At 39.8% G+C, this 72089-nt stretch overlaps 3 protein-coding genes across 5 annotated transcripts in view; 1 reads left to right on the top strand and 2 right to left on the bottom strand.

Moving 5' to 3' along the window:
- Positions 1-21711: 21711 nt before the first annotated feature.
- Positions 21712-36530, bottom strand: UTP15 (UTP15 small subunit processome component). The gene is made up of 13 exons (XM_029942431.1): positions 36349-36530; positions 34412-34583; positions 33116-33208; positions 32834-33018; positions 31045-31223; positions 30340-30465; positions 28611-28746; positions 26679-26763; positions 25695-25844; positions 24876-24977; positions 24341-24474; positions 24104-24162; positions 21712-23409 (listed from the first exon to the last, which is right to left on the bottom strand). The coding sequence occupies exons 2-13, from the start codon at positions 34499-34501 to the stop codon at positions 23192-23194; spliced, it is 1557 nt and encodes a 518-aa protein (XP_029798291.1). The 5' UTR covers positions 34502-34583; positions 36349-36530; the 3' UTR covers positions 21712-23191.
- Positions 36531-36567: 37 nt separating this feature from the next.
- ANKRA2 (ankyrin repeat family A member 2) lies at positions 36568-48835 on the top strand. 2 transcript variants are annotated; one of them, XM_029942432.1, is made up of 9 exons: positions 36568-36884; positions 40914-41306; positions 41948-42106; positions 44350-44415; positions 46207-46304; positions 46764-46889; positions 47172-47238; positions 47762-47842; positions 48617-48835. In XM_029942432.1, the coding sequence occupies exons 2-9, from the start codon at positions 41018-41020 to the stop codon at positions 48670-48672; spliced, it is 942 nt and encodes a 313-aa protein (XP_029798292.1). In that variant the 5' UTR covers positions 36568-36884; positions 40914-41017; the 3' UTR covers positions 48673-48835. The 2 variants fall into 2 exon arrangements, with proteins under 2 accessions (XP_029798292.1, XP_029798294.1); XM_029942434.1 differs by lacking the exon at positions 36568-36884 and adding an exon at positions 37038-37428.
- A 21746-nt stretch (positions 48836-70581) lies between these two features.
- Positions 70582-72089, bottom strand: part of BTF3 (basic transcription factor 3) — a 7006-nt gene continuing 5498 nt past the window's right edge. For both annotated transcript variants that reach the window (XM_029942429.1, XM_029942428.1), the window contains exons 5-6: positions 71538-71594; positions 70582-71017 (exon numbers count right to left, since the gene is read on the bottom strand). In XM_029942429.1, coding sequence (XP_029798289.1) covers positions 70971-71017; positions 71538-71594 — 104 coding nt within the window. In that variant the 3' untranslated portion in view covers positions 70582-70970. The remainder of the gene's footprint in view (positions 71018-71537; positions 71595-72089) is intronic.

The raw sequence follows: 72089 nt of genomic DNA, 5'->3' as shown, positions 1-72089 counted from the left end.
GGACCCCTGGGAATGCTCCATTGACAAAACTTTGTTTCCCTTCAGCTCATTCTGGAGGCTCTAAAATTCTACCAGGGGAGATTTATTCTACCTCCAAGCCACCTTCAGAGACTCAGACTGTCTAGAGACCCTTCCTTGGTAAAACTGACCTTCTTTCAGACCCTCGTATTTTTTTTACCCTCCCAATCTAGCACCACTTTTTAGAAACTACTCAAGTGGGTTTCTTCAAAAAAACACAAAAATGAAAAACACATAATGATATTCCCTTTTACAAGAAACACCAATTCTAATCAGTTTCTAAAAATTAAGACGTGACCATTCATGGCTTAAACAAAGTCACCTTCATCAACTATTATCAAATATAGTACCTTAACAAAAAATACTGATTATTGTCCAGTATAGTAGCTATTAGTCACATATGGCTGTTTAAATTTAAATTAAAAGGAAATAAAATGGACAAATCAGTTCCTCATTGCACTAGCCACATCTTGAGTACTTGATAGCCATCTGTGTTACTCTCAGACAACACATATTACAACATTGCATCATCACAAAGTTTTTTGGATGGTGCAGTTTCTTTTTTTTTTTTTAATGTTTTATTTATTTTTGAGAGAGAGAAAGAGAGAGAGAGAGAGAGACAACATGAGCAGGGGAGAGTCAGAGAGAGAGGGAGACAGAATCTGAAGTAAGGCTCCAGGCTCTGAGCTAGCTGTCAGCACAGAGCCTGACGTGGGGCTCGAACCCATGAACCGTGAGATCATCAACCGAATGAGCCAACCAGGCACCCCATGGACGGTGCTGTTTCAAAAGGTTTTGAGTTAAGAAGGCCCCATTCTTCCAGGACCCTCTGAGACGCAAGGTCAGTTTGGGAGGTACGAAGACTCTAGCACAGGTCACTTTTTTTATTTTCGCCAGCTTAATAGATTTTCAGTTACTTTGTTCTTTTCTAAACCTCCCAACCCAAACTTTGTAGGAAACCAATTGCTAGTTAATACTTCCCTGCCCTTCAGGAAAGCCAGGCCTTTTTGCTTTTAATATATTTTTAAAATTTCTTTTAACATTTATTTATTTTTGAGAGACAGAGAGAGACAGATCATGAACAGGGGAGGGGCAGAGAGAGAGAGGGATACACAGAATTGGAAACAGGCTCCAGGCTCTGAGCTGTCAGCACAGAGCCCAATACAGGCCCGAACCCACGAACTGTGAGATCATGACCTGAGCAAGTGGGACGCTTAACCGACTGAGCCACCCAGGTGCCCCTGTTTTTAATAAATTTTTTAAATGTTTCTTCATTTTTGAGAGACAGAGTGTGAGTGGGGGGCAGAGGGAGGGAGACACAGATTTGGAAGCAGGCTCTAGACTCTGAGCTGTCAGCACAGAGCCTGATAAGGGGCTCGGACCCGCAAACTGTGAAATCATGACCTGAGCAGAAGTTGGTTGCTTAACTGACTGAGTCATCCAGGCAACCCCTGAAAGCCAGGCCTTTTTCACATGTGAAGGGCCAGTAAATCCTCTCCTTTATCCACCCAAGGAACCGCAGAGGTTTTCTGTAGGATCTAGAATAGGCTTCATCTTAGAAAGTGATTGTTTATTTGCATCACCATTTTCTTTAGTTTTTTTTTTCCTTACCAAAATGGCTCCAGCTCTCCCCAATTTGTACCCGACTTCTTAAATTTTAAATCAACTCAAAAGGCATGACTGTACAAAGCAAGCCAGCTACATAATACCCCAAATGCATGTGTCTATAAATCTTCCACCCGTTAGCTTGTTTGTTTCCAAGTTTGCACCAAGAACCTACTGGAATATTCACGTATGAGATTTGGGGTCAAATAACTCAATAGCTAGCTTGTCTCCAGTCCCCTAACACCTGCTGATCACTTGCACAAACATATGAAATCCCAGCCTGGAGCAAGTTTTCACAGTTAAAAGATAAAGCTCTTAAAAAACAGAGTTGATCATTGAGATAATGACACCTTTTTAATTAGGGAGATACAACTCGTCACTGATAATATAGGTGGGAACTAATGTGCACAACTGTCACATGGGCTGTAATTATGTTGAAGACTTCTGGTGACATGCCAGATGGTGAGAATGAAGCACCAGTGCTCTGCACATGACATCATTGGGAAGCCGCAAAATGCACATATAGCTTTAGTAATAGGCAGCTATTACTCATTAAAGAGGATCAAGATCCTGTTTTTCCATTTACAAAGGGTAGGCAGAGGAAGAGAAAAGACAGGAAAATCTATAAATAAAATTGGTAGGAATCTGTTAACCTCCCCCAACAATAACAACAAAACCTATATAAAAATATTTTATCTCAGCTTTTTAAAAATCATTCTGACGCATCTGATTGCTAATAACATATAACCCAAAAACAAAGGTCGGACTCTTGCCACTAAAGGCTCCAAGAATTTTTTATTTAATTGGCTAAGTAAACTATCTTGTAATTTCTGAATCCAACTCAGAAGAGCAAGGCCTCAACAGTAAGTGCAGAATTTTCAATTCTGAGAAGATGTCATTCCCATTCTGCCTTCAGTCAGACAACTTTCAGAGCTCTTGCTTCAGCACTCTGAGGGAGTATGGCGAGCAGGTAACCCTACAGAGGCCCTCACACTCCAACTCAGGGAGAAAAACCTTAAGAATCATCCATAATATACAGAGGAAAATTGAAAGACTTAGAAAAACTGGGGAGTCTAAAAATAGACTCTTTATTTTAAATAGACACTTTATCTTAAGGTATCTTACTCAAAACCCCACCATAAAAGGCAGTTCATTTTCTTCTATCAAGGAAAATATCTTTTAAAAATTTTTTAACATTTATTTATTTTTGAGAGACAGACAGAAACAGATTATGAGCAGGGAAGGGGCAGAGAGAGAGGGACACACAGAATCGGAAGCAGGATCCAGGCTCTGAGCTAGCTGTTAGCACAGAGCCCGACGCGGGGCTCGAACCCACAAGCTGTGAGATCATGACCTGAGCTGAAGTCGGATGCTCAACTGACTGAGCCACCCAGGTGCCCCAGGGAAAATATCTTTAAATTATCACTTTTGGGGTACCTGGGTGGTTGAGTCGGTTTCAGCTCAGGTCATGATCTCACAGTTGGTGGGTTCAAGCCCGTGTTGGGCTCTGTACTGACAGCTCAGAGCCTGGAGCCTGCTTCAGATTCTATGTCTCCCTTTTCCTCTCCCCCTCCCCCTACTCACTCACTCACTCTCTTTCTCTTGCTCTCTCAAAAATAAACATATGGGGCGCCTGGGTGGTTGAGTAGGTTAAGCATCAGACTTTGACCCAGGTCATGATCTCACAGCTTGTGTGTTCGAGACCCACATCCAGTTCTGTGCTGATAGCCTGCTACAGATTCTGTGTTACCTTCTCTCTCTACCCCTCCTCCCTCACACTCTCTCTCTCTCTCTCAAGAATAAACAAACATTAAAATTAAAAATAAAAATAAACATTAAAAATAATTATTACTCTCTGATACTATTTTATACTGCAAAAAATTAGTTGTTTTTCATTAAAAAAATAATTTCAGCCATATGGGGTTGTTGAGCGGCAGCCATGACAGAAGTGGTGGACAAGCTCAGAGAGCTTAAAAGACAGCCTCTGCCACCTTCTGCTACAGCAGGAATCAGCAAACATTTTTTGCTTTTTTTCTTTAATTTTTTAACGTTTATTTATTTTTGAGACAGAGAGAGACAAAGTGCGAACAAGGGAGGGTCAGAGAGAGAAGGAGGCACAGAATCTGAAAAAGGCCCCAGGCTCTGAGCTATCAGCACAGAACCCAATGCAGGGTTCGAACCCACGAAGCTGTAAGATCATAACTTGAGCCGAAGTGGGACGCTTAACTGACTGAGCCACCCAGGCGCCCCAAGCAGCAAACATTTTCTGTAAAGGGCCAGACAGAAAATTTCTTCTTCCTGTTGGGTTGGATGGTCTTTGTCACAACCACTCAACTCTGTAGCTGTAGCACAGAAGCAGTGATTGACAATATGTAAACAAATGACCATTGTCTGTGTTCCAAAAATTGTGTTTACGAAAATAGACGGTGGGCTGAATTTGACCTAGAAGCTATAGTTTGCCTACGCACTGCTCTAGACCACTGAAATATGTAGGGAGCTTTCAAAACCACTAATGCCTGGATACTACCTCAAATATGAACAGCTAGTCATGTGGAAAGCCACACATGACAAAACCCATCCAAGTTAAGCTATAAAATTAAACTTTAGAAATTAAGAATTAAACCATAGGTGGGAAAAAAGAACTTTTTATAAATTCTCATTAGTAATATTCCAGAAATCTATATATATATATATACATATCGAACCTGTGCCTCTTGAACAAGAACAAAATGCTGTGAAAATGGAACAGAGGACAAGAAAGTATACACTAGGGGCGCCTGGGTCACTCAGTCGGTTAAGCATCCAGCTTCGGCTCAGGTCATGATCTCACAGTTTGTTGGTTTGAGCCCCGCGTCGGCCTCTGTGCTGACAGCTGGCTCAGAGCCTGGAGCCTGCTTCAGATTCTGTACCTCCCTCTCTCTGTGACCCTCCCCTGCTGGTGCTGTCTCTCTCTGTCTCTCAAAATTAAATAAAAAACACAAAAAAATTAAAAAAAAAAAAGAAAGAAAGTATACACTGAAATTAAACATATAATTTAAAAACTCATAGTAAATTTTAAAATTTGAAATTCAAAAAGATCTCTGTATTCCCATGTTCATTGCAGTATTATTCACAGTAGCCAAAATATGGAAACGATCTAAGGGTCCATCAGGGGATGAATGGATAAAGAAGATGTGGGATATAGATACATATATGCATGTAGGTACACACACATATATAATGGAATAATACTGAGCCATGAGGAAGAAGGAAATCCTGATTCTTACAACAAATGGATGGACCTTGAGGACATTATACTAAGACAAATAAGTCAGAAGAAAACAAATACTGCATGAGCTGATTTATATGTGGAATCTAGAAAGATCTGAACTCGTATAGACACAAGGACTAGAATGGTGGTTACAGAGCTTGGGAGGTAAAGAAATTGGGAGAAGTTGGCCAAAGGGTACAAGCTGCAATTAGAAAATGAGTAAGTTCTGAGGATCTAATGCACAGTGTAGTCATTACAGTCAATAATACTGTATTACATACTTCACATTGCTGAAAGATTATCTCAAATGTTCTTGCAACAAAAAAAAACTATAAAATACAAAAAAAAAGTATAATTACGTGTCGTGATAGAGGTGTTAAGCTGACTGTAGGATGGTAATAATATCGCAATATATATATGTTGCAAATTGACATGTTGTACACCTTAAACATATACAATGTTTTGTGTTAATTCTATCTCATTTTTTAAAATGAATAAAAGGGGCACCTGGGTGGTTCAGTTGGTTAAGCATCCAACTTGATCTCAGCTAGGTCTTGATCTCAGGGTTGTGAGTTCAAGTCCCACACTGGGCTCCACCCCTGAAGTGAAGCCTACTTGTAAAAAAAAAATGTTTTTTAAAGGAACAATATTTTTTTTCAAGTTTTTATTTAAATTCCAATTGGTCAACATATGGTTAATATTAGTCTCAGGTATAGAATTTAGTGATTCATCATTTACATATAACACCCAGTGGTCATCATTAGTAGTATTCTCCTTAGCCCATCACCCCATTTAACCCATCTCCCACCCCTAAAAGTACAATGTTTTTAAACAGAGAATTCAAGGACACATAAGTCTACTCAGAATCTATCCTCAAGATATATGCAAGGGCATGAACATGTATACACAACTCTGCTCAGGCAACATTTTTTTAAAATTTTTTTATGGTTTTTATTTATTTTTGAGAGACAGAGACAGTGAGAGCAGGGGAGGGTCAGAGAGAGAGGGAGACACAGAATCTGAAGCAGGCTCCAGGCTCTGAGCTAGCTGTCAGCACAGAGCCCGACACAGGGCTCGAACCCACCAACAGGGAGATCATGACCTGAGCCGAAGTCAGAGGCTTAACCAACTGAGCCACCCAGGCGCCCCTCAGGCAACATTTTTGTTAGCAAAAATTGGAAACAACCTAATTGTTCATATGTATGCTCTGGTTTCTCTTCAGATTGCATAAATTTTTTGCCTAATTGTTCATATGAGTATTTGGTTAGATAAGTATGGAACACCTCTACTGTTTGTTTAAGAAAATAATAATGTGGCTCTGTACATACTAACATGGAAAGATGTCCAGGGCTATCCTATTAAGTGAAAACAGCAAATTGCCGAACAGTATGTTTACTAGGAGCCCATTTTTATTTAAAAGCTAGTAAAGTGTTTATGGATCAATATATGTTTGCAAATACATTGTAATCTTTCTAGAAGGCTACCCCAAATTCTGTTAATAGTGATTATCTCTTGGGAGAGGAGTGGGATTGGGGGGTTTGTGAACAGCCCTTTCATTTTACAGTTACATGCATCTTACTGTTGGATTTTTTTTAACAATGTATGTGTGTTTCTTCTGTAATTTTAAAAATCAGAAGGAATAAATAAATTATTTGTAATATTATAGAGAGGGGAAAGAATTTTGACATTTACAGTATCTCTGGGAAGAAAGAACAGAAAATTATCAGGTGTCAGGATGGAAAGAAAATGAAATTCCTGATTAGACAAGGACAGTGCACCCAGATTAGGAACACAGGGAAAAGGCATTGCCCAGCCCTTCAGGAGCTCACATAAGGGGTGAGCCAGGCCCACATGAATTGCTAGTAGTGCCCAGGGCTCTGATACAGCCTCCTGCTGAATTGCGTGGTGTGACAAAGCCTGGGAGCTCCGAGTAGGGAAGCCAGTGAAGGCTAGAGTAGCCCAGGTTACTCACAGAGAAAGTGAATCGTGAAGGATGGAAAAGGCAGAAGGGAGAACCTAAGCCAGACGACCAGTGAGAGGCTTCGGTCCTCGGGTGGCCTCATAATTGTTAGATGGTTGTTGCAGCCCCAGCCATCATATCCATGCTCCACACAGCAAGGAGGAGGAAGGAGCAAGGGAAAGAGGCATCCCTCCCAGTCCAGGCAGCCTTTTTTAAAGATTTGCTTTGGAATCTTCATCCAACAACTTCTGCTAAAATCTGCATGAGTACCCTTGTCAATTACAGTAGCTTGGAAACATGTAGGTTTTCTAAACTAGGCACATAGGTGTTCCTCTTCATACAAGGCTTTCAGGAATAAAGAAGAAGGACTTAACCATCTCCATTAAATAATTAGGTTCCACTTAGGTTTCAGAAACTAAGGTTTCTGAAAAACAGGAGACAAAAATATGTGAAAATAGGAGAAAAAATTAGCAAATTGCCTGCCAGTAACAAAGACATAGGTAGAGAAATGAATAAACCTAAAAAGAGCTTTAAATGCATAGAAAGGAATACAAATGAAAAAGAAAAACATGAATATCAGATTACTTCTAAAAGGTGGTCATTGATTGGTTACACAACCAAGTGAATATACTTAATACTGCTGGACTGGATACTTAAAATGCTTGAGAGTAAATTTTATTATGTATTTTTACCACAATTTTTTAAAGCTTATTTGAAAGAGAGAGAGAGTGGGGGAGAAGCAGAAAGAGAGGGAGAGAGAATCCCAGGCAGGCTCTGCACTGTCAGCACAGAACCCAATGCAGGGTTTGAACTCACAAACTGTGAGATCATGACTTGAGCTGAAATCGAGTCAGATGCTTAAACAACTAAGCCACCCAGGTGCCCCTACCACAAATTTTTATTTTTATTTTTTTTACCACAACTTTTTAACCTCTAACTAGTCAATTGATAATTTTTGTAATTATATACCTGATGTTAAAAAAATATCAGGCTCTGTTCCATCCAAAAACTTTCTACCTTCTACGGTTTTCTAGAAGATTTAGTAACAGTCAACCATGTGCTCCCAATACTCCCAATACAGGGTATAATTCTGTTCTGCATAGGCACTAGAAGTCGCCCTTTTCCCTTCTCATCCGTTTGCCCTTGGTGCTTTGAAGATACCCCTGTAATAGTTACCGTGTTGTGCTATTTAGTCTATTATCATTTTGCTGGCCAAGATGCAATGTGGTTGAGCAGAAAGAACAACATGGACTTTGTCATCACACCTGACTTGACACTTGCTGACTGTCTTTGTTCAATAAGTCACTTTATCTCATTAAGACATGCTTTCATCACCCTTAAAGTGAAGATCATTACATGAATCTTATAGGAATTCTTAAGATTGTGGTGAGTACTCAGCCAGAACTTGGTAAATGATCGCCTTCAGTGTTACTTGTGTCTTTTCTGCTGGACTCTAAGGTCTTTAAGGGTTCTTCATGTGTTACTTATCTTTTTTGTGACCGCCCCTATCTAATATGATTCTGAATGCCATGACAAGAGCCATTTCAGCAAATAGAAGGTCACCTCGTGGGCCTTCAGGAGACCTCTGAAAGAGAGCAGCTTGCAGGCCAGACCATGACGGTGAATGTCACTAACAACCCCAGAGCCAGGAATGAAGCCATAGGAACTAAATCTCCCCAACAATGGTAAGCGGCATTTGTAGAATTCTCCTCGTGGGACATTTGACATTCTGAGATTCTAGACACTTAACATGTATTCCATCTTTTCCTTTTTTATGTTTCATCATTTAATCACTAGGTTGTACTTCCTTAAGGGCACCGTGGCCAGTGTGCTTGTTTTAGAGGATTTCCTGCAAACAGATGTGGCGATACATTGAAGCCTGGCCAGCCCCATCCGTGTCCCCTCCTCCAGGGAGTTCCCCTCCACAGATCCCTTCCCCCGGTGGTTTTGATGTCAGAAGCACAAAGGCTCTGCACAGGCTCCTCAGACCATCTCTTATTTTAACCTAAGCCCAGTTCCTAAAGCACAGGGCATTCTGCCCTGACCCCTTTGGTTACAAAGTTCTGCCTTTTCATCTTTTGCCTCTCCCTGTCTTGACATTTGCCCATCAAATTGCAGGGTGGGAAGGAAGACAATTTGATTCATTCTGTGTGTTCAAGGAAACTCCCCCGCACCACATTGTGCGAGACATGCACACACACTAAATATATTCCCTGGCCGCGTTGTTATCCTCAGGGGAGGCAGAGCCAGCACTGAGTGGACGCACCACCTGGAAGCCTTTTCCTGTTACTCATGGCTGGCCCTCACCCTGAACATACTGATTCAGCAGATCCAGGATGCATCCCAGACGTGTATACTTTGAAAATGCTACCTAGGTATTTCTTTTAGGTTCCTCCTCAACTGTGCGTTTGGGAAACACTGAAATCACCTGCACTCCCTTCTTCAGAGCTGCTCTTGGCAATGGTTTCTAGAAAGCCACTTTCTCATTGGCGACCAGTGCCGCAAGGATCTGCGCTATGGGTCACAGCCTCAGACTCATGGTAATGGCAGCTAACACCATGCTTAACATATACCAGGCACTGTTTTAGGCCTTTTCTTATATTATCTCATTTAATCCTCACAACCCTAAGATGCTATCAGCTACCAATAGTATCTTCTCTTTACCAAGAAAGAAACTGATAAGTGGTAAAGCCCAGGTTCCAACACAGCACAGACTCAAAACAACTACACTGTGTGGCCTCATGCAGGGAGTTCCAGAAGCCCTCAGGAGTCACATATTTCTTGATGGTCAAAACCACCCCAGTCTCCACTCCAACCATGCCTGCCCTAGTCCATCTGGCTCCACCACCAACCTCAGCCCTCTCATCCAGATCTGCTCAGCCACATGAATTCTGAAAGCCAGTCTGCAGGTCTATGTTTTTCTACTGATCTCCTACACCTTCGTGAAGTCTCTCCCTCCAGGCCAGGTTGAGCTAAATGCTGTTATCTCTCCTTCCCCCCTACCCTGTACAGTTCCTGGTCACCAAACTCACTATATGGCATTTTGATGGTCTGTATCTGTCTCCATCTCCTTCCGCTGAGAGTTTCACTAAGGTCAGGAGTATGTTTTAATCATCTTTAATTCTCTGATGCCTACTATAAGATTTGGCAGAAGAAACACATAACTGTTAAATTAACAACCTCAGCGCCAATGATACCTCCACCCCTCAGCCTTCTAGGAGGGACTTATTAATTCAGCTCTGGAGTCTGACACAAGAAAGAACATCATCTACTGGGCTCCTATTTAGACTGATTATCTTGTCTATTTTGTCTTCCAAACCCTGCCCCAATATGATTATGTTTTATTTTGGTTTGTTTTACAGCTGTGCAGCCAGGGCCCCAACAGTCTTAGTTAATCTGCAAAAGACATGTTCCCATTCATATTCCAACTTTTCTAACAGGAAAGTACCCTTTATCCTTAAATTCTCTCTTTTCCACCCTACCTAAACATACTAGTGGGGGACCAACAATATGCAAAGTAGACTCTTGGAAGCTCTAGATGGAGGCTCAGAAAAAAAAAAAGACATGACATTTTGAAACACTTCATAGTTGTCTACAACATGAAGACTGTAGATATAAACTCTCTTGCCTTTTATCTTTTAAATTTTGGGGATTTCAGAATTAGTTGTACCTCATGAAGTGCAAGGAAATCCAGAAAAAGGAGGTAAGAAAAAACCGCCAGTGAAATCATGCAGAGATTAGGAGATAAATAAGCCAAATGAAATAGAATGGCACTTGGCTTTCAGTTTCTCCATAAGACTTGATTTGGTTCTACAGATAAACATATTCTCCTAGAATTTCTATTAATCCCCAAGAACACTAAAAAGTTTTTTACTGTTTATTTTATTGTTGAGAGACAGAGCATGCGCAGGGGAGGGGCAGAGAGAGAGAGAGAGAGAGAGAGAGAGAGAGAACCAAAGCAGCCTCCAGGCTCCCAGCTGTCAGCACAGAGCCCAATCTGGGGCTCAAACTCACAAACTGAGATCATGACCTGAGCCAAAGTTGGACGCTTAACCAACCTAGCCACCCAGGTGCACTGCCCACCACCAAAAACAAAACAAAACACTTACAATATACTCCAAGATTACTAAAATATTATCAGCAGTCTTAAGGGCCACCAGTCTCACGTGGCTCCCCTGCTCCATTTATGCTTGTGGAGCTTAGTATCTACTTCTTTCGCCATTTTGGCACTGTTAAAATGCGCCACTAAAATGACTTTGATGGCAAATAAAAGTCCTTAAACATTCCTTATTATAAAACATTACATTCTTCTTTCACACAATATAAACTATGCTAAGAAACAGGCTAAGAGTGTTCAAGAGGAGAATGGAAATGGTAGTCCAGAAGACCTTTAACATAGCGCCGCTGGCCCTCACCTTTGATTCTGACAGCGTGACAAATTGTACAAACCATCATAAGTAAACATCACACCGCAAGATTAAAGCCCCAAGTGCGAAGTATCATTAATCATACCAAACACTTACTTGCTTTTCTGTTGGCATCAAAACGTAATTGTTTCTCTATAAGTTAAACATACCTCATGGTACAATGCTGATCCAAATCTCTGTAGTTGGCAACATAAAAGGGAAACTTACCATCTTTTGTTCTTTGTAGGGACATGTTTTTCTCCAACCAAAATGATCAACCTGAATTAAAGTTTATTCTGCCCTCCTCTATAAATGTTGCCAAACCCAGCAGTTCAAGTTTGAGTAAGGAAGAAAGAATGATCTGTGTTTGTTCACTAGATTAATTAAAGCATCAGACTTCAGAGGGAAAAGAGTGTGGTCACAAAGACATCTGAAAATCTGAAAAAAAAAAAAAAACCCTCAGATCTTCACCTCAAAATAATACACATTCACTCATATTCATCAAATTTTGAATTTACTTTTCAGAGTTCTTGGCCACTCCAAAGTCTATGAATCGTTCACAGGTTAAAAACTCACACGTTGGGGCAAAAACTTCATGAAGTATGGAAATTAAATCACTTATTTTTTTATAGCAATAGCATACATAAGTTGAGCAGCTGTTAACTCATTATTAATGAAATACCTTTTCTTTATTAAATTATCATTATACTACCTACGATTAAAAATGATAGGGGCACCTGGGTGGCTCAGTTAGGCATCCAGCCCTCAATCTGGGCTCAGGTCATGATTTCACAGTTCATGGAGCAGAGCCCAGCATGGAGTCCTACGTTGCGCTCTGCACTGATGGTGCGGAGCCTGCTTGGAATTCTCTCTCCCCCCTCTCTCTGCCCCTCCCCTGCTCATGCTCTCTCAAAATAAGTAAACTTTTTTTTTTAATGTAACATCTTGAAGTAGGAGTTAGTAATAAATCACTATTTAGAAAGAAGTTTTGCAGGGGTGCCTGAGGGACTCAGCTGGTTAAGCATCCATCTCTTGATTCTAGCTCAGGTCATGATCTTGCAGTTTGTGCTTTCCAGTCCTGCACAGGGCTCTGTGCTGGTAGTGCAGAGCCTGCTTGCAATTCTCTTTCTCTCCCTCTCTCTGGCCCCGCTCTCCCTCTGCCCTTCCCCCCCTCGGGTGTGTGCGTGCGTGTGTGTGTGTTCGCTCTCCTCTTTCTCTTTCTCATATGTCTCAAAAATAAACTGAAAAAAAAATAGAAGTTTAGCAGATCCTTCTTTAACTGATCCCTTACCAAGAGCTTGTCCATAAATATTTGCAAACTATCTATTTGGTAAGCAGTTACTATCTAAAATATATAAGGAAGAAACTCAAAAGCAAAAACGAAATAAGCATATTTTAAAATAGGCAGGGGCAGCTGGGTGCTCAGTTGGCCAAGCGTCTGACTTTGACCCAGGTCATAATCTCTGTGTGTGTGAGTTCAAGCCCTGCATCGGGCAGTCTGCTGTCGCAGGGAGCCCACTTCAGATCCTCTGTCTTCTCTCCCTTTCTACCTCTCCCCTCCTCTCTCTTCCCCCAAAATAAATAAATATTTTTAAAAAAATTTAAGACTTAAAAATAGGCTGGCAACCTAAATAGAGATTTTTCCAAAGAAGACATACAGAGGGCCAATAGGTACCTGAAAAGAAAAAAGGGTGTGAATCTCCTGGATCCATCACTAATCAGGGAATTCAAATCAAAACCACAACTAGCAGTTGAAATTAGTGAGTAAATGTGTAGGCTTAAACAGGATATTTGAATAATCTCAAATATTTCTCAAATACAAAAAGAAAAACTAACAATATGGAGAAAGCTGGCTTACAGTGCCTTAATTAAGGGATCAAAGTAATGTTACCAGTAAAAGGGCATATGGGCACCATGTGGACTTGATGTGACACTCTGAGAGAAACACAATATCACTTCTCTGGTATTCTAGCCCAAAACATGCAGCCTAATCTAATCATGAGAAAATACCAGACAACCCCAAATGGAGAGATACTCTACAAAATAACTGACCAGTATGCACCAAAAGTTTCAAGGTCATGAAAGACAAACACTAAGGAACCATCACAGACTGGAGGATATTAGACACAACAACTATATGAAATGGTAGAATTCTGGGTTGGATCCAAGGACAGAAGGACATCAGGAACAAAACTGGAGAAACCGGTATATTTTAGTTAATAGCACGGCACCAATGTTAATTTCCTTGTTTTGGTACTTGTATGCGGTTAGCAACAGAAGTTGTTAACACTTGGAGAAGCTCAGGGAAGCTGCACTATTCTTGGAACTTTTCTGTAAGTCTAAAATGATTTCAAAATAAAATCAAGTAACTCTAAGGCTTTAAAGCCTTCTGTCCTTGAAGCTTCCATTTTTGTTTAGTTCCCCAGGGACCAAGGACTTAGTTTCTTGTTTAGTCCCAAGAGAGCAAGCCACCTCCCTCCCTGGCAGCCCTGCTCACACTTATCTCAGGTCTGACATTTGCCTCCTCAGAACTCAGCCTTCAAACAGCAAACACTTAGCACTTCCTGTATGCCAGACCCTGTATGTAAGGCAGATACGGCCCCTGTCCTCTCACAACTTGTCTTACCCATTCAAGCTTATGTCAGCTAACATTTAAGTGAGTTACCACTCAAATTTTAAATTTTGATCTGCTGTTTTTCCAGGATGGATCCAGGAGATTCACACCCTTATTTCTATCTCCTATACTGTTTAGAAAGAAATCCAGAGATAAACTGGTCTGTGTTACTATTTGGACTGTTGACGTAACAGTTTATATTGGTTGAGCTGAACAATAAATTAGTGTTCCTCTGACTACCAAATGATCCCCATATCCTATTTTCTAAGAATACCATCACTGATCACATGGACTGCTTATAGCAATGAGAGAGACAATGTTATATTTACAGGGACAACCAGTTCTCCGGGATTGTTCACAAAAGCTTGATGTGTTCATCTTTTAATGACTGAGAAATCACCACATCCATTATTACATAGAGGAAAACAAAACCTGCAGTGAACATTAGAGTATCTTTGGTAGAAACTCACTGACGTAGGCAACAGATTTATTTATAACAAAACCAGAAAACACCTGCAAATCAAACTGCATCAGAGGCTTGGTGATTGAATCCATATCAGAGTTTCTCTGTTAATGATTTCAGTTTCTCCATTTTCAAAATAAGAGTAATATGCACTTCCTGTGTGCTCCTGGGAAGCATCGTACCATGAAATTTTAAGGCAACAAGCCCTGGGAACTTTCATTAAATATATCCTTCATCCATAGCTCAGCTCTAAGAAGCAGTTTCCCACTCAATGGTGTTTTGATACTATGAAGCCTTTGAATCCTTACCTCCTTTTTGATACTGACACAGGACACTGGGAGAGAGAGGGAACAATGTTACTTACATATTTTACAAACTAATCACTGTTACCTTTTCTTTAGGTGGTGACCTACACCCATAAAGTGGGAGGTCTCTAAGTCATCAGTAGGGAACAACCTACCTGGGTAGAGACTTACTTGGGAGTATATTATTTCTACAATGTATGCCTGGAACATTTTCCTTATTGATTAAAGATTTAACATTGATGTTCACAGTGAATTTCATTTATAATTTTCTTTTGCTGGGGAAGAGAGGATACCAATCAGGGTGGGGTAGGTTATGCTGTGTTAACAATTATCCTCAAATCTCAGTAGCTTAGAGTATCAGAGATTTGACTCTTACCCATATTATATGTCTCCTGTGTCTTTTCTCCATGTCATATTCCCTCTGGGATGAGCGTACTTGGCATATTGCTGGTTGTCATGGAAGAGAGAGACTTGGTGGGCCATGAACTGGATTTTAAAACTTCTCCTTACAAATGGCATGATGTCAATCCTGTCCTTATTCCATAGGCCAAGGCAAAATACATGACCATGTAGTGACTTCCAGGGTGGGGCTGTATCATCCAGCCAGGAGGGGGAGCATCTCAAGTCCTAGAGACTTGTCCCCGTCCCTGTGTGAAGAACTAGAATCTGTCTCCAAGGAGGAACATCAAACGCTTTAAACAACAGTACCACATACCAAAAAGAGATTTGTCAATATTTGTGTCCTGCAAGCTTCAGAAAGTTATGTTGGAAGTTTTCTTCTCTAAGTTCTAGATCAGTTTGAGTATGTCAGAATTTTCTGTTCCTTGAAAATTTTCAACAACTCACTAATAAAACATCTCAGTCCAAAGTTTCTCAGATTATGTTCTGAATTACTTCCCTGGCCAGTGTTCTGTTTCATCTTTCTGTCTCTTTGGGACCTTTTTTGTTCATTTATATTTTCAAGGAAAGTATACACGTATATGGAGAAAGGGGAGTCCTCTCACACTGTTGGTTTGGAATGCAAACTGGTGCGACCATTCTGGTAAACAGTATGAAAATTCCTCAAAAAGTTAAAAAATAGAACTACGCCCAGGTGCCCGGGTGGCTCATTAGGTTGTGTCGGACTTTGGATGAGGTCATGATCTCAAGGTTGGTGAGCTGGAGCCCTGCATCAGGCTCTCTGCTGTCAGCTCACCTCAGATATTCTCTGCCCTTCCCATACTCCTTCTCTCTCTTTCAAATTAAATTTAAAACCATAAAAAAAAAAAAAAAAATAGGGCACCTGGGTGAGTCAGCAGGTTAAATGTCCAGCTTCAGCTCAGGTCATGATCATGTGCTTTTTGAGTTCGAGCCCCACATTGCGCTCTATGCTGAGAGCTCAGAGCCTGGAGCCTGATTTGGATTCTGTGTCTGTCTCCTTCTCTCTCTGCTCCTCCCTTGCTTACACTCTTTCTCTCTCAAAACTAAACATTAAAAAAATATTTTTTTAATATTTTATTGTAAGTGGACAACAGTAAAAATATCTGTCCACAGCTTTCCATTTGTTTCCTATGAGGAAATTGTTTCTGACTCAAGTATTTTTTGTCTTAATTGGAAGCACTTTGTCAAGAGTATATCTCTTAGACACCTGAAAGTAACAGAATAGTATATGTCAGTTATGTCTTAAGTTTTAAAGCCTTGAAAAAATATATCTTGTATAGGAGTCCATTGTTTATAGAAAATTGCCAACCCTCATTAAATTAACACAGTTTATATTTCTAGCCTTTTAGTCAATAAAGTCATCACATAGTCCCAGCTAATACAGTTAATATGAATAAAGGAAAGCCTGCATTAATAAGTATTTTTAAAGACATAAAAAACTCTATTTAAAATTTCTGCTATTAGGGCGCCTGGGTGGCTCAGTTGGTTAAGTGGCTGACTTCAGTTCAGGTCATGTTCTCACGTTCGTGGGTTCGAGCCCCATGTTGGGTTCTGTGCTGACAGCTCAGAGCCTGGAACTTGCTTCGGATTCTGTCTCCCTCTCTCTGTCCCTCTTCTGCTCATACTCTGTGTGTGTCTCTCTCTCAAACATAAACATTAAAAATTTAAAATAAATAAAACAAAATAAAATTTCTACTATAACACTAGTGATCCAAGGAGAGGCACCTTGGTGGCTGGCTCAGTTGGTTAAGCATCCAACTCTTACTTTCAGCTCAGCTCATAATCTGACCTGCACAGCTGATGGCACAAAGCTTGCTCTGGATTCTCTCTCTCCTCTATCTATCTGGCCTTTCTCTCTCCCTCCCCTACCAAAAAATAAACATTAAAAAAATTTTTAATGATCCAATTGGAACTAACATTTTACTTTTGTAAATAAAATGGTTAATGTCTCATTTGCATATATTGCAAATCATACCATTTACTTTGAAAATGCTTGTGAGCAGTCTGTCTCAAGTCCTCAAGTAACTATACCCTCATTTTATATTTTATGTGATTAATTTATTTAGAAAAAACATCCTTTATAACAGTATGAAATGAAATTTTGAATCAACCCTTATCTAGTCCAAATGATGTTAATAATTGGGAACTAAGAAAAAGCTCCCAACTAGTGCAGGGCAAATAGACTTCTCATAGTCACAAATGTGTGAAAAACACAGTTAAGCAGGTAAGGTACTTTATATCATCTTACTTATTCTTGCAACAATCCTGCAAGGGAAGTGATGTTAGTTCCATTTGACAGATATGGAAGCTGAGGCCCAGAGTAGCTGGGACTTGCCCCGGATCATACAGTGCATGTTCTTTCCATTATTCCACATTGCTGAAAAGGTTAATCTTTAATTCAAAGAAGGGTTTTGAAAGTCATTTTGTCAACATGGCACTAGCCAAATATCTTGGTTGTTTTCTGAGAGAACTCACCTTTCTACCACGGAACACCAGCATGATTTGGAGAAAGGACTGTGAAAACAGATTTCTCATGGTATTCGAAATAATACTGCCACCTCGTGGACTAATGGAGACCTACGTTAAGTTGTACTAATGCAGTTTGAAGTTCACCTGATTAAAATTCTCGATAGGCAGTAAAGACAGCTTCCAGAAAAATTCTGAGTTGGAAATACCAGAAAAATAACGTAAACTTTGTATCTTGTACACATTGGTTAAATTTCTTATGACACATCTATGAACACAGTGATGTAGGAGGCAGGCATAAAATGGAATGCGGCAGAACTATATACCCTAAGATGCAGCAATCTGTAACACACAGGGGAAAGCTGAAATTCACAACAGCAAGTGTAGTGTGTCCCTATTTGTTTAGAAGTGAGGGCATACCTGTATATTTAAGGATGTGTAGGACATCTCCATATTCCTGCTCCATCCTCTTCTAGGTGCCTTCAGAACTACATAGCTAGAAAGTTAAAACCACATTTCCCAGATTTCTTTGTAGATAGTGCTCTGGATGCAAAACTGAGGGGAAGGCCAGCTTCTTGTGTGTTACTGTTAGCAAGCTTGCTCTACAGTTTGCCCAAGTGCTACTCATGTTTCCAGACCCCTTATTTAGCAGCCCTAACAGGTGTGTGGGTGATTCTCAGTGCTGTTTCTGGATCATTCTCCCTCACTACTCCCCAGGAAAGCCTCACCTTTGACTTTCACTCCATCTGAAGTTGGTCACCACAGATCACTGGCCACTCCCCACCATTTCTTGAACATTCTAGCTCCTGGCTTTCTGTCACTTTCTCCAACATTCCTCCTGCCATAATTCATGGCTCTTGGACCAGCACCTTCCATACGTCTATCTCACTACCTCCAGCACACAAATTGTAACTCTTCGACTCCACACAAACCAACAGCCTAGTGATGCAGTTATGTTTTCACTGCTTCCTTACCTTAGGTTTCCCTCGTTTCCTTACCCAGCTTGCGTTGACGGTCCATCCTAACTACACGACATAAATCTCAAAAAAGCTACATTGTCCCTTTCTCTATTATTTTGCATTCACCAATGAAAACTCCAATGCTGGTTAAGTCTATTTCTCAGGGCACCCCACATCTACATCCAATTAGCCAACTATGAATAGAGAAACAAACATGACGGTTGGCCTCACTTCAAATCCGTGACACTAACTTCACATAGGCCCTTAATGCTGCTGGTAATCCTACTTAATTCTCTAGTCCATCCATTCTCCCCAAAATAATAATAGCCAACAGAAATATACCAGGTACTTTTACTTAATTCTCACAACCACTCACTGTGATGTTGTCTGATGAACAGATGAAGTAAATACAAAATGGTAAAATGCACCCAAAGTCACAGAGCTAGAGTGGCTGAGCCAAGATTCAAATCTAGGCAGGTGGCTCCCTTTGAGCTCTGGACCTTTCTAGGAGTATTTCATGTCTTCCGTTCTCCAACTTCCAACACCTCTAACTTCCTCCTCCAAACTGTTTTAACTGGTTATCTTATTTCCAGAAAAGGTACCCAGAAAAGAACTTCCATAAACCCTGAGCACCACATCTACACACAATTGCATCTGTGCCCAAGTAGTTTGTCTTTCCTCTTGAACCATGCCTGAACTGTCCGTTCTCTTATGTAAGCCAGGCCTTCCATTTGGGCCCTCGACCCCAAGTCCCTCCCAAAAGCACTGTCCCAGCAATTGGCCTGCCTCTCTCCTCGATCATGTTTTTCTGTCTGCAGGATTATCTGGATCTGCATACCTTCTGTATTTTTTTCCAGTTTAAATCTCAAATGAATTATGAATCTCAAAAGTTTTGCTAAGTGAAAGCCAGCTCCCCCACCCCCCGCAACCTGAATTCTATGACTCCACTTGTGTAAAACTGTACTGAATGCAAACCTATCTATGAACCTATGGTGGCAGTCTGAGTGGTTGTCTGTGTGTGCGGGACCTAACGAGGGTTTGCAGAAGGGCAGGAGGGAATTTTCGAGGGCGACACAAACTCATAATTTTGCTTGTAGTGATGGTCTGATGGGTGTACACGTCAAAACATGTAAGACTGAACTTTTAAAATGTGCAAAATATAGCATACCAATTATACCACATTAATTTTTTTAGAAACTGCCTTGACCCTATATCCTTCCAGCCATTCCGTTTTCCTGCTCCCCTTAATGGTAAAGTTCCCTCAAAGAGCTGCCTAAACACACCACCTCATTCCTGATGAAGGCCTTACAACCCCTTTCCCTTGCTTCATGTCAGTTGAACCAGCACCTTGCTATTCTGAACTCACCAGGCATGCTTCTGCCTCAGGATCCTTCCACCCTGTCCCCTAAATGTCAATAAGGACCTCTCCATTTCCTTAAGGCCTCTGCCCAACTGCCACCGCAGCGATGCCTCCCCTCACCTCTCCCTACTCACCCTCCCCCACCCACGTATCGTTTCCCATCTCCCTCCTCTGCCTGATTTCTCTCCGGATCATTTATCACCATCTGACCCACAATACATGTTACTTCTTTACCACACAACTACCTCTCCCAAGTGGAATATTAGTTCCAAGAGAACAGGGATTTCGTCTATTTTGCTCATTGCTGCTTCCCCAATTCCCTGACTCTAACGTAATGTTTCAGTTGTCAGGATCAGTGAATTAGTCTTTGGAGCTCTCTGGATGTGAATAAAGGAAACCACTCACACTCATCTAAACAAAAAGAATTTATTACAAGGATTCCAAAGACTCTCACAGACCCTGGAGAGAAAGCCTAAGGGACAGCCAGAAGAGAAAACGGAACTGGGAACTATGATAGCTCCTCTCTCCTCCAGCCTGACCTGCTGAGGCAGGATGGCCTTGCCTTGCCTACTTTCTCTGAACTTAGGTTTCATTCCCCTTTCTCTCTGCAGACCAGCTTTCACTGCTGATAATCCAAACAGCATTCTTTGAATCCCGCATTTCCTGAGAGCAAGAGTTTGATTATAAATCCTAATTACCACGCCCTGCTTACACAGGCTTGGGCCAGGCACAGCACCCCCAGTCTGGTTTCTCTGGTCAGGGGAGATTGGCATGTAGCCCATTTACCAATACATATCTTTTAGTGCCTGAGGGGAGCATTTTGTTCCTAGGAAAGACAATTTATAGTTACTTGTTAAAGTCAAGCATTTGAAAACTCTTCTTAAAGTTTTACGTTTAACTTATAAATATTCCATCCAGAAAAGCAGTACATTTTAATAATCACTTTCAAGGGGGCCTTTAATTCATGTTTGAGAGAGCAGACTTGTGGAACAGACTAAATTTTAAATTTCTTTAAACCAACCCATTTACAATCCAAATTCCTTTCAACAACTGAACAGCATTTATACACTTAGAAGATTTTTCTTGAAAACTGCACTTCAAATGCTTGACCCAACAAGCAAAACTTTTGCAAGTACCTACCTCTTATAAACATAATTAAATGTACAGTGATTTCCTAAATTCTCTGGAATATGTCAATATTTTTTCAGGCTTAGGAACATGTTAAAGTACTTTTAAACTGAAATTGAGAAGTCTAAAAACATTTAGGCATCTTATATTAGAATCCAAAGGTCAATGTTACAAACCATAATATGCCTAATACACCAACTTTGTTTAAATGCTTTAAATAACAAAATACTAGCTTGTCCCAATAAATGTAAAAATTCATCTTCGCTGTCTACCTCATCTGAGAACGGCTCTCACAGGGAAGCCAGCAGTTTTGTGCCCAGAGGGTAGGCCAGTTCACGGTGCCAGGATGAGGAGGGACTCAAGCTTGGGGAATTCAAGAGCGGGTTAACTGCTGTAGCTAATTCAGCATTAAATGAGAACACCGACAGTGGATAGTTGTGATGAGAATTAAATAAAATAATTTATGGGAGGGGCACCTGGGTGGCTCAGTCCGTTAAGCATCCAACTCTTGATTTCAGCTCAGTGTCTGTGAGATCCAGCCCCGCATCATGCTCTGTGCTTGGGATTCTCTCTCTCCCTCTCTCTGACCCTCCCCTGCTCGTGTTCTCTCTCTCTCTCCTCAAAATAACAAACATTTAAAAATAATAATGTATGGGGAAACCCTTGTCACATGTTACACACTTGATGGTAGCTAGTTTTAGACAGAATTTCATCTTCTCCTTTTGACTAGTACACAAATTACCAGCATACTTACAAGTATTTTTAAAAGCTTTTACATACATTCACTTAAATAAACTAACGCTTTGAACATGAAGACAGTTTCTGACCTCATCCAATCTCATAGTTATTCGAGGAAGCAAACTCCTGGTTTCTCATAAGCCAGTGTGCTGTATAATTGCATAAATCAGTTCATAAAAGGGAAACTGATCCGACTTTTGAGTACATGCCCTTACCAGACCACAGAAACTTTTTCTGCTTTAAAAAAAAAATCTGAATTCACAGAACTAAATTTTAAGAGGAGATTCCCATTACAGAATCTTCCTTTAACTAAACGTTCTTCTAACCTAAGACATGTTCCCTTACAGATAATTAACACGTGAGGTGGAACAGGAATCAGAGGGCGGGAGAGGCAGCGAGTGTAAAATGTGTGTGCCAGCATTCACTAGCCAGGGAGTATCCATCAGGAATTGATACATCTCAGAAATACAAGAAGAAAATAAGAATATCTTTATAAAAAAAAAAATGTGACTTACATTGAACTTTAAAAAAAAACAACTATTTTCAAAAGTAAGCTAATCTAGCTTGGGTTCTAAAGCACAAGATAACTATGGAAACTGAAGGGGGGAAAATATAAATACAGATCAGAGAAAATGGTTTTCAGAAGGGTAAGGAGCTACAAGATAAGCTCCAAACATATAACAGGTTGAAAGGCGATTATTACAAGAAAAATGACAAATTTTATCACTCATGTGACCAGAGGCAAGCTGAAAACTGCATAGAAAAGCTACATATCGAGAAGGAAGAAAACGTGGTCCAATAAGATCTGTAGATATTATTTTGATAAGGATGGTCATGATTCAAGGAATAAAAAGACTATGTGGAATGGAGAATACAACTGTTAGGTATCAAAGCTGCCTCCTCACACCCTCTGAATACATACCGAACTAGTTCAGAGTTAAACCGTTCGGAGCTGGCCACTGATGTGTCCCCCCTGGAGCACAGGCAGTCTGTTGACAGCGGAAGCAGAACGTGGGACCTATGATAAATGAGGATGATGTCAAGGAGAGGGAGCCAGGCCTGAAAATCCCAAGGGCACCGATGAGAGTGAAGAAAGGATTTATTTGTTGTTGCCATTTGTTGTATTGTTGTTGTTGCTGCTTTCCCAGGACAGAAGTACAAAATAAAGCACTGTTCCTTTAGCAGGATTCCAGGTGAAGCCCACTCCGGATTCTGCCCAGATGTTCATACACAAATTTGCTGCATTAAAATTAGTATCAATTTGTCCAAGGTGGACAATATACTATGACTGAGATAATGGAGATCTTCCAGCAGAAGATGCCATGGAATACTTCCAAGTATTACATGGAAAACCATGTCTTAGAACAGGTACTTATTTTCCAATTGCAGTTCCAGTCTCTTCCATAAAACTCCTTCTGTGAATAGTTTTGGGGGTTCTTTTTAATGTATCAAGAACTGACTTCAGGTGAGGAGCTCGCACAGGTCTCTTGAAGCAGACACTATGACTCCACCTTCTTGTTCTCTAGAAATCCGTCAGATGCATGCTGCAACACAGAAGTGCTTTCTTTCCTGGTCATAGTAGCAAAGAGCATATCCATCATCCCCAAGGTTTCTAGTAGTTCTCTTTGGTAATCAATCTCTTTTTCTACAAGTCCTTGAAGTAATAAAAACTTTTTATCAACTACAGGTGACTGACCAATCACAGGAAGATATATATCTGGAAAGAGATAAAATACATTATTGATACATATCATTCAAAACAATAAATGAATAGCCAACATTTAGAAAAAGTATAAAAATATTAACTACAAAAGCAATGAAAAGTCTGGACTTATTTTACAATTTATGACTTGTAGAAAATAAAAAATCCAACTGAATAAATGTATTCAAAAAAATAATTATAGAAAGTATAGTATAGAGGTTCTTACTTTCATTTTCCCATTACAAAATAGTCATAATCATTGTAGATGTCTAAGACAAAGTTCTTTAATCATAATTACTCTCTACAATTCAGAGTCAAACTACTGTAAACATTTTACTTCCTTTAAAATGCATTGATTTATAATTGTTGTTTGTTTTCTTCATGACAATCTCTACTGGAGAACTGATAAAAAACAAGATGGCCGCCTGGGTGGCTCAGTTAGTTGAGCATTGGCTCAAGTCATGATCTCACAATTCGTGGGTTTGGGCCCCACTTTGGGCTCCGTGCTGACAGCTCAGCTTCAGATTCTGTGTCTCCCTCTCTCTCTGCCCTTCCCCTCTCATACTGTCTCTCTCTCTCTCTCAAAAAATGAACAAACATTAAAGAAAATTTAAAAAATAACAAGATATTGTAATCTATCTGATTTCGTTATCTGACATCTCTATTGTGGCAAGCACGCTGGATTTCTCAAGTTTTAACAACTACTTACCAATAATTATTTCAGCAGCATTGATCAAAACAGGGGCAAATCTTGGCTGAGAAAGATTCCTACAAAGCAAAAATTGTTTACTGAAACTTGCAAACTTTACCAAAAAATCCTTAAAATAGATTTACTGAATTGTTCCATCAGTTCTCTACAAAGGTAAATCTAAAAGTACATGTCTCTCATTTGAGATAAAGAAAGATTTAAGATGCCAAATATAGGTTTCATAGACATAAAACATACCGTATCAAAAAATTAAGAACACGACTGATTTCCTTTTCATCCCGACCTGCAAGGGCATTTGCAAGGACTCCTCTTCGATTTAGCTCCTTTATGATGGAAACTGTAATCTCAGGTGTCTTTATTGTACAAGTGGGCTAGAAAATTTCAGAGTCAACATACATAGATTAGACAGCAAAGGAAAAATATCATAATCCTGGAACTCACTAATAATTACCAAGTTTTAACAGGTTTTTATCTTTACAGTTTTGAGTCATGGTAATGTACAAGACAATAAAATGATTCTTTTAAAAATATGCCCCTTAAGGGTTCATCAACTGTAACAAATGTACCATTCTGGTGGGGGATGTTGATAACAGGAGAGGCTATGTGTCTGTGGGGACAGAAAATATATGGGAAATCTCTGTACCTTTCCTTCAATTTTTCTGTGAACCTAAAACTGTTCTAAAAAACTAAAGTTGTACTAAAAATAAAAATAAAATTTAAAGCGCACACATACACAGCATATCGTGTATATGTATACATGCTCCTCACTCACCTCAAGGACTCTGTCCAGTGCCTTAGAGACCCGGAAATTTTTCAGATCCCTGTCATACAATTCTAGGTGTTTCTTTGAGGGCCTGTTGATCAAAATGTCATCCTGTATTACAAAGTAAATTTATAAAGAAAAATCAGTTTCTGTATAGGGTTACATTGAAAAGAAACTTTTTCATAGTGGTATTTTTTTTACACCAGGGGTGCCCTGGAACTGTATAATCAATCCTGGGCATATGCCAAGAGTGCAGACTAACTGAAAACGGAACGCTCTGCCACATCAACGTGTTCTTAACTCTCCTATGATTCAACTTATAATACACACACCATAGCTCACTCTGGGCAAACATTACTCATTTCAATCCTCTTTACTGGGCAGGCTGTGTGACTCAGTAGAAAGAGAAAACAAGAATGTGAGAATAGATCCGGTCCCAACAACTCTGGTTACCAGTAATGAAAGGCTGGACTGACTGTAACTTCTTTGTATCTCCATCTTCTCAGATGCCGAATGGGGCCATAAATGGCTCTACTACTGTTCAGGGTTGTTTAAGAGATCAAATCAGATAGTGTATGAAAGACACTGTTTGTGACTATAGTAAAATATTGTAACATTATTGTGATTCGAGATACTGAAGTTGTCCTTATTCCCCACTACTTATTAATAATGTCCCCAATCTAGCCATTGGGAGAAAGAGCTAATGTAGAGAAAAGCAAAATAAAGTTAAATGCCAGGTGAACCACATATTCCAGTATGTGCAGGGCTGGAGCTGGCCACTCTAACAAACTACACTTTCTAAAAAACATGAAAGAAATATACAAATACCCGTTGCCTCATGTAATTTTTTCCTTTAATAAAAGTTCGATATGCAGGCCTTCTTCTCCTAGGAAGAGAATCCTTCTTTGCTTCAGATTTCCGATGTTTAACACTTAGTATTCCATTGGTCATTCCTACAACTATTGTCTCATCGTCATGCTAAAAGCAATTAGAAATATAAGTTAGTGTATTCCTAACCCATTGTTTATCTTACTTTTCCTTCAAAACACCATTTATAAGTGTTTTCTGCTTATCCTCGTACAAGAGTTCCATTCAGAGAGATACTCTAACAATGATCTATGCAAAAAGTTAGAACAAATCATGTTTTCTTCCAGAATACAATTTTACTAATAGAACATGTTATATCCCCCGTAAATTATCACTGGCATTTTGTATAATAATACAGAGCTAATGACATCTTAGGGAACTTCTAAAATAATTCTTTTTCCTACATCCTCTTACTAGAGAATGGACTGTATGATGGATGACGTCCCACAATCTTGCCAATAAAATATTTTGTAATAAGCTTTTCCTCTTCTAATTCAAATTTCTATAATGTATTCAGATACCCTCCTCTTCCATGGCTCATGAAACTTGACAGTGGACATTCCAGAAAAAGCAGTCAACAAAGACAAACAAGTTCACTTTATTATCCCTTCACTCCTCCTTTTTCTCCTCAGAGAGCCAATGTGACTTTAAATCCTAAGTTAAATATGTTGAAAAGAGATTCATCGATTTCCCAGATCCTGTCTTTAGTGTTAACAATGCCTGCAGCTATGATTTAAAGCTATATGGTGAGCAAGACCTAAATCTAAGTTCATACTAAATTACTGGGACAAGTCCTATAATATAATAGCAACTGCCTTAACTATTTCATGTGACAAGAAGAAAATGAGATTTACTCAAATACAAAGATACATTGTAAAATTCCATTTCAGTATCACTCAAGAGACAAAGTTAGCAAAAGCTTTAAAATGGGCTAAAAGTACTTACTGCAAGTGCAAGACTCAAAATTGAAGCTGCATAATCAAAACTGTGGACAACTTTATAGGAAGTCGTGCTATATATTTTTACCTTCCTAATAAAAAGGAAAAGTTTGTCATAAATCACCTTGGAAATGAGTATAAAATGCAAATTTTCTATCTTTTAGAAATTCAATATACAAATATTAAATTTTACACATCAATGAAGGAAAATGATAAATAATATTAACTGCAAACTAATTCATCACTGAATCTCTTTTAAAAATGAACGGTTTACTAGCACTAGCAATGTCTATATAAAGACCTGATTAGCCACCAGAAGCACAGACCGGGAACCAACGTCGCCTGGAGATGAAGCCTGAGAGTAAAGAAAAAGTGACAAAGCCCAGTGGCTTTACGCTATGGGCCAGATGGCTTTGCTGTGGAGGCTGTTCTGTGCACTGCACAAGCTCAGCAGCATCCTGGACCATACCCACTGCAGGCCAGCAGCTCTCGACTGCCAAGTGGGGCCAGCAACAAAAGTGTCTCCAGCTGCGGCCACACATCCTCTGGGAGACACTATCATTGTGGGCAGAGAACTACTGTGAACAGAGACAGCTCACACTTTGTTTTTGAGGGACACATCTAAAACTTGAGTCCCAGGGGTGCCTGGGTGGCTCAGTTGGTTAAGTGTCCAACTTCGGCTCAGGTCACGATCTTACAATCTATGAGTTTAAGCCCCGCATCAGGCTCTGTGCTGACAGCTCAGCCTGCTTCCGATTCTGTGTCTCCCCTCTTTCTCTGCTGCCGCCACCCCTCCACCCCCACCACTTGCTTGCTCTCTCGCGGCCTCTCTCTCTCTCAAAAAATAAACATTAAAAAAAATTTTTTAAATGAGTCCCAAATTGCCTAGTAACACCATTTTAGAGAATCTGCTACATATTTAAATCATAAATTCCTTTCTGCTTAAAATATTTTCTAGGTTTTAAAATATGTATCTTTTTTATAAACATACTGAAAAACCAAGACTTTCCATAATAGTGAAAATAGGAAATATGGGAACCAAATGACCAAAAACTAATGAATATAAGTAACTATGAGAACTGTGTCACAGTGCCAGCCACATGCTACTGAGCACCTGAAGTGTGGTTACTAAACAAAAATCCAAATTTTCAATTTTACTTGATTTTAGTTAAATTTAAATTTTAAAACAAAGGCAGTATTAAAATATTTTTCTGTTAAATAAAACTATATTTTACTTTAATCACTATAAATTATTACCATATCATAGGGCACATATTGGATATTTAATTTATCTCCAGTCTCTTGGTAACAATTTTTACACTGATTACATGTTAAAATAAATATTTAAATACACTGAACTTAATAAAATATATTATTGATTTAATTTTACCTAGTTCCTTTTGCCTTTTTGTGGCTACTAAAATATTTAAAATTACATATGTAGCCCACCATCTTATTTCTCTTGGCCAGCACTGTTCTAGAACATTAACTAATGGAATACTAATACCTATATGAAAAAGGAACATTTGGATCACACTAAAGTACAGAAATTTTCACATGCAATTTTAACTTTTGAAGAATATGAGCTAGAATATATACATATACTCGTAAGAAATATTTTAAAATATACAAATATACACTAAGAATGTTTTAAAGATGCCACAGAGTAACAGACTATTTTAAAAGATTAATGTTCAAATGGTTCCATAAAATTCCTTAAGTATACAAGTTAAAGCACTAAATTATGTTAAGTGAGAAGTAAGTTTACTGGACTGTAAATAAAGGTCAAAACTATTTTCAACTCAACAGATATTGTTTTCATAGAAATCATTTGACAGAGTATTTATTTCATCACAAATACTGCAGAAATAATTCATTTCCTCAAGCAGTAAATACTTGTACAATAGCAGTAATAAGAAAGGAAAATTAAAATGCTGACCTATCCAGTGAGCCAGAAAGTAACCTCTGTCCAGAGCTGCTCAGATATAAACATGTCACAGTTTTATGATGATTTTTCAAAGACACTAGCAACTGTCCTCCTTTCAGTATGTCCCAGATTTTAACATAACGACCTCCTACAGAAAGAAATAATCATTAATTTGAAATTCAGCCTCTACATTCAATATTTTAAATTTGAAAAGCATTCTTTACTGGGCGCTGCACAGCACTGAGGTGAAGTGCAGGGTTCTGCAGAACTGCCTGGTCTCAGCGCTGCTCTGTCATTTACTGAGTTTGTAATTGATGGTGATGGCTCCTGCCACAAACAACTGTTAGGATGATTAAACTACTGCACGTTTATAAAGTTCACAGAACTGCCTGCAAAATAAAAAAGTATAACCAAAGTGGATTTTTAAAAACTGTCATAAAATCATTCTGCAAAAGAAACCGTGTCACTATGGAAATGAATAACATAGGTAAATTTCCTAAAAAGTCTGTGAATCCAACAAAACTGAAAAATTTCCCTATAACTTCTACTCTACGAGGGGTCCTTAAAGGCAATTTAATCCAATAATTTAAAAAGAATTCCTTTACCACAGTATCTTTTATTTCAATGAAATATTAAGCAACAGTCCAGAAGGCACAACTGAAGAACGAGTTGGGAAGCGGGGCACAAAGGTCTTATCTCTCCTGACTGGGACACTGGGCCTGTGAGCCGCTTCGCAGTTGCTGTCTCACCGCATGTGGCACCTCCTGAGAGGGCACAGTTTACATCAACTGATCCCATCCAAACTCTCATTTTCAAAGTCTACAGGAGTTAAGGGATTGCCCAAGGTCATATAACTACCTAGTGACACAGTGAAGATTAGCATACAGGTGCCCATTCTCCCTATTTAGCTTGAACTTACTTCCATTTCTCAAAATAACACCAAGACAAATGAATACATCTGATGTAATCGATTTACTTGAAATTACATAGGTACTGGGGAAGAAGTACAAAACAGGGTAATTTCTATTTCGGTTTTAGAATTAAGGAAAAAAACCTACACATAAAACCATATACATGCTATAAGTTATACACCCTGCCTCTGTATTCTAATGTCAACACATTAATTTTGACTTGATAAAGGAAAGAAGCCAATTTATTTCTTCCATTCTAATTTTGAAAATGCTCTAAAATACCACAGTTTCAGCTTGATGAAAAATGTATCAAGACCCCTTTTAATACCATACTACATCCTCCTCCAGAACCATTGGCTATTTGCTGGATAAAGTCACTTCAATCACAAGAGACATAAAAACAGCAAGCTTGATTCTAGAATTGAAAGAACTGTGTTTTCAAAAGCTGCCCCAGATCTCTTAGGCAGGAATAACAGGCATACAACCCGGTTTTCTGTCTTATATACACAATGCAGGCTCTCAAGGTCTGGGAGTTCAGATCTGCCACTCTACCTTGGACAAATTAGTTTAAAAGCTTTTATTTACTTCTTAAGTTGCAAAACAGGGAGAAAACTAACTCACTTGTAGGCTCGATAGTATGTATATAATAGCACAGTACATGGCTCACATTAGATAGTCAATAAATAATAACTGCTCACCTGTCCAATTTATCAATTGAGCAAAACCTAGGTATGTAATGCAAATGCACTACGCTAAATTATAAAAAGTAATGGATAAAGACATAACTGATTCAAGACCAACAATATCAGTAAAAGCAATTTTTAGAATACCTGCTGATACCAGAAGACCTCCGGAGGGAAAAAGCAGGACACTCTCCACTGGCTGCCCATGCTCCACAGATATCACGCTCTTGTTTGTTCGTGCATCAAACATCTTCAGGGTATGATCATATGACCCTAAAATGTCCAGTATTGTATTATGTGAATTCCATTACTCAAAACAACAAAAACTAAATATATGTGTGTGTATTCAAACAAATTTGAAAAGGAGAAAGGGCTGAGACAAAATTTAAAGACGCATCCGTATGTTCGTGATGACACAGTACCTACAAACTCTCCGGCGCCACTGATTATTTCTGAAAAAGCATTGTACTATCCCATTCTGTATCATACAGATCTTAAACTACTGCTATCTTCAAGTTACTATCACTAGTCAATCATCTGGGAGCCTCTGCACAGACATCCACAAAGAATGAACTGTATTATCTTTGTTTCCTGGATGCTTGGAGGCTCTGTGAAAACCAGAGAACTAAACCATAGTTCTGACACTCTTGTTTTCAAGGAACCCTTATGTTTACAAACACACTTGGAAGACAATAAGAACGATCACCAGAAGAAGAAAAAGAATTGAATAAACAAAAATATGTTCCTTTATAAAAATTTTTAAATTGCTCTATTCCAAAAAAGTCCCAAAGCAATGTCAAATTATATCACAATAAAATTATCAACCTCAGGAGGGAAAAAGAGATCACCAACCTGTAACAAAGAGATCCGGGTTCAGTTTGCTAGCACAACCACACCTCACATAATCAGAATGTTCTCTGAATGTCAGAATTTCTTTGGAGTTTGGAATATCCCACAATTTAACCGTATAATCATCAGCCCCAGAGACCACATGATATTTGTCAGCTGTAAAATCGACCGTATGAACTGCTCTAAAAAATCAAGGATTAATATGTTAAAAAGCAAGACAAAACTAACATAAAACCTAAAACACTGTTTTTCTTCCCAAATAACAAAAACAGCAAATGAGTTTCAAGGAGTAATTATAGGGGGAAATCATGAGAGAAAAATCTTTAAGAGATGTCTGTCCCTAAGCCAATTTAAAAATTTAAATACCCCAAACACTATGAAGTTAGTAATATTCAACAAAGCCTTAAAATATATTTTCTAAATGTTAACAATTCTACAAAACTTCTCAATAAAAGTAAATGTTCAAAATGTTGGAGCAAAGGTACTTTCAATGTAAAAACTTTCAAAATGGGGGGCAGCCGGCCCCTAGGTGGCTCAGTTCGTTGAGTGCTGACAGCACAGACCCTGCTTGGGATTCTCTCTCTCCCTCTCTCTCTGCCCCTCCTCAGCTCACTCACACCCTCTCTCTTCAAAATAAATGGATAAACACTTAAAAAAATTTTTTTCAGGGGCACCTGGGTGACTCAGTCAGTTAAACTTCAGACTACGGATTTCGACTCAGGTTATGGTATCATGGTTTATGGGAATAAGTCCCATGTCAGGCTCTGTGCTGACAGCAACAGAGCCTGCTTAGGATTTTCACTCTCCTCTCTTTCAAAATAAATTAATAAACTTTAATTTAAATGGGTCACTGATGAGAAAAGATCTTCCTGGTAATACATTATAAAAAACACTTGACATTTTTAAATCAGTAGCAAATTTCAGAAATGAAATTGGAGGGGCACCTGGGTGGCTCAGTCAGTTAAGCGTCCGGCTTCCGGCTTCGGCTCAGGGCATGATCTCACAGTTCGTGGGTTCGAGCCCCACATCGGGCTCTGTGCTGACAGCTAGCTCAGAGCCTGGAGCCTGCTTCAGATTCTGTGTCTCCCTCTCTCTCTGACCCTCCCTTGCTCACACTGTCTCTCTCTATTTCTCAAAAATAAATAAAAAATATTTTAAAAAATGAAATTGGAAATCCTGATATAAAGTTATAATATAAAACTGCCCTGACCACTTATCAAGGGGCAAAATATTAAAGTGAAGAAGAAAATAAATCAACCTTACAACTTGACTTCCAAATGAGAACCTCTAGTATAGTTCAGCCTATAGAGTTCTCATTCATAGTTGTGAGGTGCCATCAGATCAGTGGTTTATAACCTTGACTGGTCACAGAACTCACTGAGAAATTAAATAAAAGCTATAGGAAATCGTCACAGATAAACGTACATTTCTTAAAAAGTCACATACAATTCTACAGAATTCATGAGCCCTATCAAACCAGACCATAGGACTGGACCAGTTTAAGCACTCCGTCTTAGACAAGCAGGAAATAAAGTATATACAAGTACATAATCTTCATAGAACTGCTCTATGTTTTTACTCAAACCCCAAAAAACAAAACATAAAAAGCACACAACATAACAAAAAACACATAAAAGCCAACAGTCTGTAACAATATGGTAACAGATGTTAACTAGACTTATAATTATTTTGCAACATATACAAATATCGAACATACACCTGACACTTACGTGTTTTGTTAATTATACCTCAGTTAAAAAAAAAATAATAAATTTTAAATACGGGCTCTTACTTAGTATGGCCTTCAAACTGTCTGAGGGGAGCTCTCCCAGTTATATCAAAAAGCTGAACTCCACCATCTTCACTGCCGGCCACAAGCAGTCTGCCATCCTGACGAAAAGTAGCACAGTATGCCGTGTCTTTAAATCGGGAAAAGGTTTTTATAGGTTCTTGAGAGTATCGGCCATAAATGTGAATCTACAAACAGATAAAAACACAGTACTTAACCAGATGCCTCTAGATCAGCAGTAAATATAAACACACAATAGAAAAATAAATTTAATATTATATTTACCCTTGAGGAAGCTGTGACAGCATAATTATATGGAGGCTGCGGAGAAAAGTCAACTTTTGACACTGCACCAAACTCCTTGATCTGAACAGGGGTCTTAATAGAAATAATAAAAAATATTAACAGAGTTAAAACTGGTAAGACTGTGTAAGCATTACATAATTTCTTACTGACAGTTTCTCTTCGTTTTTAGTAACATCAATAGGTTGTATCTAATACAAAAGTGTGAAGAAAGCAAACTTCATCACCTAGACTGTTCTAGCTATCATTAATAAACAACTACGTGGCTGAAAAACCATACCCCACTCTTTCTCTTCAGCTGTGGAGTTTCCTGTGATTATTGCTAGGGAGACAAAGTTATGCATAAGCCAGCATATAAGCACACATGTATTCTGTAACTGACGCAAAGATCACGCCACGCAGGCTGTTCTGTACCTTGCTTCTTTTCACGTAATAACACACCACAGCTAATTTTTCATATGATCAATAGATTTGCCATCCATTACAGGGTACATTGTACTTGATCAGTCCACTACTAAGAGACACAGGTTTTTCCAAATTTCTAGTATTACAAATAATAAACATCGATATACATATATCTCAGCAAATTTAGGGGAGTGTAATCTTTGAGTAAATTTCAAATTGTGGAACTTACATGACCAAAAGGCATTTTTATCATGACAGATAATGCCAAACTGCCCTCCAGAAAGTCTGCACCAATTTTCCTCCCTCAAGCAGCAGCGATCAAAATTTTTAATTTTTGCCGATTATAACAGATGAAAAGTAGTATCCAAATTATTGTTGAAATTGACATTTCTTTAATTATGAGTGAAGCTGCAGCTCTTTTATATATTTACTGGCCGTTTAAATTTCTTGTTACATAAACCTCCCAAATCCAATCTTTCCCCATTTTTCTATTTAGTTGTTCCTCTGTTTTTTTAAAAAATCCTTTTTAAGCTAGTATAAATAGTCCAGAAGAATTAATTCTGCATCACTTTTTCCTTATTTTAAAAAGGCAAAAAAAAAAAATCTTGCATGAGATTCAAATTCTAAGATTTAACTCATTTGGCATTCATTAATCATCTACTCTGTGCTAGGTACTTGCATGATTAAAATCATTAAACAGTATGGACTTTTATCCAAATTCTAAGAAAAAACATCAGACACAAATTTTGCACCCAAACTGTAAACTTGGGATAGATTCCTTTTAGTTATTAGTTCTCTATTAGCGGATGCAAGTATAACATATACTGGAGAAATGAGCATAAATACAGGCCTCTCATTACCATCTACACTTACCTTATAGTTGTTCCAGTATAGTGTGTCTTGGGTGATTTTTTCACCAAGTACAGGATATGTCTGAATAGCTACAGGCTTATAACCAGCCATAATTTCATATAATTGGACTGTTATCCAAGAATAAATAGTTTGAAATTGATGTTAGGAATAATTAAGTGACTCTGCTTTTTGTCTGAAAAAGAGAAGATTTTATATACACATGTTATTCTTAAACCTGTATAATTTTCACTCTGTGTCTTTTCAAAAAGGCTGTGTGGTGGCTTATAGATTAGTGACCAATAAACCATTTAACTGCAGCACAGAAGACACCACCTAAAGGAAGCAAGTAGAATAGATAGGACCACCAAGTTCACCCTCTACTCAGCTATACACAGAGGCTGTACACAAATATTGTCACATCTAACTAACCAATTTACAACACCTGGAAGTAAATCTGGCTCAACCATCAATCCAGTAGCCAAAACAGAAATGCATTGGATTGAATTGTTTAGTTCTTAACAAGAGAACATTATGGTGAAACTACAAATACAGAAGTTTCCTGAAGCCAAATTTAAGATAATAATCTATAGGAACAGTCAAGGATCTTGACTTCCAGAAAGGCTTAGAAATACCAAGAAGGGAAACTTCACTCTGCATATTTCTGTCATTGTGCATAGTAAAATTGCATTTGTAATGATCTCTTTTTCCCACTAAACTGAACTTTTTGTACCTGGAAGATATTTTTTTAACTGCTCAAAGAAAACTTGTGGAGGTAAAGAAAGGAAGCATTGTGCTGGGTTGTATGGAAAAACACAAAATTAAAATCACAAGTGGTGTCTGTACTATGAGCATTGCTACACAGCAAGAGTCAACAAACTTTTTCTGCAAGGAGCCAGATGATAAGTATCTTATGCTTTGCTGGCCAACAGGCAAAATGGAGAATATCATATTGTTACAAGAAAGCAAGCCAGAAAAAAAATCCCAATTTTTAACTTACAAAACCCCCCAGGTAATTATGAGTACAATTTTATATTTTATGTTTATAAATGAAAAGAATGAGATTTATGGAAGCGGGGAATAACATTTTACTCACTTGGGTTCAAAGTGTTTCCTCCTATCCTCAAACAGATTGCAAAGAGTTACCTGTGAAACAATTCTAGGCTCACTAGCCGGCGAAAAGAAACCATCATCTGTCCAGATCTAGCCTTAGGGCTCGTTCCCTTAGAGGCAAAACCATCCCTTACTAGAATATCGGCAAAGGAGTACCTAACTCTGCCTTGAGAGAAACAGTTTAAAGCTTTACAAGTTTACAAGTGGGGAGTAAGGAGGTGTAGCGGTAGTTTGCCAGATTAAAGTGAGATATAGCACTGGTGGGGCGGGTTGGGACAGGACACAATAAAAGGCATGCAAGCAAGAAGTGATGAATATGAAAATAACCAGGGAGAGGTCAGAGGCTGAGAAACTGGAACTTAATGGATAACAGGTACTATATTACAGTACAACCCAGAATAACAGATCTATCTTATAAATAACGTACAGAGTACTAAGAGCTCAAAAATGATTTTTAATTCTAACCGGGAGGCTCCCAGAAAGATTCACTGTGTGCATTTCAGCTCGGCCTCGACGTATAACATCAAGACAGACTGACCTCTTAAGATGGGCACAAGCGCACGGGGTGAGGACGGCATTCGAAACCGAGAGAACCGCATAAGCAAAGGCAGAGACGGAAATCTGCCCATTTCCTCGGAGGGATGCGAATTAATAACGGTGCACAGGAGAGAATGTAATCGTAGAGGAGGCAAATCCGGGTCGAAGCTAAGTCGCAGGGATCCTGATAGGCTGGTTAAGGAGTTTTAGCAGGTCTGCGAAGGCTGGGAAGCCCCAGAGGAGCATGCGAGTTACCAAGGACCGCCCGACGTGAGTGCAGACTGCGCCCGCCAGGAGCCGCCTTCACCTACCTCCGATAGGCCCCTCGGGTCCGCCGGGACACTTTGTGCCCAAGGAGAATTCTCGGATTCGGCCAGCCGGTACCCGGACTACTGAGCCTCACTTGCGGAAGATCACGCGGACCCTACAGGGAGCCGCCAAGACACGGCGAGGGCAGAACTACCTGGCGGGTCGCACCAAGATGACGTAAGGGCGTAGGCCGACGTGACTTACGCAGCCAGGGAGCCGCAGGAGCGGGTCAGGAGGGCGGGACCATGGGGGAGGAGGAGACGTGATCCGAGAGCTGGACAGGTGTTGCTCTAGGGACCCAGACGAGTCCTGCTGAAGTGACCCAGTATCTGGTACTTGGGCAGCAAAGACTGCGTAGAGGCTGGGGGGGAGAAACCTGGAAGTCCTCTCGGCTGCGGTGACGCGGAACGTTTTTTGGCCAAAAATCGAAAGAAGAAATCGGAAGTGACGTCGCGGTCAAAACAAGCCGGGGTTTGGGGGCCTGCAGTGAATCTGTGGCCGCAGATGGAAAGGCCCGACTCGCTGTCGGCTGTCGAAGGTAGTCGCGAGGCCCTGCGCGTCCACCCAGTAGGCCCCCGGCCCCAGTGCCCCTGACCCTCCTGCACGGGGTGAACCAGAGTTTCCGGCTGCTGGGCTTTTCGAGCAGAGCTGGCGGGTGGCTCCCGAGCGGACTTCCTTCCCTACAAGTGTCCCCTCCACGGCGCTTCTGTCCTGGGACGCTAGGACACCTGTCGCCTGTGAGGCGTCATTCATTTTCATAGAACTTCCTTTCCTTGTAGGACAGTTTTAGAAGTAGGAAGGACCAAGGGGCACCTGTTACTAGGATACACTGCGGACTGTGTATCTCATTAGGCTTTCTCTCTTCATCTCTGGACTCTGACCCGTCGTGGTGATCCAGCTCTCACCGTCTTGGCCATCCGTCTTATCTCACCGCCTCTTATTATCGATCATATTTTCCCTTCTCCAATTCTTCAGAATCTTACCTTAACCAATCAATTTGGCTCATCTCCTCTAGCCTATTGACAAGACCAGCGTTTTGTTTTCACTTCCTCCTCGCCCAAGTTTTCCCCCCTCAAAGACAGGTAATTCCGCCTGTATTATGACATGGAAGATGTTTAGAGCTAAAAGGAAGATTAGAGATTCCTATTTCTGCCATCGACATTGTGTAAATTAATAAAAGGTGTCTCAGAAAATATATATGACATGTCTTTCCAGGGTTGCACAGCTAGGTAGTAGTGATGTTGAGACCGGAAAGCCAGATCTAATTACCAACCCCCTGTTGGGCATCTCGCAGAGTCATTTCAGGATAGGAAATAATGTTAAACAGTGTTAAAGTTCGTATCAGATAACATTTCTGGAGCACCTGGGATCCAGCTCCGTTTTGTATGCAAAGATTAGTAAGAGTGGCCCCCAGCCTAGAGAAGTTTTCAATTTCTTGGGAGTTTAAGTGGAAATGTTCAAGAGAATGGCAAATGACAAAATGAAATAAGTCCATTGTGCTACGAACACAGGGGTTTGCACTTAGGCTAGCTCTAGGTAGGAGTCTGTGGGAGATGGGTCTTCCCTCAGGAAGCATAGTTCATATCCTACAATACCTTTTTAAAACCTTCCATCTTCATTTGAATCACAACTCATTTTCTGTTCTGGTTTCCTTCTTTCATTTTGCTAAAGTTTATTGACTGTTATCTGTTTCTTTCTTTTTTTATTATTACTATTACTATTATTTCTTTGGCTCTTGTCCCTTGGAAGTTGGGATTAGTGTAATGCTGCTTCTGATTATAGTGTTCAGGGTGATGGAGTCCAAAGAGCGGGATAGATCCTTCATAATACATAAGCTCCCTTCTTCTCTTCTCTACATAGGAAATAACAGTTAACTACCGTCACTATTCAAAGGACTGATATAATGATCAATCTTGGAAAATGTTTTAAAACTGTAAACAGTGGTTATCTGTACTGTATGGTTTGCCAGCCTCTGCTCCACTGTAATCTGAATGCATCTTTCTAAATTCCAATTTTGAAATACCCTGTACCCTCTCAAAATTTCTAAGAAGCAGTAACCCTACCATGAAAAGATTTGCTAGGTGTTTTAATTGTCTTCCTGTATCAGGGATTATGTACATAGGACAATTATAATCTTGGAGTTTTTCATGTTTTAGAAACAATTAGTTACAGTAATGAAATTTCTCTTGAAATTATATTAAGGTTCACAGGGAAATGCCAGTGATTGCTGAAAACTCATTATAAAATGATAGTGAATGATTCAGTAACAGGTGTGCCTATAATCTATGCTTTGAGAGTTACCGTTTATTGAATTCATGTCTTGATGCTCTATATTTGAAAAAAAAATCTGTAGTTCTTATTAATACTTATTTCTTGGGGGTTCCTGGGTGGCTAAGTTGGTTTAGTGTCTGATTCTTGGTTTCAGCTCAGGTCATGATCTGTGAGTTCAAGTCCTGCATCAGACTCTTCACTGGCAGTGCGGAGTCTGCTTGGGATTCTTTCTCTCTGCCTCTCCCCTGCTTAAGCTCTTTCTGTCTTTCTCAAAATAAACATTAAAAAAAATACTTAATTCTTGTTTCTTAATACTTACTACAAAAATTGAGATCTAAAAGTTAAAGTTTGATCCTAGTGCCCTAGAAATGATAAAGCAAAGGAAGCCAATCTATAACCTACAGTTTCTATAGTAACAGTTTTCATAAAAGCCTATATTAAGTTGCTAACTTTTTACTAAACAAAAACTGATAAATAAGTATAGCTTCAGTTCATCATAGCGAAAGCTTTGTAAAGCCATTAACTATCCAAGAATCAGGTGATATAGATGCTAATAGACATGGGTACAGAACAAGTTCTATCTTAAATTCAAACTGAGAGCCAGTTATAAACATAGCATGTTAAAAAATGAACTGCTCAAGTCGCCTGGGTGGCTCAGTCGGTTAAGCCTCCGACTTCGGCTCAGGTCATGATCTCACGGTTTGTGGGTTCGAGCCCTGCCTCAGGCTCTATGCTGACAGCTAGCTCAGAGCCTGGAGCCTTTCTTCGGATCCTATGACTCCTTTTCTCTCTGACCCTCCCCTGGTCACGCTGTCTCTCTCTCTCTCAAAAATAAATAAAAACATTAAAAACAAATGAACTACTCAGATTGCCTGGGTGGCTCAGTCGGTTAAGCGTCCAATTTCGGCTCAGGTCATGATCTCGAGGTTTGTGAGTTCACGTCCTGCATCGGGCTCTGTGCTGACAGCTCAAAGCCTGGAGCCTGCTTCAGGTTCTGTGTCTCCCTTTCTATCTTCCCCTCCCTTGCTCATGCTCTGTCTCTCTCTCTCTCTCTGAAAAATAAACATTAAAAATTTTTTTAAATGAATTATAGGTAAGAGGTTAAAGTTTTCACATTAAAACATTTTATCCATTTTAGTTTATGGAATGAAGTCTTGGCACTGCAAAATTAGAAGGTGGTTTGGGGCGACTGGGTAGCTGAGTCAGTTAAGCCTCAGACTTCGATTCAGGTCATGATCTCCTCAGTTTGTGAGTTCAAGCCTCACACCAGGCTCTCTTCTGTAAGCATGGAGCCTGCTTCATATCCTCTCTCACTGTTTCTCTGTCCCTTCCCCTCTCATTCTCTCTTTCTTAAATAAATAAGCATTTAAAAAAAATCTAATAAATAAATAAATAAATAAATTTAGAAGGTTGTTTAAATAATCTAGCAGTCAATGAAAAAGTTATTCACATGGCAAATCATGAGACTCTTGAATACTGAGAACAAACTGACAGCTGAGGAGGGAGGCAGGAAAGGGAAGGAGGGTGATGGTCATGGAGAGGGGCACTTGAGGGGAAGAGCACTGGGTTTTATATGGAAACCAACTTGGTAATAAACTATTAATAAAAAAAAGAAAAAGTCACTCACTTGAACTATGAAAATAACAAATGTCCAATTTTTGACAGAAAGATGCTAGTGAGAATTTTTCACAGTGTTTTCTCCCAACAGGAGCTAGCTTCTTTCCATCTTGATGGACTGCCTCCCACCTGTCTAGACTTCTCTGTAGCAGGAACTTTGGGTAGTTCTGGAGGCTGGGAAGTCCAAGGTCAAGGTGCCAGCATGGTTGTGCTCTGCTGTGGGTCCTCTTCGTGGTTCATGGTTACCATCTTTTTGGTCTATGCTAACTTGGTGAAAGACCATGAAAGTTTATTTTCATTGTTAGCCTGATCTTCTGCCCACTTGGCAATGTTCAGGAATAGGAAAGGGGACAAAAGAGTAAAATTTGTTGGAACCTTGTGATGAGGTGAGAATGTTCCAGTATTTCCTTTGGTCTTTACCAAGATTCTGTGAGATTAATGGTGATACTTCCATTTTACAAATGAGACTGAGGCTTAGAAAGGTTGAATAATGTACACGTTCACACAGCCAAGAAGTGGTAGAGCTTGGGTTCACACCCAGGTGTCTGCCTCCAAACGCTGTGTGCTTCCTGTCATGTATAGGGGCTTTTAGGAGCACTGTTGGCGTGCTTGATTGAACAAGGATTATTTTATATACTTTTACCTAAGTGATACAATATCTTTAATTTTTTTCTTTCAGATTTTTCAATATCTAAATTCCCAGAACACACTGGATATCACTCCTATAAAACAAAGAGGAAATCATGAAGGGATGTTTTAATCATTGAAACTGCAGTTAGAATCATGGCTACGTCGACCCATCTGGACATCGGAGCCCAGCTGATAGTGGAGGAGTGCCCCAGCAGTTACAGTCTAGCTGGCGTGCCGGACATTAAAATAGAGCATCAGCTGAACGCCGATGCGGAGGAAGGATCCGCTCAGGGTGTCGCCATGGGGATGAAATTCATATTACCTAACCGATTTGATATGAACGTGTGTTCTCGATTTGTGAAGTCCTTAAATGAAGAAGATAGTAAAAATATTCAAGATCAGGTCAACTCTGACCTGGAAGTGGCATCCGTCCTATTTAAAGGTTGAAAGTTATGGTATAAATATCTGCATTTGTTCTGTTCTTGTTTCTTTATTTTTTTCCTTTCTGATCATGGGATTTTGAGTTTGGGAAGAGAGTTTGAATGTCATCTTTTAATATGATTTTCTAGAATCTCACAGAAACCGAGATTAAGTAATTTAATGTAAATGGTCTCTATAAATGTATGTTGATTTTTTAAATTTTCTAGCTTGACCTTTGTTTATTTACAAACTAGAGTTTTTTATTTGTACCTTTAAAAACGATAGGAGAAAAAATTATTCGTGCCTTTTAAGATGTGAATTAGCTTAATATTCCCTATCCATGAATATTTGATTGGCCTCAGCTTCTCGTGAATTAATGCAGTGAAGTCTATCATCATGTTGTAGATGTACTTTATAACAATCTGTTGAATAAAAAATCTAGTCTCAGAATAAAATAGCTCAAGATTAATACAGATTTTTTCTTGAACTTTCACTATGATGACATAGATTTTTTTTTATGGCAAAGAATAATTTAATATCACTTGAGAAACTGTTGAACATATACCTCATGCATTTCTTTTTTAATGTAAACATTGACATAGAACTTTGAAATGTTTTATCATTAAAATATTGTGTTAATGTCTTTAAATTTATTTTACTTAGCTGAATGCAATATCCATACATCTCCTTCTCCGGGAATCCAAGTAAGGCATGTCTACACCCCCTCCACGACAAAGCACTTCTCCCCCATAAAGCAGTCAACTACTCTAACCAACAAACACAGAGGAAATGAGGTCTCAACCACACCTCTGTTAGCAAATTGTAAGTATTTCCCACTGATACATTAAAATATTCTTATTACTAATATAATACTTTCAAGAGTTGTCCTTGAAACATTATTTTCTTTAAATGTGTATTCTGTTTGGAAAGTGATGTCTTGACAGTTTTAGCAATTTAAAATTCACAGGAGTACTGCATAGTCACATATTTCATGTTTTATATTTAAATGTTGAGAAAAAATAAGGATTTTAATACAGATTTTGTACAGGTTTATATATGTTCATACACATTCATTCTTAAAACCTTTATAGTTTTACTATAAAAAATAATTTGTTATTCTGAACTTCGTGCAAAGTAAGACATTGTCAGTGTTTTTCTATTCTTAGAGTGCAAAGCTTCACATTTCACTTTTAAATTAGATCAGTGATCACAGTTCATGGGCTCAAGCCCCGCATCGGGCTCTATACTGACAGCGAACTCAGAGCCTGGAGCCTGTCTTCAGATTCTGTGTTTCCCTCTCTGACTCTCCCCCTGCTCACGCTGTCTCTCTCTCAAAAAAAAAAAAAAAAAAAAAAAAAAATATATATATATATATATAAAAACCTAAAAAAATTTAATAAATAAATAAACTAAATCAGTGATCAGTATGTGATTTGTAGTAAAAGCTGAGTGATTTCTACTATAATTTTGAGTTTGACTATAATAATATGAGTATGAAATTACTCTTTTTAAAACCTTGAATCCACAATTTTTTTTTAAATGTAGAGGGGCGCCTGGGTGGCTCAGTCGGTTAGGCGTCCGGCTTCAGCTCAGGTCATGATCTCATGGTTTGTGGGTTCGAGCCCCGCATCGGGCTCTGTGCTGACAGCTCTGAGCCTGGAGCCTGCTTCGGATTCTGTGTCTCCCTCTCTCTCTGACCCTCCCCTGCTTGCACTGTCTCTCTCTGTCTCTCAAAGATAAATAGAAAACATTTTAAAAGATGTAGACTCATTCTAGAGGAAATAAAATGAATCTTTTCTATAAAAATCAGAAAACGTGTTAAACAGTATGAGTATGTTCATGAAAGAAACCCAGTTAGCAGTTTGATGTTAGGAACTACATCTGAATATATAATGTAAACCGTCTATATTCTAAAGCATGAAGAAATGTTTGTTTTTATTTGGAAACACTGTACCCCTCCTGATTTTGGGTGGTGTGCTCTAGCAGTTAAGCTGCTAGGACTCCATGACTCTTACTTCACCTAGTAGCCCAAGCTTTCTACTTATTATATTTACATGTGCTTCTTAATTGCTTTCCTTTTATTAAGACCACTCAGTCATATCACTGAGGTCAAGGGTCAAGTGATACTAATTTCTAAGACGAACTCTCATAGAAAAGTGCCTATTTTAGACTTGTGGTAAAATAAAGATGTAGTCTTAAGAAATAAATAAATGAGGGGTGCCTGGGTGGGTCAGTCGATTAAGCTTCTGACTCTTGACTTTAGTTCAGGTCGTGAACTCACAGTCGTGGGATCAAGCCCCGCCTGGGGGTCTGCACTGATATTGCAGAGCCTGGTTGGGATCATAACTCTCTCTCAATCTCTCTTTCTGCCCTTCTCTCTTAAAATAAATAAACTTTTAAATATAAATAAATAATGAACAAGTGAATGAATGAATGAAATAAAAATGTTGTCTTAAAATAGTCCAACCATATTATTTTTGAGCTTAAAAGAAACACCTAGAGATTCTGCACTTCCCCTCCCTCATGTTATAGACAAAACATTTAATCATTTATTCAAGGTCACACAGCTAATTAGCCACGATTAAGTCCGCATCAAGAATTTACTCTCAAAGTTAGTTTTCCACTTACTAATTCACATGGGTTAAAAACTCAATGGAATCTTGAAATAATGATATTTGGGATTTCAGAGGATTCAATCAATAAAAAGACAGAAGGTGTGTCTGTGTCTTTTAGACCCAACATCCTCCTAAGTTTGGATATTGAGTTTGCATTTTAAAAATTAAATACCTAAACCATTTCTTTGGTAAGATCAGTAGTGATTTGCATTAATAGTTGATCAAAACAATTTGCATATTCAGTGATAATAATACTTCACAGCTGTCAGAATTTCTTTAAACATACATGGATCCTCAGATCTACGTATATTTTAAGTTAGATGTTTTTAAACAACAAAATGATAGTTTTTATCTTAGAAAAGAAAATTGCTGCACACATAGGAATAATAATATGATGAAAGTGTGCCCTGCAGGTAGAAAACCGTGAAGCTTTTTATGGTATTGTTTCAGCTCTGTCTGTCCACCAGTTGGCTGCTCAGGGAGAGATGCTCTACCTAGCTACTCGGATTGAACAAGGTAATAGCCGGTTTTTTCAAATAAACTTAAATTTAGTAGGGTTTATTAGGCTTTTGTTGTTTTATTTTAGTACAGGAAAGTATAAAGACAAAAAAATAATTGCATAATCTCACCAGGCAGATAAACAAATAGATAGTAGACAAACAAACAAACAGAAAGTACCGTAAAGTATAAATGTCCCAGCCTCCCTTGCCATCCTAGCCTTATTCCCAAGAGCAAACATTATAAGTGTCCTCTGTTTTCAGAAAGTTTTCTAGAAAACATTCCTGTTTATTTTTGGAGTTCTGTATGAGAATATATATGTGCTTTTTTGTTGTTTACACAAGAGGGAAATACTGTACACACTGTATTACATTTTACTTCTTTTCACTTAATATTTTGGAGATCTTTCCACATAAGCACTTTATTTTTTAATGAATCCTCTTATTTTGATGTATGTTGCCAGATAGTTGTCTTGTCCTTACACCAGAGTGAGAGTTTCTGTTTCCCCACAGCCTCACTGACAAAAGATGTTATCAGATTTTAGTCTTTGCTAATCTCATAGATGAAAACATAGTCTTCATACTGGTTTTATTTCAGTTTTAAAATTATGGTCTATTTAAGCTTTTTTGTGTGAACTGCCTGATATATATTGATTTATTTGAACTCTTATCTAAATTAAAGAAATTCACTCTTTGTTGTTTATGTTGCATTTTTTTTTTTTTACGAGTTTGTCACTTTCCTTTGATTCTGATGTTTTCAAACAAAATCTTAACATTTTGTAGTGGTAAATTTATTTTTTCCTTGCAACTTTTGGGTTTTATATCCTGCTTTGAAATGATTTTCTACTTCAAAAGTATAAATAAATTCACTCACACCTTATTCTAGAATTTCTGTGGTTTGTTTTTTTACATTTCATTCTTTGACGCATATGGAATGTTTTGGTATAAGGAGATAAAGATCAAGCTTTACTTTTATTTTCATTTTTCAGAAAGTTAGTTAGGTATCCCAACATTATTGATTGAATACAGGGCATATGATAAAAAGGAGGGTTTTTTCTATCATGTCATTCTTTTATAAGACATAGTTCATTATCATATTTCTGTTTGTTCGTAAATATTTGTAGATTTCATTCTCCGTCTGCTAAATAAATTTAGGGAAAGCCTGTGGACTTTAGAACAAGTAGAATGAATCTAGGAAACAAAATGGGGTTCAAGGCAAAATCCCATGGGGCTGTGCTTCAGATGACTCAGTCCTCATCCCAACTGCATTATGTTAGCAAACCACCACACCAAGAAGGAAAAGGTATCAATGTTAGCTGTAGTGGAGAAGATAATTTTAGTAAGACTTCAGAGGTTTTATAATATATATTTATATAATTCTGAGGGCTATCACATAATCTTGTTATTATTGTGTTTCTCCCAACTACACATTGAGATAAGCAAAGTATTATTCCATGTATTGGAGAAATTGAACGATGTACCCAGAATCATAGTGCTGGCAGGTGACAGAGGCAGGATTCAGACTGCGGTTTCATGATTCTGAGTCCAGTCTCTCATGGACTGCCCGGTGCCGAGCGTGACGTCACGTGCAGTAGTAATGCGCTGTTTGAACTGAGCTGCATACACCGAAGCACATTTTAATACATTCAGACGGCAAATTGCAACCACACATAGCAGGGCTTCAGCAAACAAGTCTGCAGAAAGTGAACTTCAGTGAGCAGTATAATCAACATTTTAGAATGCCAGTATTTTCTTAATGTTATGAATAGTTGTTAAATTAGATGACAAAAATTGCTTTTCTTTTAAATAGAAAATGTTATCAATCACACGGACGAAGAAGGATTTACCCCTCTGATGTGGGCTGCAGCACACGGGCAGATAGCTGTGGTAGAGTTTCTACTTCAGAATGTAAGGAAACCGCCTCAGAAAATGTCTATGTACAGTTACTTAAGTCTGTAGTAAAGTAAAGTTGTATCTCAGCCAACTAGATGTCATGGTGGAGGATCCAAAAAAGTTTTACATGCTTTTCATATTCTTGTGGAGCCTGGATCTGGTTGGGCAGACAAGACTAATCATACGTGAAGCAGCAGGAGAAAATGTAGTGCCCAACTCCCTTGAAGTAAAATGGGAACAAAAGTACCATCAGCTCTCTGGGGCAGTTTCGTGGAGATGTAATTTGACCCCAGAGCAAAAGGACAGTTAGGACCCAGATAAAGGGAGGAAGGAAGACATCCATAAGTAGAAATTTGCATTATTTACCTGAGGACATTACCTAACTGAAATACTGAACTGAATTCTTAATGACAGAAATAACAATCTTCTTACTTACGTGAATTGAAAAGTCTCTTCTCCCCACTTACACTCCAGGGTGCTGATCCCCAGCTTTTAGGAAAAGGCCGAGAAAGTGCACTGTCATTGGCCTGTAGTAAAGGCTACACGGATATTGTCAAAATGCTGCTTGATTGTGGAGTTGATGTAAATGAATATGATTGGGTGAGTCTGTAATACTGATTTTAAACACTGTAATAAACTCTAGGATTTACCTAGTTTGGAGAGACGCAATACATTTCACTAAACATTTGGAAACATAAACACCTGGAAGAAAAAGCTAATGGTATAAACTCAGTTATTACACCTGATTTAAGTATTCTTCACAAAACATGAAAATTGCCTTAAACTTTTACATGCCCAGTTCTTAGTAAAACTCCGCAACAGCAACATTGAATTACTCAAAACCTGCTCACCTTGAAAACTAAATTACTTTTCCTTTTGCAGAATGGAGGGACACCTTTGCTTTATGCTGTACATGGAAATCATGTTAAATGTGTAAAAATGCTCTTAGGTAAGCCAATAAAGGTGAAAATATTTAGAAAATACCATGCAAGGAGTTCATTTTAACTTCTTACAAGGTGGCCTCCCTTGGTATTGCTCAGGAGAATCATTAATTACTATTAAATACCTTCCTCCTCCTGGAACACCTGCTACCAGCACGCTGCCCGTGTGAGAGGCAGCCCGAGCACCCGGCACACCCGTGCTTGGAGCGTCGGTCCTGGGGCCTTCCTCTGGGGGATCACGTGTGAATCCACAGTCGTTTCCGCCCTCTGCAGCGTCTTTATGCAGAAGTCCTGTCTGTAGTTGTTTGAGTTTCAGCTTTTCGAGAGGATACCTGTTTGTTTGAGGTGTCTTCCCTCTGACCCACCAAAATGAATTCTCTGCACCTCGTGTGCCCTGCACTTGGTCGGACCAACCTGAAAATACCCTCCGCTTTGCTGAAAATCTGTCCTGCTGTTTGCACATGAGCCAGTAATAGACAAACATGGCTGCATTTTCACTTTATTTATGCAGATTTTTCTGTTTTGATATAGAAAATGGAGCTGACCCAACAATTGAAACTGACTCTGGGTATAATTCTATGGACTTAGCTGTAGCCTTGGGCTATAGAAGTGGTAAGTATTTTGGAACTGTCAGATTGTATTTTAGTTAGTTAAAGCTGTGTAAATAGTACAAACTAGTGGTCTAAACCACTTTCATCACTTGGAGTCCTAAAACATGATATGTTATCCTAATTCCTGACGTGTACTTTGAACTGTGGGCAAAGTCAACAAATTCTTACAAAGAGTTTGTTACAGTTACTTTTCACCCAAATAACTAGTTGCTAGAGTGCACACCTATTTAGGTACAAGATTTGTTTAACATTTTGTAACAGATTGTAAAATGCTTTCTGGTTGCCCTTTCTCTGTTCTTTAGAACATATTTTGTACAAAAACAGAATCCAGTAACTTGGACAAATCCTAAGTCAGTGACAGACTAAGTTGTAAGTGTGTTACGTATTGCATTGAAATATTATCACCCTCAGACTACGAGTATATATTACTAGGAGCATATCCTCCGAATATGATGAATAACTTTAAGAAAAAGGTAATGGGGGCGTCTGCGGTGGCGTTAAGCATCCAGCTTGAGCTCAGGTCATGATCTCGTGGCTTGTGAGTTCGAGCCCCAAGTCGGGCTCTGTGCTGACAGCTCGGAGCCTGGAGCCTGCTTCGGATTCTGTGTCTCCTTCTCCCTCTGCCTCCCCCACTCCCACTCGCACTCTGTCTCTCTCAAAAGTAAATAAACATTTTTTAAAAATTAAAAAAAAGAAACGGTGTTAATATGAATTTGATAGTTCTGTTTAAAAATATGATCAGCATGTTATGGTCCTGATAACCTGTCTCTTCTAGTTCAACAGGTGATTGAGTCTCATTTACTGAAGCTGCTTCAAAATATCAAGGAGTAGACATAGTCATCAGGGAGTGTCTTCTGCTCTTCCTTTCACCTTTTGGCTCTTATAAATGATAGTTTTGTTTACTTATAAATTTTTACCTCAGTTGCAAAATTTACTGGTTTTCATAAGTTTTAATAAATATTCCTCTCAGCAATTCACTGGTTTATAAAATTAATATTGATGCTTTTTTATAAATGTGTTTTACTGCATATTTAAAGTTATAAATTAATGTTTTGTGGCATGTAAATTTTTATGGTGCAGATAGTTATCTGTCTTTGTATCAAGTGATGTAATTTAACATTTTCAAAAATTATTCTACCCTATTTGTCTTCACTTTTGTATTAACTCATTGACTTCACATAGGTTTGCTATAAATCTATAGAAAAAAATTTGTTATTGTTGAATTTAAAAATGCACAGTGTGATTGTTTACAAAATGATGTAATAAATAAAGTACTTTTTCTGTTTGCATGCTAGTTTTTTTTTTAATTTCATAACATTATTAATGAATTACTTTAGGATTTTTGGTTTAACCCTTCTGTCCTGTTAGGATACTGCATTAGATCAAACAATATAATTAAAATAAATCAAATGTAAGTCAATCAACAAAGATTTGATTGTCATTTTTTGAAGTATATTTAGAATATTTTTCTCTTATAAATAAGTTTTGCAGTAGGAAAAGTCCTCCATGAAAAAAAAGTCAGCCCTTCAATAAAAGTCAGACGCTCTTTAATTCCATTAAAGGAGCACTATAAATGCATATATTGGTTTTAAAATAAAAGATAACAGATATATTTTTAAAAAAGGACCATTACATGATTGAAACCTTTTAGATGTGCATTTAGACAGAAAACAATCATTTAATAAAAGGGATACAACATAAAGAGAACTGTATAAATATTCTTTGGTTAAGGGAAACTGCAGGGAATTTTTCTGTTCTTTTGTATAGATTTTCCTCTCAAGACAGTTAAGCCTTTTTGTTGGAGGGAGAGCTCTGTAATGACAGCTGTGTGCACGGGAACAAAACTCACCCGCATGACCTTCTCAGTGATTCTGAGCAAGAAGCTTGACTATTGGTGATTTTATGTTCAATGGAATTGGAATTACCATTGGATCCATCATTATTACACTCACAGCAGACCATCCCACACCCATTGCTTGCTGAGTTCTCCCTGTGAAAAGTATGGGCCACCATTTGATACCTTTGCCTCATGTTTTATTTTTTATTCAGAAATTCAGTGAAATCGCTCTCCATTCAGACATATTTGCTCATGTTACTTTATGGGTCTGGAAAGCATCACAAAATTTTAAATGTTTCCATGATGTTTTGTCTTCACATCCACTGAGAATAGTCAGACATATTACATATCCCAGAATCAATTCATGGAAAGTGTCATGAATTCCTTATTGGTACTCACTTAGTCTTTGGTTCACTGTCTCCTGTCCAAAAGGTTAAATATTTCAAATAAGAAGTTTCCCCTAAACAGTGATTCAATCCTTCAATACACATTTATTGAGCTCATACTCCATGTTAGATTTGGGCTAGACTCAGGAGATGGAGTGGAGGAGACCCACAGGGACCTTGTCGGTGCCTTCCTTGCAGATCTTACCCAGAATCTGTCTCTTGGGGCCCCTAGGAGGCTCAGTCAGTTAAGGATACAACTCTTGATTTTGGCTCAGATCATGGTCTCATATTTCATGGGATAGGGGCACTGTCAGTGCAGAGCCTGCTTGGGATTCTCTCCCTCTCTCTCTGCTCCTCCCCCACTCACACGTGTGTGTGTGTGTGTGTGTGTGTGTGTGTGTGTACGCACTTCATCTCTTTCTTAAATTAAAAAAATAAAAGAATCAGCCTTGCAGCCAGCACGTTTGGTTTTGTTCAAAATTATCTCCTGCTGTCCTGTACACTCCGAGGACAAGTTAAAAATGGCCAAGTGTTGGAGCGCCTCAGCAGCTCAGTTGGTTGACCATTGGACTTCGGCTTAGATCATGATCTCATGGTTCATGGATTGGAGCCCCTGATAGAGCCTGCTTCAGATTCTGTGTCTCCCTCTCTTTCTGCCCCTCCCGTGCTCCCTCACTCTTGCTCACGCTCTCTCGGAAATAAACATAAATTTTAAAGAATGGTTAACCGAGGCACGTTCGAGGCCCTAAAACGCCTAGTAGTGGGTTTATCATGTGCTACTTGTTCTGCAATGTCCCAGCATGAGTCCTCCTTATGGACACAACGGAACTCCATGTCCTGAGGGGAAACAGAGCAGAGGACCTGAGAGTGGTGGAGGCCCCACTCCGAGGACACTTGGTGCTCAAGCTGGATGCACAATGGAATCATCTGGAGGGGCTTGAAAATGCTACGGCTGGGGTCTCACCCCCAGAGGAGCTGTTTCAGTAGTCTGGGATGCCAAACGGGGGCATGTAATACTTCCTGGACCATGCTCGTGCACAGCCAAGGATGACAACCTTGCTCTAGCTGGCAGAACCAGCACGTTCCAAACCACATTCTAACACTTGCCTTGCCATGGCCACCCTATCTACAAAATAACTTAATGAAAGAACCTAGTTTATCCTTTCTCTCTGGCCTGCTGGTACCTGCCGACTCTTTTGTAAAAGTAAACTTTCCCCTTTTAAGCCATGACATAGAATTTCAAAATATTAATCTTACTTTTTGTGAATAACTCAGCTATTGTCAGTCAATGAGCTGTTAGTTGTAACAACTTCCTTCATTTATCAGTGTTTCTGAAGGAAACATTTCTGACGCCATGCAATTATTCACTCATTCTGCTTATATTTCCGATAAAGATCCCTGAACATCCAGGACAGTGGTTTACACCAACAAATGCCAAGAACTTGTTATTCCTTTGTTCTGGGATCTCCTTGGGAACACAGGCATTGACCAGAACTCATGCCAGCTCACGGTGTCACCCATAAGGACAAGGCCAGGTAACCGTCCTCCATGATGTGTGTCTGGCACGGAAACTTCTCTCTTCTCATCCTCGGTGACACTGGTGTTTGCCCCTCTGCCAAGGAGGCTGTCAACACAAACAAAATCAGTTACATGTACCCCTGTCTCAGGGAGCTCCTGCCTCGGAGGTCCCTCAGCGGCTTCAGGAACAGGCTGGCAGTGTCAGAGAAGAGTTCACTTGAGCCAGAGTTTGGCCTCACTGCCTTCTTCAGAGAACAAACCACACTCTCTTTGTGCCATTCTAGGTTCCTCTTTAAAAGATAGCGTTACCTTCCCTATGTTGATAAGATGTTATAGGGCCCTCCCCAAGAAAGCACCATGTACTGTGTAGTCCGCTTTCACACAGCCTCCTTCTTGGGGGGAAAGTCAAATAAATCAACTGCTGTTGGCTTATGAGAAACAGTCCAACACAAACGTTAAAGTGTGTGCCCTGAAGTCAAGGGCGCTGAGCCTCCAGGTTCCAGTCCAGGAGAGAACACAGTCCAAATTCACTAACCTCAAAGCAATATGAAGTGGTAGATAAGAAAAGCTGATGTCAAGTAGGAATTGATTTGGGAAAGAAAATTTGTCTGTGGCTTCAGGAGGCCAAGGTTGGAATCCCTAGTACTTAGGCATCTAAAAAACCTTTATTGGGGCACCTGGGTGGCTCAGTCAGTTAAGTGTCCAACTTCGGCTCAGATCATGATCTCATGATTCATGGGTTCAAGCCCCACATCGGGCTCTGTGGTGAGAGCTCAGAGCCTGAAGCCTGCTTGGGATTCTGTGTCTCCCTCTCTCTCTGCTCTTCCCTGCTCATGCTCTCTCTCTCTCAAATATAAATGAACATTAAATTAAATTTTTAAAAACCTGTATCTTTATTTTTTTCTGAATACAAAAGTAATGTATACTTCTTGTATCTGTCAGAATGCTTTCAGCTGTAAGATAAAACCCATTTGAGGTGGCTTAAACAAATAAGTAAACGTATTTGCTCACATAGGAGGAAGTCCAGAGTTAGGAGGACTTCAAAGTTGCTTGACACAGCAGAGCAACAATGTGAAGTAAGACCCAGGTTATTTCAGTCTCCACACTCTTGGGCCACAATTCAGCCCTGTCCTAAGGTTGGTTCCCTCAGCCATGGTGTGGTGTCTAAGAAGAAGTGTCATATACTTCTCCATTTGTCTAGCTCAGTGAAAGAGGTATCCCATCCCCCTTCCAGAAGAGTGAGGAAGAACTTCTCCAGAAGCTTCCAGAAAACCACTCTAGTCTCATTTACACTTGACTTACACGCTTCCTGAACCAGCTGTGGAGATTAAAACTAACTGAGCATCCACCAGTCATACCCATTCAACTGAGAGCCAGCATTTTCTGCAGCACTTGGGCTGAGTGGGGATAAGGGGGAAAGAGGAACTATACGCATGGAGAGCCTGGACCAGGAGCCAGAAGTAGATAAGCAAAAGAAGAGAAAATGGGATAATAAAAAAAATGCTTGATTGATTTGAAAGAAGGAAGGAAGCAAGAAATAAGGGAACAAAGACTAGATAGGACAAATAGAAAACAAATAGCAAGATGGTAAACTTAAACTCAACATTAAATGTACAAGGACTAAACGTTCCAATTAAAAAACAAGTAAGTGTCTGACTCTTTATCCCAGATCAGGTCTTGATCTCAAGGTCATGGGTTCAAGCCCCACATTGGGGTCCATGTTGGGTATGAAGCCTACTTAAAAAAGAGAAAAACAAAAACAAAAACAAAAACAAAACAAAGAAAAGACGAAGGTTGAGAGACTGGGTTAAGGAAACCAAGCAAGAATCACCATTTTCTATTTTAAAGAAACAAACTTTAAATATAAGGATGCAGATAGATTGAAAGTGAAAAACTAGGAAAAGATACCATAAACATCAATGAAAGGATGTTGATATGGCCACTTTAATATTGGCACTTTGAACTGCAGGTACCTAAAATAGCCAAAACTTGAAGAACAAAGAAGGGTAAAATAGCCAGATATCAAGACTTACCATATAAAGCTACAACAGTTAATACAGGCTGTGATAAATAAACCAATGAGATAGAATACAGTCTAGAGATGGATCCACACCTGTATATCAACTAATATATACAAAGTTACCACTGCGATTCAGTGAAGAAACAATGTTTTTTTGACACAGCTTTTTATTTTTTAATTTTTTTAATGTTTTTAATTTATTTTTGAGAGACAGAGAGAGACAGCGCGAGCAGGGAAGGGTCAGAGAGATAGGGAGATACAGAATCCGAAGCAGGCTCCAGGCTCTGAGCTAGCTGTCAGCACAGAGCTCGACGTGGGGCTCGAACCAATGAACCATGAGTTCATGACCTGAGCCGAAGCCGAACAGCCGAAGCCGAACGCTTAACCGACTGAGCCAGCCAGGCGCCCCTCAACACAGCTTTTTTATCTCTAAAAATTTTGTATGCTGCCTGGTAGTCATGGGTAACTGTATTCATATGGAGAAAAAAATAAACTAGAAAAAACAACTAGAAAAAATAAACTTATTCTTTTTTCCTAAAAATAACTGTCTTAGAATTCTTTTTCTTTTCTTTTGGGCATAAAGGCAAGTAAATAGAAAACTAGTTGATTCATCTTAAAATAACGTCTTCCAGTTTATTCTAAAAATTGATTTGATTTGTCATTTCAATTCTAGCTTTTGGCTTTATGTTAATTTTTTCAGAGCATATATATTTTATTTTGTGTAGTTAGATTCACCATTATCTTTGTGCTCCCAAAACAATGTCTCAAATCACCTCCCTTTAGAGAAGCAAAGAAGTCAGGGTGCTTTTTCTTTCCTAGCTTCCCTGCCTTCCTCTCCCAGCCTCCCCTGGCAGCTGGAGTGCAAACGTGTGATGGAGCTTTAAGCAATCAGAGGCTCTCAGATGTGCCATACCATAAATGGCCGCCAGGGGGGCAGTCGGGATGTAGGACAGATGTGACATTGATCCCTCCAGAAAGGCTTCAGAAACTGTCAACCTCAAAAGCACCTTCGATCTGATGAAATAAATGATGACTTGGTTGAAGCAAGAGTTTATTTATAACTGCAACAAGAGTTTATTTTAAATGGGGGTCAGATAATCACACCAGGAACTAGGTTATATTTTAATTCAAGCTGTAGAATTCTCCAGCCGTGAAGCATGGAGACACAAGGCAGCACCTGCAACCCCGTAAACGAAGAAGGCTCTCTCCCCTCTCCTTCCTTTTCTGTCTCCCCCTGACCTGGCTGCATGAGCCCAGGTGCGCCATGTACCCTCCAGGACTTGTGAGTAATAAACTTCAGGTTTTTTCGCTGTTCCCCGGTGGTTGTGGTTGAGGTGTAATTTGCAGACAGAACACGAGCGCCAGGGCAGAAGCAACTGCCGCCCTGGGGCAGGGGTGGGGAGGGAGGGATGTCTGTGAGGGTTGCCACTCTTAGACAGGGTGCAGGCATTCCTGGCTGATAGGATCCCCATCAATCAGCTGACACTAACAGAAAACAACTGTTATAATAGCTCACACCATTATTTTATCCGTGTAACCTTTTATAGTTTGTGGTACAGATTGAAACTTAATAACACATTATTTCCTTCTTCTCTATTCCAGCCTTCTGTCCATCTGTCCTCACTGCATATTTTATAAGCACACAAATCAGTATGGTTCAAAACACCCTACAAAGACAGCCAATTTTCAAAGAGGTTAATAAGACATGACCTATTGCAAGAAAAAGGAAAAAAAGGGGTTGTTTCAAAACAACCCAAATGTCAACATGATTTGAAAGAATCCAATTAGCAATACAATTATAAAGATGCTACACTCGTGAGAAACTTGATTAACAAAACCATGAAGCCTATTAGAAAAATCTGAGTAAAACATTCCGGTGTTGAAAGCTTACCTTTGATGAGTTGGAAACACAAAGAAAAATAATCCTGAATCAGTACCCAGTTTAGAAACATTTTGTTTATCCTTCTTGGCTAGAGTTAGAGCCAACAATTCTGTTGGTGTGGATTAGCTCTTAATATTTCTAGTCACTGGGGTATTCAAATCACTGGTGCGTTTTTGGCAAGAAGCTGTCTCCCCACAGACAGCAGGAACAAAGGAATGAAGCTTCTCCACACGTAAGTCACAAGGCCGCTCTCTCCCCTTGACCAGGGGCCTTCGGTCAGAAACAGGCCAAGCGAAGTAGTAAACCCAGGACATCCACGCACCAAGGAGATGTGCGCACTACCCTTCGTCCTCCTCAGTTGTCAGGGTTTCCAACGTGCTCCGCTGTCCGCTGAGTTTTCCAGGCTTCGAGCCAGTTAACCCTTCCTACTAAGCATCTCAGTCACATTAAACAAAACAAAAGTACACTATTGAAGCTGAGGCGCTCCAACAGAGAGCGCCTCAGAAAAAACAAAGTTAGTGTGGATAAGAGGCTCATGCAGTTTTTAAGGCTTGTCAGACACAAAAAGAAAGTTTTCATATAGAGAACTATTCTAGACTTGAAACAACGTTCATGCATTCATTTATTCATTCACTGTATAAATCCATTCACCTTACAAACTGATATAAGACGTATGCCATAGTGAAAATAATGAGAGTTTCAGAATCAGATGAACTTGGATTCCACTCCTGACTTTGACAATGCTTTTCCTGGGCCCAAGTACTCTCAGCTGTAAAAATTAAAATACTAATACTCTCCCTGAGGGTTTTTCTGAGGACTTGAGACAATGTATGTACAATTACTAGCACATGATGATAACTTAATAAGTGAGAGCTATAATTATTACTATTATATTATTAGTAACATTGCCTCTATCCAGCAACACAAGCCCCCAGTCCAATCCTCCATATTTCCATAAGGTAGTTCTTCCTCAGCCGGCTTCTTCAGCCTGACAGAGAGAAATTCACATTTCTATTAGCTTTTTACTACCTCATCTCAACAATGGGAGATCTCACCTCCTGACCAAACTTTAGTCAAGCTCCTCCTAGTCCTCTTTGTGTTTTGACCTTGACTTTGGCTTTGGCCTACAGCCCTTGGCCTTGGCCTGCTCAGCCCAGTCTTGGCACAAATCTCCTACGCCAGTTTATTAAGAATCCCTTGCCCTTGATAGCTGGTCATGTTGGCCTGCATTAGGAAGGATCCCCTACCCTTGATGGCGAATCAAGTTCCTCTTAGTAACTTTCCATCCATAGCCCCCTCAGTCTGCTCAGTGGCTATACATCCCCGGTTGTCTTTCCTGTAGTCGGAGTTGAGCGCACTCTCTCTCCCTAGGGAAATCGTCTCAAATGAAGTCTTCCTTACCATTTTAACAAGTGTCAGAATAATTTTTCTTTTATGCCCTTTATCTCTGCATGTCTATTTCTTTTTTTTATGTTTATTTATTTTTGAGAGAGAGAGACAGAGTGTAAGTCGGAGAAGGGGAAGAGAAAGAGAGGGAGACACTGAATCTGAAACAGACGCTGGACTCAAACTCGGGAACGGCGAGATCATGACCTGAGCTGAAGTTGGACGCTTAACTGACCGAGCCACCCAGGCTCCCCCTCTGCACCTCTATTTCTGACCGAATGGTGTCATTACCCATAAAGACAGAAAATGGGGGGTGCCTGGCTGGGTCATCTGAAGAGCATACGACTCTTGATCTCAGGGTCGACTGTTGATCTCAGGGTCATGAGTGCAAGCCCCACACTGAGTGCAGGATTACTTAAATATATAAAACCATAAAAAAAGAAGAGAAAAGAAAACAGAACGTGGTGTCCCATAGAATTAGGACGTATCACCAGGGCAACCCAGTTGATCCCCCCTGACGCCCAGCTGCCACTAATCTACAGGCCGCACTGGACAAACACCGGTCTCCTGAAATGGAAACTCAGGGCTGACTCCGCTGAAAACCCTGAAGAATGCGCAGCTGGCTCCCTCCAGGCCAGACCCCCTCTACATGCCTCCTGACCCCTACCACGTCCCCCAGAAAAGCTCACTGCTTCTCCTCATGAGGGTCTCTGTCCCTCCTTGGAAGCCTGCCCTTGCCCTCTCTCAATTAACTCCCTCGATTAAGCTCACCCATTTTGTTTTCTTAGTCCTTCAGATCTTGCTGGCTGACTCACGGCTCCCATAGCAACCCTCTTAAGGGCGAGAGGTGACCCCAAGTGCAGGCCCTTCCTCTCAGAGCCAGCTTGTGGTGTCCTGGGGGCTCCTGCTGACAGAATTTTGGAGTTGGCAGAGGCCCAGTGTTCATCTGGTTCTGCGTTTTCCTGCTGAGAACAATGAGCCGGGGTCCTCGTTAAACTCAGAGTGCCAGGCATCTCCCCTGGGGGTTCCAGATCTGGGCTGGGGCCCAGGAATTTGGGGTTTTAGGAAACACTCTCAAGGGACTCTTATTATTTAGAGAAGATCAGAGCCATCGGAATTCTACTGTAATCCTGGCCATTTTATAGGACAGGAAATGGAGGCCTGCAGAGGGCTGGGACTTGCACATGGGCGCTGACGTCAGTCTCAGCAGATCCGAGTCTGGGTTCGGTTCCGGCCCGGTGCTGCCGTTAGTCACAGGTGCCTGCTCGAGGAAGCCGGAGGCGAGGACACAGGAAGTCTCGGGCAGCATGTTTGCCAGCGGGTGAGGATCCCCTGAACCAGTAAGCACCTCCTTGTAGTGCCTTTAGTCGTGCCTGCAGGCGAGTCTCCCCCCACGTTAGGAACGGGACATTAGCAGGCCCTGGGGAGTATGGCCTCACGGTATCCACGAGGCCCCAGCTTCTTCCTGTATAAAATAAGGTAATTGGACTAGAGTAGGATCTCAAAACTTTTCCTAAGAAAGAGAGGCCCCTGATGGGCCCAGGAGCTCAGAAGTGAAGGGTCCTGGAGTGGGAAGGGGATGCAGCAGGGACACAGGGCAGCTCCCTCTGGGTTAGGTTCCTCCAACCTCCCTGCTGAAGGAACCTCTGCACACTTGGAAAATTACTGCAGGCCCCAACTCTCGCCAGGTTACCACCATTTTAATTTTTATTAAACTGTTATCTCAATACATACAACTACGAAACAATGTATAACTCCATGGTTATACATTACTATACAACTGGGAAAAAAATAGAAATCAGTTACCAGAAAGGTAGTAAACTTCGGATTTGCAACATTAATTTCATGTGATAGGTAAGTGAGTGGTAGAGTCTTAAGTAATGAAATTGCCAATTTGGGGTTGTAGAAAAATGTGAGCTCAGTTTTTGGTCCTATAGGTAGTCTGTCTGTGTATTGTGAGTTTAAAACTACAACTCCTGAGAACACCTGTTTGCATATAAAACAGGAGTGTTGATACATCCCTTTGTCTGTCATTTAGGAGAAACAAACCTTTCACTTAACCGACACCCTGTTAGTGAGCAAAGCAGATGTCACTTGAAAACTCTAATGTTCTCTCTTGATTTAAAGATACCAGTCTGTATTCCGTGGGCAACTAAGCCAATTATTGCTATATTCTGGAACAGAACCATTTTTCAGGGCATACTTACTACTAAAATGATTTTTAATTCAATAATTAAAAGTTGATATTCTCAAGGAATGAGACCACAGTGCACGTCTACTGAAAATGTGACATGGACCTTAGGGGCAAGTTAGTTTTCAGTCAGACATACCTGTATTCCATGTATCCTCAGAGGACTCAGTTCTCCTACCACATTTCTATATTGTCTGCTGCAAAAAGTCTCTGACAGAGCACACCATGAAGTCCACAGAACTGAACTTGGTATAAACTCAAAGATAGATACAAATTGCAGAGTAAAAATAAGGATTCTGGTGATACATTCCATTTCTCAGTCGTGGTCCGTCCAGACGATTCAGAATATGCTTATAATGGCTGTTACAGATTACCATCACAATGAAAACAAAAATTTAGATTCTCATAAAGAACATATTCGCAGGCTCTTGGCAAACTGTCCAAGAACTCTGACAAAGGTAAAGATAAACAGAAGTTAACCTGTATTTGCTTTTTAGGAGACTTGGGAATAAGTCCCGCTCTGTCACTAACTAGCTTTCGACGGTTGGACGGGTATTTACATCTCTGGGCATCTGTTTCCTCAGCTATAAAACGGTCCTACAAATCCCATTTACCTCACAGACTCTGATAGTTAATGAGACAGCATATTGGAAGGTGCTTAAACAATGCTCATGCTGCTTATAAATGGAAAACACAATCACAGTGGCAGGGGCAAGTGGCTGCCGATTTACCCCCAGATGTTATAAAAGTCCTACCTAATCACTCCTGAGTAGCATGGGACAGACATGAGTACCTCCTGGTCCTTCCCGTCCTGAACAACTTGCGGTGGTGATCAGGTTAGTGGGGCTGAAAAGAGCCTGAGGAATTACTGCCTGTTCGCTGCTCTCTGCTGCCCTCTGCAGTACAGAAGTTGGTCTTGCATCAGATAGCGTCTCGGCCTCAAGCAAGGAAATGTGCAGGCTGACCGGGCACCGCAGCTCAACATTCCAGCACCCCCTCTCCGCACCCACCCGGCCTCCTCAGAATCCCACTGCCCGAGGCTTGTCCTGAGTGACTGCAGACCCTGAGGCCTCCAGGCCTTACGTAAACCCCTCTCTTCATCTCTCAGTCTGCACAATTCCTTCTCACTCCCTCTTGGTTGTTATGGCTTAGTTAAGATGCGTTTTAGGGCCCAGAGACTGACAAAGTTTCCTCCCGTCTGCTGACCTGCAGGGGGCATGATTTCCAATTACACAGCAGCCACCGAGGTAATGAAGGCACTCTGTTGTTCTAATTCCATTGGAATGGCACAGATCTACGGTGATGTCTAATTCTTTTTTTTTAATGTTTTTTTTAAATTTATTTTTGATACAGAGAGAGACAGAGCATGAGAGGGGAGGGGCAGAGAGAGAAGGAGACACAGAACCGGAAGCAGGCTACAGGCTCTGAGCTAGCTGTCAGCACAGAGCCTGACGCGGGGCTTGAACCTACGAACGTGAGATCCGACCTGAGCTGAAGTCGGAGGCTTAACTGACTGAGCCACTCAGGCGCCCCTGTCTAATTCTATTTTAATGATTGGTTTTTGCATTACTTTTTGAATTCCTTTCAGGACTGTCACTCTAATGCTGGCTTTTTAAAAGTAGCTTCCTTTCTTGTTTGCCACTCGTGGCCTCATTATCATTTAGAGTAGAGAAGTGATTTCCAAATGAACTACACAGGGTATGCAAGAGAATCCAGTGGGGTCAGGGGGAAAAATATTAGAATTTTAGTTTTTATATAGTATATTTAATTTCATCATTAGAGCCTTGCAGTTGCTCCCATGAAAAGACGCCATCCCATCTTTCCTCTATTAAAATGTGCTAGGGGCGTTTGGGTGGCTCAGTCAGTTAAGTGTCCAACTTGCACTCAGGTCAGGATCTCATAGTTCATGAGTTCAAGCCCTGTGTCAGGCTCTGTGCTGACAGCTCAGCGGCTGGAGCCCGCTTCTGATCTGTGTCTTCCTCTCTCTGCCCCTCTCCAACTCGTGCTCTGTCTCTCTCTCTCTCAAAAATAAACATTTAAAATTTTTAAATAAAAATAAAATAAAACATACTATTTGCCCACAAGGGGTTTGAGTGCTAATTTCCCTCAGTGGGGACCCAGAAATGTCAGAACTGCAGCTTCAGGCCCCTGAAGAAGGTTCAGAGATATTTACAAACCCTGGCCAAGGAGCTGCCTCAGAAACACCAAGGGTCCCTTGTCTGGGGGAGGGGGGGGCTGCTGAACTCTGACAAAAATAATCAAGAGCACTCTGAGCACCCTGTTTTTCTCTTCAAGGCATGCCAATTAAACCAGTCGGGCAGGTTCCCACAGTGGCAAGCCACTCTGAAGGCAAGCAGCTCATGCCTCCTGCCCTCCTGTTGCAGGAGTTCTGGAGTTTGCCAAACCACCCAGCGCCAGCCTTTGGAATTTCTGGTTAGAACCCAAGACCCAAGTCTGTGTCTCATCTTTGGCATAAGGCCATGGTTCTCAAACTTTGGTGTGGATGGGAATGACCTGACATGCTCGGGCATATGCAGACTCCCTGCCCCTCTCACTAGACATTCTGATTCTGTAGGTCTGGGGTGGGGGAAGGAATCTGCATTGCCTTCCGTGATTCTGAGGTGGATAGTTTGAAAACCAGGGTCTGGGAAACACTGACATAGTAGAAATAGCCCTGGGCAGGGAATGAGAAGGCCCGGATTTGAGGTGAGATCATTCTATTTATATCAGCATAAACCTCAGAAGCCATTTTACCTCCCTGGCCCTGTTTCTTCATTTTATTTATTTTTTCTTAATTATTTTTTTCTATTTCTTGTTATAGTTTAGTTTATAGTTTAGCTTTTTGTTATATTAATTTATTTAGTTATATTATTTTTTAATGTTTATTTTTGAGAGACAGAGAGAAAGAGTAAGCAGGGGAGGGGCAGAAAGAAAAAGGAAACGCAGAATTTGAACCAGGTTCCAGGCTCTGAGCTGTCAGCACAGAGCCCGATGCAAGGCTCGAACCCACAAACCATAAGATCATGACCTGAGCTGATGTTGGAAGCTTAACCGACTGAGCCACCCAGGTGCCCCAGTTTATTTAGTTATATTAGGTATACAACATAGTGGTTCAACAATCCCATACATCCCCCAGTGCTCATCTGCTTCTTCATTTTAAATCTTCACTTTCATAACTAGGAGAGCAATGCTCACTCATCATAAGGCTGGTTACAGAGGGGCGCCTGGCTAGCTTAGGTGGTAGAGCATAGAAACTGTAGACACAGAAAACACCGTTCTAACTCAAAGTATACATTTAAGGTCCTGTAATTTTGGCTCCTGCTTTTCACACTAAGATAACCATGGACAATACAGGGCTAGTCAACAATGCCTTCCACAGGCGTCTCTGCCCTGAGATGAAGACTTGTTTTTTGTGCTTGTGTGTTTTGCTGTGACAGGACAATGTTGGCTGGCCTGCACTGGGCAGTATCTCTGGATTTTCTGCATGGCATTCCTTGTACTCAGAGTTATGGCTGCTCTGACCAGTCTTGGGATCACTTTTGGGATACTCGTAAAACCTGCAAGTATGTGTGTCCGCTATGTGGCAGACCAATAATCATACTCAACAATGTCAATATATTAACTCAACAGAAGGAATATATTTATACCCCATATATTTTCAAAATGGCTGAGTCTCCTGATACGGGCGATTTGGGGTGAGTCTACTGATAATGGGCAATTGGTACATGGTGTGTGCCAACCATTGCTCCGAACATTAAATACATCTCATCTTTATTTCATTTTTTTCAATAGTCTTGAGAGGTGGTTGTTATCACCATTCTGAACAGAGACTCAGGGAGTCTTGCCCAATCCCATAGCTCATAAAACAATAAAATAAGGTTCTAATCCAGGTCTGTCCAACTATGAAGTGTACACAGAACATGGATTCTACCTTCAAGGAATCTATGGAATTCCTATTGGAATTAGGGAGACCAGGGGAATGGTGAACAATATAGAAAAGTGTGTAATTTAGTGTTAGATTAGGTGAAGTGGGGTGTGAAATATTATCAGTGATTTGAGAGATGTAAGCTTCAGTCACAATGGCAAGCACCTCATGGACAAGGGGATGCAAACTGTGGATTATCTGCCCCTTAATTACCTTATCAACACAAAACTACAAAACATTCAAGCTGCAAAACGCACTTTCACAAAGCCCACAACTGTATGCCTAAAATCCAAAGTATCTCCAGCCGGTTTACCACTTCATACACCAAACAGAATTTCCTGGAGACACATTATTTTAGGTGTAGTCATGTTTGGGATACAAGTGCTATCGTTCTGCTGGTTACATCTTACCTTCAAATTTTTATAGTTTAAAAAAAATTTTTAAATACCATCACATTAGTGTGACAAGCTCCCACTCCTTTTTTGAGTGAATGGATTCATTGCATTTAAACAATGATAACAATTAAAAAACAAAAACGATGATACCAATTTAACTCAATGTCCCCTTGAAGTTGTCGTAGCCAGCTCTCTTTGTTCCCGTGTCCAGCTAAGAAAATAATGGCAGGGGCTACATAGAACCAATCCATGGCGAAGCTCAAACCAGAGCCCAGGCGTGTTGACTCCCTCTCAGTCACCTTTGATACCTTTTCAGGCAGGAGTAAGTCCACACTTGTTTGCCCAAATGCCAGTAGTATTGTAGGAAATGCAAGCTAAGTAAGCCTGAAGAGTTTTGGAAGATGGAGGAGAAAAAAGAAAGAAAAGGAGAAGAGACAATGGGGAAAGGACCCATGCAAAGAAGAAGAAAGGGGAAAGAGAAACAAGTTATTATTATATTATTAAAGTCATGGATGCATGCTTCAACATTCCACACTTGTCTTATTAATCTTCCAGATTTCCATGCTGACAATGTAAAACAGCCTCACAGCAACTTGACTTCTTGTGTGACAACCTCACTACTTGCTTGCCATTCTCCGTGCTTTGGACCAGCACGCTGGCCTGTGGTTTGCTACCTATTGCAGTACGCTGGCCAAATAACAAAACTAAAGAACAGTTACCAGCCACTAATAATAAATAATAAAATTCAGAATTTTATTTAAAACATTATCATGCAGGAATGCTTTCTATTAGAAATAATGCCTCCATTAGAAGCACCTGGGTGGCTCAATCATTTAAGCATCCCACTTCAGCTTAGGTCATGATCTCGTGGCTTGTGAGTTCAAGCCCCCGCGGCAAGCTCTGTGCTGACAGCTCAGAGCCTGCAGCCTGCTTCAGATTCTGTATCTCCTTCTCTCTCTCTGCCCCTCCCCTGCTTGCTTGCACTCTCTCTCTCTCTCTCTCTCTCTCTCTCTCTCTAAAAAATGAATAAACATTAAAAGAAAGAAAGAAAGAATGCCTCTTCTAATATAGGCTGAATGCCCATCAGTTTCCCACCAAACTTGATGTTCAAGTGTCCCAGCCAGCAGATCTGGACATACATGGACAAGGTGTGTGACACAAGAAAGGACTATGGTGCTTGTTCAAATGAATCCCATAAAACTGAAAATAAGTGTAATTGATGTGTTTTTTATGGTGATATACATGTCCAATTTGATATTATTTATGTGATATTATTTATGTGATTAAGATAACTGATAATGTTTTATATTTGGCCAAAACAATGTTTTAGAAGGAAAAAAATGGCCCATTTTACATATTTCCATGATTGTGGAAATTCCCACTCTACATATGTGGTAACTGATGGGGTTTTTTTGCTTTGTTTTTGTTTTGTTGTTCTGTTTTGCTGTAACCTTTTTTTTTTTTTTTTTTTTTAACTGAACTATACTTGACACAATGTGACATTAGTTTCACAGAGTGGTTCCACAAGTCTGTATGTTCTGTGCTCACCGCAAGTGTAGCCAGCATCTGCCAGCATACAGCACTGTTACAATACCGCTGACTGCACTTCCTGTGCTGTGCCTCTCATCCCCGGATGTATTCATTCCACAACCAGAAGCCTATACCCCTCCCCCACCTTCACCTATTTTGCCCATCCCCCTCATCCCCGTCTCCTCCGGCAATCATCCGTTTGTTCTCTGTATTTATGGATCCGTTTCTGCTTTTTGTTTATTCACTTGTTTTGTTTTTTAGATCCCACATATTAAGTGAAATCATATGGTGTTTGTCTTTTTCTGACTTATTTCACTTAGCATGATACCCTCTAGCTCCATCCATGTTGTTACAAATGGCAAGTTCATTATTTTTGGTGGCTGATACTCCATTGTGTGTCTGTACTACATCTTTTTTATCTATTCGTTTGTCTATGGACACTTGCGTTGCTTTCGTACCCTGTCAAATGTCAAACGTAAATAAGGCTGCAGCAAACATAGGGGCGCATATATCTCTTTTTGAATTCGTGTTTTTGTTTTCTTTAGGCAAATATCCAGTAATGGAATTACTAGATTGCATGGTATTTCTATTTTTAATTTTTTGAGGAACCTACATACTGTTTTCCAGTGGGTGCACTAATTTATATTTCCACCCACAATACATGAGAGTTGTTTTTCTTCACGTTCTTGCCAATACTTGTTATTTCTTGTCTTTCTTTTTATTCTTTTCAATGTTAATTTTATTTTTGAGAGAGACAAAGCGCAAGCAGGGAAGGGGCAGAGAGAGAGGGAGACCCAGAATCTGAAGCAGGTTCTAGGCTCCAGGCTGGCAGCACAGAGCCTGACATGGAGCTTGAACTCAGAAACTGTGAGATCATGACCCGAAGTAGGATGCTTAAGCAACTGAGCCACCCAAGCAAGGGTCCCTATTTCCTGCCATTTTGAAACTGGCCATTCTGATAGGTGTAAGGCGATGACGATTAGTGATATTCAGGATCGTTTCATGTGTCTGTTGGCTATCTGTATGTCTTCTTTGGGAAAATATCTGTTTGAGTCCTCTATTTTTTAATTGGATTTGGGTTGTGTTGTTTTGTTTTGTGTGTGCGTGTGGCTTGGCTTTTTTGTTTGTTGGTTTTTTTTGTTGTTTGGTTGTTTAAGTTCTTGATATATTGTGGATATTAATCTCTTACTGGGTTGCAAATATCTTCTTCCACTTTTTTTTAATTAAGAAAAATTTTTTTAATGTTTTATTTATTTTTGATACAGAGAGAGACAGAGCATGAGAGGGGGAGGGGCAGAGAGAGAAAAAGACACAGAACCGAATTTCTTCTACTTTTTAGGATGCCTTTTTGTTTTATTGATGGTTTCCTTTACTGTGCAAAAGCTTTTCATTTTGATGTAGTCCCAATAGTTTATTTTTCTTCTCTTTCCCTTGCCTCGGGACACATCTAGAAAAATGTTTCTCTGCTCCATGTTGAAGAGATTATTGCCCATGTTTTCTTCTAGGTGTTTTATGGTTTCAGATCTCACATTAAGATCTTTAATCCATTTTGAAGTTTTTTTGTTTATGGTGTAAAAACAAAATGGTGCAGTTTCATTCTTTTGCACGTAGCTGTCTAGTTTTCCCAGCACTGTGTGTTGAAAACACGGTCTTCTCCCCATTGTATATTCTTGCCTCTTGTATGATGTAGATTGACCATATGGGTGTGGGTTTATTTCTGGGTTCTCTGTGCTGTTGCTCTGATCTCTGTGTCTGTTTTTGTATCAGTACCATTGTGTTTTGATTGCTAGAGCTCTGAAGTATATCTTGAAATCTGGGATTTTGATGCTTCCAGCTTTGTTCTTTCTCAAAATGACTTTGGCTTATTTGATGTTTTAGTGAGTTCTTGGAGTAGCTACCTTTACATTTCTACCACATAAATTAATTTATACTTAGAAACCTTCCTACAGATATTTATACCCATGATTAAGCAGTCCTATCATTTCTAGTAGTTTGCATATTTAGGGTAGGTTAGTTCTCTACCTAGTAAGCAAATACAGTCAGATTTGTAAACTTTAACAAAGGAAATAATCTTGATGGGCAACTCTTGTTTGTTACCAAATTCCTTTTGGATTTTTTTGGAAATTTTGGTAAAGATCAAAGAAAAATCTGTTGAACACTTTGGGTCTCAAAGATGTTTTTTGCTTGTTTGTTTAACCTTTGGTGTTTCCCTGCCCCTCCTCCACCACTCTCCTCTCTGCCTCCAGAGCGCTCTTGATGGTGGTTTAACACTGCAGCACCCCCCATCACTGGACAATCTGGCAAAGCTGATTTGTTCTGAAACCCTAGTGGTAGATACAATTCTAATATCTCATGGCCCCAGTCACAGGGTAAAAGACTTACCAGAAATATCGTTCACTATATAGATCCTTGCCTACCTTTTGTCTGGTCATTATGGAAAGTAGAAACAGAAACGCTTCCTAGGAGTTTCATGTTATCTAACAACGTGTTGACAACAAAAGGCAAAAAGATTCTTGTCTTCTTGCTAACTGCCTATTAGCAAACACTCATTCTCTTCCCTGCTGCCTGAATGCATTAACTCATACGCCCCTTCCTTATTTATGGGCTATGTCAGTATGTTTATTTTCAGACTGATGGAGAAACGCAGTACTCTTCTTGGCTTTTCAAAGTACAAATTCTTTCACCCAAACATGTAGAATCTTTAATAGACATTTGCAGTTTTCCCCTTGGACAGTTCACTCATATTTTTAGGATCCAAAGGGCTACTTCTTTTCCAATAACATCCTTTCCAGGCCACCTTGACATTTTAACAGTTACGGTTTTATAGATAAATAAAGTTATCTAGTTTTACAGTGCCCAGAGTGTACAGGCTAGAGATGTGGTACTGTTTTCTTTGGTGACTGTGCCTGCATTCCCCAAACACGCTGCACAAATGGCACTCAAGACTGTGCTGATTGGAGTGATGAAAATTTATGTGAAGAGAAGACTTTTCTAATCATTTTTTGGAAAAGCTTAAAAAAAACCTGTTATTCATTACCTTAAGACTTCTCTCAAAAAAACCTGACATATGTATCTTATTGGGGAGAGAGGAGCCTCCTAACGCATGAATCCGGTGTCATGTAATGAGAATAATGATTAGTAGAAATAAGACCCAAGCTTTAGTGACCTTCAGCCCATCTCTAAACTTGTTTCCAAATTTTAGAATGTAGCTTTCTGTCCTGTGCACCACAGGGTTATAATGGAATGACACAAGTGTACTCTAGTTTAACTATTTCAACAAAGAAAAGGTATTAACCTAAGAGTCCTCAGATCAAAATTTGATCTCTATCTCTTCATTCGCATAGCCTTGGTTCTGATTCAGCTGAAAGCTAGTTTGGCCCAGGACTAGTCTTAAAAGTAGTGGACAACAGCCAGCATGTAGTGACAGCATCCAGATCAACCAGATGAGAATCATCTGCCCCTCTAAGCCAGCCGAGGCTTAAAATTCTTTCTAGTAGTTTCTGAGGTCCAAAGAGCAGACCTGGGTTTGACTCTCATGCAACTACACAACAGACTGTTGACCTGACCCAAACTATTTTCACCTCTTGAAGATGGCTTCCTTATCTATACCACGTAGCTCTTTGGCCCTGAAGGGGGGGGGGGGGGGCTGGGGGTGGGGTTAGTATGATAACCAATGAGATTATATAAAACAAGTGGTACAGAGTGTAAGATAAAATAGCCGCAAGAATTGTGGGCAGTTAAAGAAAAATTGTAAGGATGTGGTAGATTGCAGTATTGTTCAAAAGTATTTGCTGTCCTGCTCTGAGGGAGTCTCTTTCCCCAGTCCTCGTGGCCATCAGACTGGACTATGCACGTGACTTACTCTGGCTGATGAAATTTGATTCATGGTGTGCATTGCTTCCTAACAAGTGTGCAGAGCCAGACGGTTATTTGCCCTATTGTCCCTGTCCCAAGACTAGCAATGTTCTGATTAGATGCTGTTCTTGGAGTAAAGTGGAGCCCAGCTACAGGCAAACCACAAACATTGTGTGACAGAGAAATCTTTGTAGCAACTAAAATATTTAGTCATTTGCAACTGTAGCATAATCCTGCCTATCATGATAGTGAAGGTGTTACAAGAAAAACCTTTCTTATTAATCGATAGCCACTAACACACACCAGACCATTAAAAAAAAAAAAAAAAACTTGACCAAAGAAAAAACTTCTGAAGGTTGTTGGAGAGTCTGAGTATGGGCAAAACAGAATTAACCCTACCCCGCATCTGCTAAAAGCAGCAAGTTGCCGTGTGGAGGCCTGGCCTGGAAACCTATCGCATTTCTTCATTTAGTCCCTCTCCTGTACAGATCTCAGGCAAACACCTGGGAGGTTATTCAGGGAGTAGCATATTCTTCACCTGCCCAAGTCAGCCCGTCACTTTCACCCCAGTTTCCTGGGATGAGGGGAGAAAATCTGTAATTTAAAAATCTCATCTACTCAAAGCATGGTCAGTGGGCCTGCAGAATCACCTGGGAGTCAATCAGAAATGCAAACCCTTAGGCCCTACTCCAGGCCTTCCCAATCTTCTGTCCTCCTTTAGCCATTCCACTTGGTCAGTTACATACCGGTGACTAATGGCTGTAAAAGCCAGCAACGACCCACCATCTTTGCACTCCGCAGGGAAGATGAGGGCTTCAGATAGAGGCTGCCTGTCCATCTGGAACCTGGAGTGACTTTGTAGCAGAGCCCAACCTGACCCACCAATAATCTGGAAACATGTAGTTCTTCTGTGTAATTTTGTAAACCTTTGAGACCACGAGTCCCTGTTACTGTAGCTGTGTACTTTAACAAGACCGACACACCCTCTGAAAATAAGTGTTTAAATGTGGAAATACTACCTGCACAAGCACGTTTTTGGTAGTTTACTTATAGCGACTTTTAGAAATAGCTGCCTCTTAACCTCTAAAGGAACTTGGAAATTATTATGGAAATTCAACATTCTTATTGTTGCAGGAGAAAGCTAAGACCTTTTTTTCATCTGGCCTTAAGGCAGATTACATTTATTTTAAATGCCATTTGTAAGTTTCTAAATTTCTTCAACATTATGATTGCTAATATAAGTAGCCTTATATTGAGTACAAACACTACTTTTTTTTTTTAGGATTCTTAACAGAATATCCTACAAGGGACTTTAGGTAGCTTTGGGTTACAACTACAAAATGGAGCTACTCCTCCCTACTTCAGAGTGAGGATTAAATTGAGAGAAAATTAAGTGCAATAATATATTAAAGGCACTAAGTATACATTTACAAGATAGTATTGAGAAAAAACTCATGCTCAAAGGAATATTTCATTCTCATTTTACAATTAAACCCATTATACAAACCACTGTAGTCCTGAGGACTGCTGGAGGAAAGTTTTAAAACATAACTTTCTATCACCTCTGTTACATTATATGGCTATTTAAAATCTTTAATTAAGGGGCGCCTGGGTGGCTCAGTCAGTTGAGCATCCGGATTCGGCTGAGGTCATGATCTTGTGGTTTGTGGGTTTGAGCCCCATGTCAGGCTCTGTGCTGACAGCTAGCTCAGAGCCCGAAGACTGCTTCGGATTCTGTGTCTCCCCCTCTCTCTGGCCCTCCCCTGCTCACGCTCTCTCTCAAAAATAAATAAAACATTAGAAAAAAGAAAAAAAGAATTTTTTAAAATCTTTAATCAAATTTAATCGAAGATTACGAGCCATATTACATGCCATGATTAGCTTTCTATGAATAGCTTTGCTTTCTGTATACAAATCAGTGTCAATGAAATAAAAAATAAAAAGATATACTAGGCAAAGGACTTTATTAATATTGTTTCAAACTTTATTCCCAGGCTTCTTCAGCTTAATTAGCTGCAAAGAATGAATTGTGTATAAGCAAAAACTGAAAAGAGCTGCAGTGTCCAAGGGGCTCGGGCTTAAAAATATTAGAGATCTAGATTTTATCAGATCCATGAACAAAATTTTTAAAAAGCAGTCATAATATAAAATAGCAGCTCCCAGTAACTTCTTCAAGTTTTATCCTCTTCAGAAGTTGACTCAATTCAGTTTGCCTCATTCTTGGAAGCTTCATCGAAATTCTCCACAAGATCTAGAAAAAGAAAACAGTAGAAACTCTGAAAAAAGCCAAACCTACAAATCAAGGGATTTTAAAGAGATTTACCAAGTAACAGTTAGGATAGAAAATCCCTCCTAACTGCCAAGAGTTATTCTGATTTTAGAATAGTTATACCATACCCCCCAAGACAGCTGAGCAAATTCTCTATGCCTTCTCATAAATGTATTGATCTCCAAGTAGGAAATGGGTCATTTGTGATCTACTAGTTCTATTTATGTGACAACATGCTTTTATATTCAATATTTGAAGTTAGATCCCTATACCTTCTTGGGATCCCAATCAGAAAAAAAAAAAAAAGTCTACAAATTTAACTCCTAGTTAAGTAGCACTGCATTATTTTCTCCATTCTAAAGAAGCGAGGTTCATGTCTATGTTTCCTGTCCTTTATTATTACCACCACCCCAATCCCGCCAAGGTACTTTCCTACAGAATAAAGGTTTTTTATCCTTCCTTGCTAAGATTCTCTAATTTAACCACAAGTGAAGGTTCCTACCTGGAACTTCATCATCATCATCCTCTCCTGTAGCAAGTGGTGCCTTTCCATCCACAGCTGTGAAAGGGAAGTGTATATGTTACACGTCTGTTAAGTTTTTAATAAACAGTAGCCAAAAAAACACATGAAAGACCAAGCATTGTTACAACTTATACTCATGATTACAACAGTAACATTTGGGATTTCATCCCGAAGTACAAGCATTAACATGGTAGGCTACAAATGTCTAAAAATGAACCAGAATGTTAACAGCCAACAAATCAAATTCCATACCCATCCTTTCAAGCCCTCTGGCCCACCACAGGCCCTGAGGTACTATGAAAACAAGAGAATACCCCCAGGATAGAGGTAAACCATATACCAAATTATGGTAAGATTTCTTGTAAGAAGCAAATCAAAAGGCTGTTTCTTCAAATGTTGTTGTTTTGTTAATGGCATAAGGAAGATGCTTGACAAACCTTTAGTGAAATAAAAATAAAATGATCAAAAAATTAAGTGCCTTTGACTGGTGGTAAGCACCCACTTTTTACAACACAAGAAGGTGAATTACGC

This window comes from Suricata suricatta, chromosome 6 (assembly GCF_006229205.1).
Source record: "Suricata suricatta isolate VVHF042 chromosome 6, meerkat_22Aug2017_6uvM2_HiC, whole genome shotgun sequence".
In the NCBI taxonomy this organism is placed as follows: domain Eukaryota; kingdom Metazoa; phylum Chordata; class Mammalia; order Carnivora; family Herpestidae; genus Suricata; species Suricata suricatta.
Note: the sequence above shows the minus strand (reverse complement) of the source record. Positions and strands in the feature narration are given on the sequence as shown.

What these genes read in the sequence shown, in the direction of transcription:
- UTP15 (XM_029942431.1), bottom strand. Translation starts at nt 34,501, where the DNA reads ATGGCTGGTTATAAGCCTGTAGCTATTCAGACATATCCTGTACTTGGT. An exon ending in CACTGGACAGAGTCCTTGAG is followed by an intron (nt 24,475 to 24,875) that starts GTGAGTGAGGAG and finishes GAAATTTTCTAG; the next exon opens with CCCACTTGTACAATAAAGAC. An exon ending in TGCTGCTGAAATAATTATTG is followed by an intron (nt 23,410 to 24,103) that starts GTAAGTAGTTGT and finishes ATCTCTTTCCAG; the next exon opens with ATATATATCTTCCTGTGATT.
- ANKRA2 (XM_029942432.1), top strand. Translation starts at nt 41,018, where the DNA reads ATGGCTACGTCGACCCATCTGGACATCGGAGCCCAGCTGATAGTGGAG. An exon ending in CACACCTCTGTTAGCAAATT is followed by an intron (nt 42,107 to 44,349) that starts GTAAGTATTTCC and finishes GTATTGTTTCAG; the next exon opens with CTCTGTCTGTCCACCAGTTG. An exon ending in ATGTGTAAAAATGCTCTTAG is followed by an intron (nt 47,239 to 47,761) that starts GTAAGCCAATAA and finishes GTTTTGATATAG; the next exon opens with AAAATGGAGCTGACCCAACA.